A 52,725-nucleotide genomic window follows, 5' to 3' on the forward strand; every position below is an offset into this window, starting at 1 on the left:
AATTTAATAAAGCTCCATATGATTATATTATTACATTTATCGCTCACTCCTTTCAACAACGTCATACATCAAAAATCGACAATTTTCAGCTGTCCGTCTTTTCGGAATGCCTATAAAATGTACTATTTTATATCCCAGCAAAAGCTGCATATTTTTGACCTAATATTTTCCCACTTCAGGGCAGAAAGTGTTGTTTTTCCATTTTGAAGAAAAGGTATATTTTAATAATTTTTTTAAAATATTTTTAATATTTTTCAAATGGAGAAAAAACATCCAGGTTTTACCTGAAAAGATCTGTTGCCCAGTAAAAACTTCTTTTAATACATTTTACTTTATTTTTAAACATCAAAAACGATCTCCAGAAAAATCAAGTTTTTTTATATATGACGTTGTTGAAAGGAGTGAGCGATATGTTATTAAAGTTATCTCAATTCGACAACACATTGTGCACGTAAAACATTTTATTAAATTACGTCGTAGTAGAAAATTCTATAAAATTCTCTAAGAGGAAAAACATCGATATCTCTAATACGCAAAAAGTACAAATTACAGCCTGTTACGTAAATATTTTGGCTAACAGAAAAATACTATGTACGTTATATAACACCTCCAGTCGTCAATAACATTGTTATCATAATATTTTCCACCGTGCATAACAAAACGCGTCATCAATTTGTAGGAACAGTCCATATTATTTTATTACGCAACTGTTACTCATTGTGATTTTCGGAAACTCAAGTTCCATGATTCACGGAATTCATACATTGAAACATCGCCATCAGATCATTTCCGAGAAGAGCGCAGAGCCCCCCTCCCGCGTGCGTCCTACGCCGCGGCCGGCGCAGGAGTGATATTTTTCACGTTATGTTGCTATAGTTATGGGCAGATGTCGCAACACAAAACGGTGAACGAGCCAGTGCGCAGTGAATTGTGCGCACAGCAAACGACGAGAGTGTGGTCAGGTCTAGACGTTTAGCGTACTCCAGGGTGAGCAACACACAGTGAGGTCGGAAAGGCGATACGAAGTTAAGCGGTTCCAAGCCAAAAGTTGGGCTCCATATGCCGTAGTGTAATAACATAATTCATTTTTACATGTTGACATCTCAACATAGATGAAGAACTATATAGAAGTCCATATATTTACAAGACTTATGACCTGTGATAGCCTCATAGGCGGCTTATGTGGTCACTTTACACATGTGTACATCTACTTTTCTATCCATGATTGACAACCACTTCTTGAATTTTTGGAACATTTTATGTTTGAGTTCACGGGAGCTACCTATGGTTAGTTTGAGAAGGCTTTTATTTAGCAGAGATCATTTTATTTATTCCCCATAATGCCTTTTATTTCTTTTTATATCACTTATATTTTTAAAATTTCTACTCTTAATTTTATTATGAATAATTAATTTTTACACTTCAACTAATTTCTAAACCGTTTTCCTGTTGGAAAATAATAAAAATTCACATCTAAAATGTAAATTAACGCAAAAATTGGCGTATTACACAAATCAAAATTTTAAATAATTGGATGTTTAATTTGTAAAATAAACAACAACAAAAAATGCTTTGTTTGTAATTTTTTTATAAACTTTTAGAAATGCTGTGTTTTGAAATTTGGTTTGATTTCAGATTTCAACCTGTTTTACTGATATTTAATAAAAAAGAAATCCTTTTTTTCATATTATTTATCCTATATGTCAATGTCTTCAAATTTCATTGAATAAGATGACCCTATAGCAACGGGCGTGAAGATACCACCGGCTACCTCAGCCTCGCATAAACAACTCTCTGTGTGATATCCCCTTCGTGGAAAACATTTCCATGCACGTTTTCATTGCGGGCACGCCAGACCGTGCCGATTATCGCTCAGTCTCGTTTCGAAGTTCGTACTTGGCGGTCGTTTCACAGAAGACCGCTCCTGAAACCAAAACAGTAGTAAAACGGTTCGGTAGACCTCGAATCCGCTCCGCGCACTCAGTCTTTGCAAAGACGCTGTTCAGTGAGGACGTCTGTCTCAACAAACTCTGAATATTTCACCGTGTTTATAAAGGTTGCATAGCCAAAACTCCAATCGGAGGAACATACAATTTTGGAAAAAAGTGCATTAAAATAAAAATTTAAAAAAAACTTTTAGTGATTTCATCAGTGAAAAAAAATATTGAAAAAACAAACAATCGATTTGGATTATTGTGAAAATTTGTGACAGAATTTCAGAAAAATTTTCAGTGACTTACTTATACTTTATACGTTACGAAAGTGATTTTTTTAAAATAAATAAAATCAACATTTTTTACGCCTGAAAAAGTTTCGAGTGCTTTTGTTTCTGAATTTCGATAGAATCAACCTTTGTGAAGAAGAAAAATTGTGACAATTTTTTTCGGATTTAAAGTGGGCTGTGACAATACGAGTTCGTCATTTTGGACATTGAACTTTTGGATTCTGTCTCTTAGCGGTATGACCGCTAATACTGCGCACAGTTTGAATGTTGGAAAGTTTTGAAGACTTGGAATACAGGTGTCAAGGAGACGAGGTAAGAAAAAAATAATACTTAATAAAAAAATAATAAAAAAAATCATATATTTTTTTAATTTTTTTTTTGCAAATTTTTTAAGTATAAATGCGCCTAGTCAAATAATTGACTATCCTAAATTATTGACTGAATGTGATATCAGAGGTACATAATTTGAATATTAAAAATAAATAATATGAATCATTTTATTGATTTCTTTAAACTGTTTTGTTTGCTCATTTAGTTTATAAATCAATCAGTATTCATCTGTTTTAAAATTAAATATTTATTTAACTTTGTTAGTACAATGAATCAATGCGTTACAAATTAAAATATTAAAATAAAAAATAAAAACAGATGTTGATTAAATAATTAATAAATCGTTTCGTATGTTGTTGAATGTTACGAGAATTTTTTCAGCGATGACGTATTGTTGTCGAAAATAAATGGATATTAAAATTTATTTTTTAACAAAGCAATTTTTAATTTTAAAAGTTTATTTTTGTGTATCAAAAGATTTTTTAAAACATATTTTAAAAATCTATAACAATTTTTTTATACTTTTATATTTCTGAGAAATAATGTTCGTTCTGCCTACCTACAATGTATTACTTAAGTCAACAATTATAATTTTTATTATTCTAACTAGTAACAAATTTATCTATTAAAATCTATTATACCAGGAAAATTATCATTACTAAAGAAATTTTTCAAAAAATGATTAAAACTTATATATATGCGACTTTGATAAATTTTCTGTTAAAAATAACAGTTTAGCTTTTTAAAACGTCCGTAAGTTTTTTTTATAATCATTAAGATTTTTCGTGTAACGTTCCTTATATCATATTTTAAAATTTACACGAAAAATGTATATATATTTTTATTTTTATTGTTATGATTTAACGATACCTGAATTTAAAACATAACACTGATTAAAAATATTGTTCTTACCATCGGCCATAGATGTCACTTTTCACTTAGAGAAAAAATGCAAAATGCATTATGTCGATAGTCTATATTGTTTCGCGCACTTTACTTTCTGCATTTTAAGCTTTTTGTTTTCGTCTTAAAAATCCGTGACGCAAAAATAATATTAAATTTTTATTATATTATACAAACGTGATTTGAAAACTTCATGTTTTAATCATGTATGTTTCAATTACACGTTATTTAAAACTACCTACCATTTCTTCTCAGTAATTCACATAAAAATGTCTGTCGCTTTAAAATATCAATTATAAATATAAATTCTTTATCCCATGTCCCAAAATGAGTCATGGAAATTACTCATCGGGAATATTTTATATGTGACGTACCATATATCGCTCACTCCTTTCAAGAACGTCATAAATCAAAATACTTGGTTTTTCAGGAGAACGTTTTTAACGTTTAAAAATATAAAACAATGTATTAAAAATAAATATCAAGCCACTTACTGAACTTCTAACTGTGTAACAGATCTTTTTAGGTAAAACCTGAAGGTTTTTTCTCCATTTGAAAAATATTTAGTTTATTTAAAAAAATAATTAAACAATACCTTTTCTTCAAAATACAAAAACAACACTTTCTACCCTGAAGCGGGTAAATATTGACTTAAAAAATATGCCTCTTTTCCTGGGATATAGTATATTTTCTGGGCATTCTGAAAATATGCAAACCTGAAAATTGACGATTTTTTATTTATGACGTTCTTGAAAGGAGTGAGCGATATGTTACGTGTTAAAATAAACAAATAAATAAATGAAACAGCTCACAAAGGTTTTCATTAGCCTTCACTTGTTCAATTTTGTGGCAAATTGTCAAAATATTCTCACTCGAAATTCGTGACAATGGATAGGATAAATTCCTGGAAAATGTATTTGTTTTCGGGATTTACGTGCGATGATTTTCCGGTAACCATTCCCAAAGGACGCCCTCCACTCATTTCGGTGTAATGATGACAATTAATAATAAAATCGGTCCAATTCTGGGAATCAACGTGCGAGATTTGAATCTAAATTAATCGAGTTTGCGTATTTTTATCGTTTTTTTTCCTTGTAAAAATATTTGCATTTTTACTTTGAGTTTCATTTGGTAAATACCACTTTTTCTTCAAATCTATTGTCACACGTGTTTCGATGCATTCTACATCTTTAAATTTTCATTTGCATTCCGCAATTTTCAAAAACCGCATAGCTTTATTTTAAAGTTTTGGCGGAGTTTGAAAATCAAAATACTTTAAATGAATGAATATTGAAATTCACAACATTTTAAGTGTGTCCAAATATTTGTTCACAAATCTGGGTTTTCTCCACTTACAAAGTTCTTCTTTTATTATTATTTTTCTCTCTCTCTCTTCAATATTATTACATTTTTTTTACATCTCAAGGCAGATAAAGAAGAATTTAAAGTCTGGGTATTTGCAGGGCTTACGACAGTCATAGGCTAGTTTAAGTGATCTAAGTGGTCTAGTGTGAATATTACACGTGTGTAAAGTTATCGATTAAACCAGCCTATTATGGTCGTAAGCTCTGTAAATGCTCAGACTTACATATTCTTCTTCACCTATGTTGAGGTGTCAAAAAAAATATGTAAAAAATAACTCCTAATTGGAGATAATCCAGATTTGCGAACAAGCATTTTTGCACACACTCAAAATGTTGTAAAAAAATAGAAAACGGTCATATGTGTGCTTTTTATATCATCTCTCCAACTTTCATGTTTTTTTTTCATCTATATAATGATATCAAAAAAATAATCTAAAAAATATCTCCTAATTGGAGATAATCCAGATTTGTGAACAAGCATTTGGACTCACTAAAAATGCTGCAAAAAAGACATAACTGTCAAATAAAATATGTCTGTCTTTTTCTTATGAACGGTATTTTATATCTCCTCTCCTTTGTCCGCGAAAACCAGTGGCGGCCTCGTCGTTCCGACAAGGAGCAGTTATTTATAAAAAATATCTGATAAATAAATTATATTGTTTATTATAAACATCTTCCTTCTGTACGCGGAAGCGCGGTGCCAACTGACAGCATAGGAAGTGACATTGTGTTCAACCATTACGTGCAACCGTATTGCCAAGGTCCTGAAAATTAACATTATCTATAACTATTACAACTGTTTATTTAATTATTTTCTATAAGGGACTGTGAAGCAGGAAGTGTGAGTACAATAAGAAGGTAATAATACTCGTAACAAAAGGTGGTTGCAACGACTGCAATCGAACTAATCGAATCTATTTATAAAACGCATAAAGGGTTTAAGTTTTGCACTAACAATTCTTGGTGGAAATGTATTTTATATAATAAACTCCCTAAAGAAATTTTAAAAAATAGATGATAAAAAAAAAAAATATTAAAAGCTCATTACATTTAAATCTTGAAAAAATATACAAAAAAAAGACTATTATATAATATTAAACCACGAGTGTAAGTCCCTCTCCAAGCACAAGAGCACAGCAAATAGCACAGTATAGAGAGGCACAGCAAATCGAAATATAAAAGTTCTCCATATGTATAAATGATTCAAATATATTGTGCTATAAATAAAAATGTAAATAAGTATACTAAATAAAATAAAAATATAATTAAATAACAACCAAATTTTTTTGTTCCCATAAATATTTTATTTGACCAGTGGTTTTGTCGTAACCGACATCAACCCCAGTACAGCTGTCCAAACTTAAAACACAGTAAGGGAGATTTTTTTTTAAAACGTTTTTTTTGCATTTTTGGACTACTTAGTCCACCTACCGGAGCGGACTGCAGAATGACAGGACATAGTCCTAAATAAAGAAGAGGCATAAAAGAAGAAGTAAATATAAGTATATGCCCGCATTTTCTGGCATTTATAGATATTTCTTCTTTAGCTTTATACATCTGTATAAATCTGTATAATAACCATAGCATGGCTTTACCACGTTTATTGAAATATCATATGAATCACCTCCGAAACCTTCTACTGGGAATGGTTACCACGTTACGTAATATTTTCGGAGCCTTAATTATTACTAATTCAAGCAACGAGATCTATGTTTTTCAAGGCCGGTTTTTTTCTCACCCAATACCAATATACCTGAACTATTTCATCAGAACTGTATTACTTTGTTATGTAACATATTTTGACTGAAATTATAACATAAGACAAGAGTATGTGTGCCCATTGAAAATTGAATATATATATATATATATATATATATATATATATATATATATATATATATATATATATATATATATATATATATATATATATATATATATATATATATATATATATATATATATATATATATATATATATATATATATATATATATATATATATATATATATATATATATAAATATATATATTTATATAAATATATATATAATAATAATAATTATTATATATATATATATATATATATATATATATATATATATATATATATATATATATATATATATATATATCCCATGCACCATTGGGTGAGGATAAGAGCGGAGGAATGTGGTAGAATGGGTGCATAGAGTACTTCACTGATTCGATGCAACGTTATCTAAATAAACCCACATAAATTTTTTTAAATTCCTATATCGTATACCATATCATGTTGAATCTAGATATAATGTACACGTGTTTTTTTTTCGGTACGTTTTGTATCTTCATATTCTGTATGTAGATGGCGCCAGTGTATGACAAGTGATATTAGCACATACGTAAGAACTTGGCATACCTATTTGATTATGTAAAATAGGAAATAATTCATAACACATAATAAACATATAACATTTAATTATACGCTTTATTGAATAATCAAGGTTAGTTTAGGATATATATATATATATATATATATATATATATATATATATATATATATATATATATATATATATATATATATATATATATATATATATATATATATATATATATATATATATATATATATATATATATATATATATATATATATATATATATATATATATATATATATATATATATATATATATATATATATATATATATATATATATATATATATATATATATATATATATATATATATATATATATATATATATATATATATATATATATATATATATATATATATATATATACATATATATATCAGGGCTGAGAAAAAAACTACTTACTTTCTTCAGCCTTCTTCTTGTGGTCCAGTATTGAAGAAAGGCCTCCCTCTTGGACCTCCACAGTTGTCTGTTGGATGCAACTCTCTTCCAGTGCAGGACCCACCCACTTTCCTAATGTCATCGGACCATCTTGTCTGGGTCCATCCCACTGCAAAACACATTCCGTAAAACAATAAAGTCCATTTTTCGAAGTGACCCAAAAAGTCCACTTTATTTTTAAAGTGACCCTAAAAAGACACACTTATTTCTAGATTGAACCCGAAAAGGACCACTGATTTTAAAACATTTTTTTTAAATCATTGGATCTTTTTATCAAGTACTTGCCTCTTATATAATTAATATATATATTTTTATGTGATTTAAAAAAGTATTCCCACATCAGTGTTAGGTCGTCATTAGTTTTTCTCGACAACACATATAAAAATCACGAGACTCTGTTAACACTTGTTAAATTTCAAATGCGTAGTACTAGATTATACGACTTAACATAATGTCCTATTCCGAACGCGTCGTTAATTTTTAACGCCTATGTTTCAATTTTGTTTACTGTGCCACGAGCCATGTTCAAAGGGTTTAAACAGTCACGAACTAATAAACGCGCTTTCAAAATAGATTATTATGAAAAATCAATGGCCTATTTATTTGAGTCGCAATTTTCACAGTTAATATTTTTGTATTTGTTTTTTTTTAATATATGTATTGTATTATATCATAAAAATATAACGATTTATAATAAATACAATTCATCTTAGAAGCAGTTAAAGAATAATGTAAGGCTGAATTAGGGATAATTGAAAATATTTCATAAATCACTTTAAGGTGGTTTGGATACGTGGACCGAATGGATAACGATATAATGACTAAGAGAGTATATCTTAAATGGCAGAATATAACAAGGGCGTGCGAGAATACTTGACATGACCAAATAAGTCAGAATGGTCATGTCTAAATCAACGAAACCGGAGGGCATGTGTGGGTGTAGAGAAAGCTTAGAGTATGGGATAGATGAGTATGGCGTTTTATTATTTTTGTCTCCCGCATAAGTAATGAGAGCTATAGTTTACTCAAATCAAGTGGATTTACGACTTTTCAGTTCTTAACGCTTCTACTTTTAAAAAAAGATTTTATTTTAAATATTTAAATCATATCCATAGACAAAATACTTAATTGTTTATTGATAATTCTATATTTTTTGACAGATGTCAATTCTAATTTTAAAATTGCGAAAAAAATGGAGCTCGTTCCATTTACAAATTCGAGCGTGATCGTTATCCACAGGTCATTGGCGGGAAATTCGGAACGTCACAGAAAAATTTCGTTATTTCTCTTCCGCGTTCTATTTTTAAACGGACAACGTCTTTTGAAAACATCAGGTGAAATGCTCTATCGGTCGTTAGGAACACTAACGAATATGATGTAATACGTATTAAATTGACCGTACATAAAGTCATAGATAAATTTGGCTTGTGCAAATCATTAAATGAAAAAAATTGACCAATTTTTTTATTTTAATGATTTGCAGAAGATTAATAAACATTAAAACATTAAAACATTTTTTTAAATGTTTTAATGTTACTTTATTTTGATTTTTCGTGTTTAATGATATATATGTAGGGTAAAATATTTTAATATCATATTTAAGTTATATAGAGTTAACGAGTATTGCATAAATTTATCTACTTCTAACGCTTATCCGCCCCTCTATGGTGCATAGGGCACTGCGTCTTACATAATCAGATGTTATCTTAATCGTTTAATACATGAAGGAAAGGTGATCAGCCTTTTACTTCAGGTACCAGTCCAGGGTGATATTGAATAAAATATGAGAGTAAAAAATCACTTATATTTATTTGAACCCCCCTCCTGGGAATCGAACCCAGACATCCACACGGACGACGAGCGTGCTGACCATTACACTACGGAGCCGGACAGACAATTATATAATATGTAACAAGTTGTTTATAATTAATATTTTTCTCATAATATAAACTGCGTCATTTCCGTATATCTATTTAAAGAGTTGTATTTATAAATTGTTTCAAAGGCACTATTAGGTATATCGCAAGTATTTATTATATAACAATTTGCAAGGAAAATAAAATTGCGCACAATTCAAATACCGATTCTTAGAAAATTGCGCACCGTTCTTGCTGATTCCACGTCATTTATTAGTCGGAACTGCTCGGAAAAATATTTTCCCAAAATTGAAGTGCTTTGTTTTTTTAAATAGTTACTTGGAAAGAATTTTCGTAAACAGACTATTAATTATGATTTTAGGCATCGCGTTTTTATATGTATATAGTGATAAAGACAGGTGAATGATGCAATCGATTAAAACGTAGATTGTATTATTTATACTAGTGTATGTGGATATATTACAACTGCTGCAGTCGGTGTGTAGAAACACCTGAGCCAGCTAAAAATAACTATATTAATTTTTTATTTCAATTTATTTCAATTCAGTAATAACTTACTAGCTAACTATCCATCTCTCCGCTTTCTCCGGGGGTAGGCAGCGAGAATAGAACGCCAAACTGCTTACATTTACTCATTCCAAATTTACGCATCTCCTGACTCCTGACTCCTAACCTGACCACTTTGAAATATTTCACATTCTAGGTTTTACTTAGTTTTTAACCACCAAAAATATTTTTTTTTATAAATCTTAAAATAAAAATATTTTAAAGTCAAAATAGCTGTCACTTGATAATAAACTCCATTATTTTGCACACATGTTACATCCTAGAAGTGATTTTTTACGAAAATGACTTACAGTTGACCTGATGATGGAACGGTATTTCCGAAACTTTTAAGTGGTATTAAACAAAGTGAACGATGAATGAAAGGAAGACCAAAGAATTTATGGATGCTACAGAGAGATAACATGATTCGAAGGCATGTCCTAGGAGACGTTGTCCATTATAGACGGACCTACAACCTAAAGACGAAGAGAGCTGACCCCAACAGTCTACAAAGACGATAAGTTAGGATGGAGCCAGGAAGAAGAAGATGAACGATGAATGACAAGGAATATGCTGCATAAAATTTTAATTTTTAAAAGTATTTTATACACCTTGTCTTTAATACACGTCAGTACAATTTTTTAAATATTATTTCGAGAAATTTCGAGAGAAGAGGGCAACAGGTTGTTGCCGAAACTAGTTGGTTAAATAAAAATGTGAGTGGATCAGAACACAAAGTATTTTTATTTCTCGAAATAATATATCAATATGATCCACAAAGTTAATGCTTTCAATATTCAAAACACAATTTATTTTTATTTTTTTTTATTATTTTGTAATCAAGGCGCTCTATGTTTTATGGGACCGTGTCAATTTTTTACCGTGAAGTATTGCCTAACATATTTTTTTGTAATAATGAGTACATTTATGAAATCCGTTTGTTAAAAAAAATTAAATATTTTTCTAGATTTCTGTTAGAACAATAAGTGCATTGTTCGATCGGTTAACAAAATCGACCATCTTCTATTGTTTGAATCGAAAACGGAACAAGTTTTAATTTTTTTTGTTAATAAATGGAACAGTCCATTTTCAATAAAACATTTAAAATATTCGTATATTACAATGGCAGATATTTATCAATTTTTTATCGAAATTCTTCTTCTTCTAACTCTTATCCGCACCCAATGGTGCATAGGGCACTGCATCGCATATAATAAGTATTATCTTGATCGTTAAGTACACGAAGGAAAGGTGATCAGTCTTGCGCTTCAGGTCCAGTCCAGGGTTATATTAACTAAATGTTTTACTGAAAAATCACTAATGTTTAGTTTGACACTCTTGGGAATCGAACCCGGGAACTCCAGCTTAGCGAGCTAACTACTATACTATGGAGGCGGACAATACTGCTATTGTATCGATATTTTCAATATTACTATATTGAATAATTTATTTTATTTTTTGACATCTCAGCATAGATGAAGAAGAATACGGAAGTCTGGGCATGTACAGGGCTTACGACCTGTCATAGGGTGGTCAAATAATCACTTTACACGCGTGCAACATTCACCATTATACCCGTGATTGACAACCACACTTCCCAATTTCTAGAACTTCTAAATATATTGTTTATACTCGTGACATAGTACATTGGAGAACACAACAGCCACCTATGTTGGAATGGGGAAACCTTTTACTAAGCAAAGACTCAATGGGTATAAAGTGATCATTTGATCCAGCCTATGATAGATCATTTAACCTGTGAATGCCCAGACTTCCGTATCCTTCTTCATATATGTTGAGATGTCAAATATCAGAAAAATATTTATAGCAGATGATAAATATTGAATGTCTAGTCTTCCATATTCTTCTTCGTCTATGTTGAGATGACAAAAATATGCAAAAATACCCCACCCATTCAAAGATCACAGCTTCTTACTTGATTTTGCATAAACAATAAAAAACCCACGTATTCAACGAATGTGTTATTTTTACACGTGTCATTTTTTATCGTTTGACGCAGATCGTGATACATAAAAAAATTATATTACAGTCAAGTAGAAGATTTACAATAAAACAATGCTTATATAAGTGTTTTTTACACCAATCTAGCTAGGTTAGGTCGTCGACCTCTAGCGACATATTCTAGAATATCTGCACACACACACACATAAATCTAAATATATATATACACATATATATATATATATATATATATATATATATATATATATATATATATATATATATATGTATATATATATATATATATATATATATATATATATATATATATAATAAAATACCTAGGTACCTACCTATACATTTTATTGAGTACTTACAAATAGTACCTACATAAAACAGTTCTACCACCAGATGTCGCATGCGTCGCACAGAATAAAACAAAAGACTTCCGATAGGAAAATATATATTCTGAACTGTCAGAATCAGATAGATAGATAGAAAAAATATTATAAAGATAAATTAAGAATAAACTTTAATTATAAACTTTAATTACAAAGCAACACATTGTTTATTTTATTATTATACACCCACTTTACATATTATTTACACCCAATTTACAAAGAAAAATATTACCTCATATATATATATATATATATATATATATATATATATATATATATATATATATATATATATATATATATATATATATATATATATATATATATATATATATATATATAAATATATATATATATACATATATATATATATATATATATATATATATATATATATATATATATATATATATATATATATATATATATATATATATATATATATATATATATATATATATACATATATATACATATATATATACATATATTCTTCCCTTATCTTCACTCAATAGTGCATAGGCAACTGCATTGTATTGACGCGGTTTTATCTTGATCGTTAAATACACGAAGGCAAGGTGATCACGGTAAAAGGAAACATTGATAATAATATTGACGTATTTTGATAGAGTATATTATTAATGAACGTTTTATCTTAATTTTAATTTTTGTGTATTTCTAAATTTTCTAAATTATTCATTACTTGACCTTTATTTGTAACAGAGTGTAATAAGCTAATGCCGAATCAATCAATTATATGGAATATGATGTTTTATGTAATCAAATATTATTCTACCTTTAAATGTATGGCATGTTGACTTTGAATTGCAACCGCGACATGTTTATTGTTATTTCTTTAAACTTGTCTTCCCTTCAGATGCACAGCTGTACAGATATCGAACCAGTGACCTTCATAAGACCATGCAAGTACGCTAACGGTGATAAATAGCTCGAAGCATAACGGGAGGTCGATATATGAACATTGTATGTGTACTACATTCAACAAGTTTTTTACACTCGACGATTTTCCGGGTTGGCGTTGACAAAAACCTATGCTTATAATTTTTAAAATATTTCATCAATTGTTTTATGAACACTCATATTAAAAGATTAAATAAATTATTTATTAAAATACTTTTAAGTGCCTAAAGAACATTTTAATCACATATCTAAGTTATTTATTGATTTGACGTTTAATTTGTAGAGTTCCATTTTAATTTATGTTTTAATTGTTCAATCAAACACAAATTTTTGAGTCTACAAAGTTCTATTTTACTGTTAAATAAAACACATACAAATTAATATTGTGACAACTGTTTCGCCTAGTTATGGAATTTTCAAACAATTGTCACAATATTATTTTTTATGTTTTTTTAACAGTAAAATACAACTAAGTAGATTAAAAAAATCTGATTGATTTAACGATTAATACATATCTAAGCATTCGCATTTTAGCAGTTTCTAGTTGCCTAGAATGGTTTCATTAACTGATTCGGCAGTCATTCTGTGGTAAAATCTATCCATTATTCATTTTAGTTTAACTAAGTAAATACCACTTTTCCTTAAAATCTATTGTGACACGTGTTTCAATGCATTCCGCGTCATTTTGAAATACCGTATGTAACATCATTTTCAAACACATGCGGAATGCATCGAAACATGTGTCACCGTAGATTTTTAGAAAGTGGTATTTACTAAGTAAAACTTAAATTTTTAAAATGCCTAGAATAGGTGTTATACGGTGTTTTATATAGGCGCAGTGGCGTAGTTGGGTAGGCGCTCGACTGCGAAACTGGCGACGCGGGTTCGATTTCCGGCAATTGCAAAATGAATTCAAGAAAGATTTATTTTCAATTGGTCTGGGTGTTCTTACTATCCTACCTGCAGACAAGCATCTAAAAAAGACGCTTTGTTGGTTATTCCTTTTTTTTTAAATTTAAAAATTAAAAAAATCAATTACGTCAAACGTTACCTGGGCTTAGAGAAAATTAATTTGCTATGAATGTAAGGAGGGCTAAATTAACATTTACTCAACAATTTGTACAAAATGTGTATTTTAGCTGTAATAGGCTAAAACTATTTTTTCCAGCAATTTCTAAGAATGTGTTGTTATTTTGTCTAAAACAACGTATCTAATAAACAAGATCGAAAATAATAATGCATTTCCTAACATTGATTTTTCAATCGCGTCAGACTGTTCAAACCTATTATGTAATACTGTGTATTGTAAATATTATACCGTAGGCTATAATTCATCGTGAACAATGTTTGAACGTATGACGTCATCGCATAAAAACTGCATTACGCAATATGGTGTAGCGTATATTTTTTTTATTATTACTTGAAATGTCAGGGTTAAGCTGTGTGCACAAAATGTACAATGGATACTTTAAAATCTTCTAAATGTTTATTTATTGATATTTCATTAAATGCATAGGTGAAGGAGAATGTGGAAGTCTGGGCATTTACAGGACTAAGGTCCTATCATTGGCTGGTTCAAAACCATTTTTTTGCATTTCGCAATGTAATATAATTACAAGTACAAAATTTTTTATATTATATTAATATTTATACAACAAAAAGATCCCACAAGCGCATTACCTGTGTGTGGGTAAACATTTTAATTTTATGTTGTAATAAAGGTACTAGAAAGAATACAATGGAATTATACAGATACATTAATTTTGCTTTTTTTAATGTAAATACGTATATATATATATATATATATATATATATATATATATATATATATATATATATATATATATATATATATATATATATATATATATATATATATATATATATATATATATATATATATATATATATGTATGTATGTATATGGTAGGTATACATACTTATACACATACATACAACGTAAAAACATTATTAAAAAATCTTTAATCACTTTTTTTTTAATTTCTCAACATAGATGAAGTCTATTGATATGAAAATTAAGAATTTCATTAATTGATTCGGCAGTCACATTGTGGTCATATCTATATATTTTTTAGATAAGTTTTACTTGTGAAATACCACTATCTCTTAAAAACCTTATTTGATACGTATTTCGATGCATTCCTTATAATTTTCAAACACCGGTGGTTGGAAACATAAAATAATTCGGGATTTTTTTCCATACCAACTATTCATAAAGGTTCCAGAACACACTTAAAATGCCGTGACGTCTATCAAATGCAGTGCATCTTTTGCGAGAGTGTACGATATAACCGGGAAATGATTTTAGAATATTTTAAGCTTAAATACCTTTTTTTTCTTCATTTAAGCATGTTGATTAATACCTTTTTATAGCATTTTTTGTCGACTTGTTTTTCCTCGATTGAAGTCATTGGGTCAGTCTAAATAAAAACAAGTTTCGATCGGTTATTTACAGTTACGAGCAATTCACGGTTATATGTATAATGAGAGAAGCTCAACTATTTATCATATATATAATATGTACTTTTGTTTAAATTTATTTATTTAAGATTATAAATATCTGTTTAAATTTTATTCATAAATAATCCATAAAAATAATAGTAATATTTACCACAAATTTCTTAAGTACCATAAGCTGAACCTATAGTCATACATTTAGTAGAGTTGGATCACAGTGCACAGCGGAGTGCTGGTACCAACCCTAATTTTTTAAAATGGCGTATGAACCTGGCAAAGGAAGGTTGAAAGTAGACCGAATGCACTCAAAATACGATCCCTCAGAAGAATGTGTGGCAAAACGGTGTAAGATAGATGTTCGATTGGTGAAGCAAATAAAAGAAGGCAAGGCTGAGATGAACACTATCGATGAAATTAAGAAGCGTGGTTGGAGATGGTTTGGACATGTGGAACGAATTAGTGAGGAGAGAACGGTAAAACAAATGTATGGGGTGAATGTAGATGAAAATATGAGCGGAAGAAGACCGAGGAAAACTTGAAATGATCGAGAATTTTAAAAACTTAAAGATAGTCAGATCAAACATAGATAGGTATGTATAATATATTAACATTTATTTCTTTATTTCTTCATATTGCATAAAAATGTGCCCTTACCAAGTATTCCCGTGCCGAGGCACATTTTTCAATATTCATTTATAAAATTATAATGCAAGAAAATTGTTTATGCAATCAAATACAACATGGCCAAATTTTCATCTATTTCAGATCAACCTACTTCCATTTTCCATTTATGAATAGCTCTTTTGTATTTAATTTCTTTTAAACCATAGTTATTTATCATGTTTTATATATAAAACTATGGTATGTGAGATGATAACATATATGTTTATCTATATTTTTATATTTGTAATAAATACTCATAAAGAAAACTTGGAAAAAAGCCGAAAATTCTGCGTCCCGTTTACCGCCTTTTTTTGACGTTTGATTGCAACGGCCGTGCTCGGTGTTGCATGCAACGCAAAATAATAATCCCGATTATTCCGCAACAGCCCGGGTAGGTACCCGAGTACCTGGCTACGAATTTCTCAAACCGAGTTGTTTCACACGCGGCCTGTCTCTCGCTCTATGCAATATTGTGTTGCACAGCGCCCGGATGGCCTTCGGATTTCGATAGGAAAACTCACTATTGAATAACTGAAACCGGGGCTAGAAGAACGATTCGTATTTTAGTCTTATTTAAAAATAAAATAAAAATTCGTTGGATCATCCTCTGCTCTTATCCCAAGTATAAGTAGCAATTGAATAAGCCTTATTTTATATATATTGCTTAAAATTAATAAATTTACAGTTAAAATAAAAATTAAGTCTGTCCCGAAATATAAAAAAATAAATATTTTTTTAAAAATATTCTTTATTTTATTTTACATGAAAAGTATAAATACAAATTTGAAACATTAAAAATGTGCAGGTGGGTTAAATAGAAAAGAAAAAATAGAGCAAGAACACGTTTCTCATATATTTTATTTCACAATACTTGTGGGTGTACTAACATTGTATCAGCTGTCAAGAAGCATGCTGTTCATCATGAGCAATGCATTATTTGTATTACTTTGAATAGATGGCGCTGCCATTGCGGTAAAAATAAAATCATGTTTTACATGTGTCACAGGTAAAAACATACGTGTATTCGAATCCAACGTTGTTTTAAAATTTTAGATTTAAACAAATGAACCTTTTTATACATGTTAATAATTATATAAACATAACTCTAGGAATTATTTTTACGAAAAAAAATAATAATTTCCGTAAAATCTTCCTTTAAAAACAAAAAACAGAAAATTGCAAAAATCTTTTAAGATTCTTAATTTTCATCTCTGGTGGCAACTGATCGTTTTTCCACTGCGTTTCATTACAAGCTTAAATGTTGTCTTCGTGCGTAAGTGGGTTGGATACCCTAAGATTAGGTAATATAACGAATGAGAAGGGAAATATGTAGGTACTGATTTTAGTACCTGCATAAATAATAAAAAATATATATGTAACGAATCGCCAGATTGTATAATTTGTTATTTTATCTTCAAATATTCATATGGCAAATATTATCTGACAAAATCAATATATTTAAATGTATTTTTAACTCTTATGTCAATGAAAAATACATTTGAGAACATAATTGAGTGATTATGATTAATAACGCAATAATACATGCAATAATATATACATATTTTTTAATTAATGCAAAAAAAATAATTAAATGAATTATTTACATGTTAATCTAAGATTTAAAAAAATAAACACACAAAATAATTAAAATAAAAATAAATTATATTACCAACAAACATAAACATATAAATAATAAGTATAAGTCCCTCTCCAAGCACAAAAGCTTAGTCTCTTTATTGCAGAGAACTGCGTTATTAAATTTTAAGATTGTAAAATTAGAAATGTCTAGAATATTAATTTAAATTTATTAAAATAAACCTCCGTAGTGCAATGGTCAGCACGCTCAGCTACCGTTCTGGAGGGGTTCGATTCCCAGGGTGGTAATGAATATAAGTGATTTTTTCACTTTAATATTTATTCCTTATTACCCTGGACTGGTACCTGAAGAGGAGGCCTGATCACCTTTCCTTCGTGTGTTAACGATCAAGATAACACTGCGTTTGTTTGATGTCGTGCCCTATGCACCATCGGGGTGCGGATAAGGGTTTGAATTTTTTAAATAAGCTTTTGAAACCATATAAAATAATATAAAAATATAAAAAAATCTTCTTGTACTTATGAAGCGAATTGATAACAAGAGAATGACTAAGTAAATATATTTGGCGAATGTGAATGAGAGAACAGAACGAGGACGACCAAAAAAGACATCTGAAAAAAATCGTCATTAATTTTTCTTTTTAAAAAAATAATATATTTTTTGAGTACCTAACTGATGAGTCGATTAGATCACATTTGTGAGATTTGGGTTTGTAAACGATCTAGTAATCTAACAGTGTTGCAAACAGAGGCTAGATGACCGACGCCGGTACTAGGGAGTGACGCAAACGAGCGTTATTGCAAAATGGTACATAACCTACCTTCATCTAATGCTTTATTTAATACTTATCGCGTAATCTAACCCACAAACAGATACAGCTGTAAAACATTCAACTAATCAACCCTTGCACGCCCGCTTTGTATGATGTATTTATTTATTTATTTTTATTTCATGATACACCCAGGGGAGTGCATTTCATAGAGGCAGAAAAGCAGTGCCTATCCTAACTTGCCCGCATGACATATCGCCCACTTCTTTCAACAACGTCATAAATCAAAAATCGTCAATTTTCAGTTTTGCATATTTTTGGAATGCCCGGAAAATGTACTGTATCCCAGCAAAAGCGGCACATTTTTAACTTAATATTTACCCATTTTTTTAGCATTTTGAATAAAATGTGTTGCTTCATTATTTTTTTAAATGTACTAAATATTTATCAAATGGAGAAATGGAAAAACGTTCAGGTTCTACCTAAAACGATCTGTTGCACAGTAAAAAGTTCAATAAGTGCCTTGATATTTATTTTTAATGCATTTGATTATATTTTTAAACATTTGATTTCCTGAAAAATCAAGTTTTTTTTTTATATATGTCGTTGTTTGAAAAGAGTGAGCGTATAACAACGCAAATACAATGCTTCAAATAATATTTAAATCGACTAACAGCAACACCAAAATGATATTTAACAAAGAAATTCATCATTATAATACACGAGGACATAACAAAATATATGTGGAGCCGATAAACACATTCTTATTCTTGAATTTATTTTCCACTTGGCGGGGATCGAACCCGCGACGCCAGTTTCGCAGTCGAACGTCTACCCAACTACGCCATAACGCTATTGCATTATGAAGTGCGTGCTCAATTTGTATGTGCATTGAATTTAGTAAAATAAATACTAGACAAATAATTAACAATCGACGTAAAAATGCTTACAATGGCTATTTTTTAAAGGCATTAAAAATAGGTCTATTTCAACAATAATATGCAACCGGTACGGAGTGTGGCAACCCTTTTACCGAGCGCGTTTACATAATAATCCTGCCGAGCGATAATCGGCCTTACGGCGATGGGCGCAAGGGCCAGCCGAGCGAGCTGGTATTGCACCAAGCTAACCTCAAAAGTCTTACATTGCGGCCAATTTCGTCATCGATGTCGTTGACTCGACGATTGCGGCTGGAAAACTGAAACGCCGTATGCTGCATAATATTTTTGAGATCGGAAAAACTGGCGAAATGTTGCGTTAGTGCGATTTTGCAACGCTTTATATGTGGCGTTTGAAACGGATATTTCAAACGTGTTTGGGTAATAATGTATACCATGCACACCATTGTCATAGAGAAATACATACGTGGTTTTTTTGGGCCAAGGCAAAGAAAATGTTTTTCATATTCAATTGTAATTATTTCATATTTTAATTATGACCGAGTATCAAACCCGGGACTTTATACCCTGGACTCTTGCTAAACTGCGCTACGTAAGTTATAAACACACTTATCCATTGTCATAGAGAAATATGTAGTTTTTTTGGTCCAAGGTAGAGAAAATATTTTTCACATTCAATGGTAATTATGACTCCCCTTCTGGGAAGCGAACCCGGGACTTCAAACCCTGGACTCTTGCTCAACTGTGCTACGTACGTTATATACACACTTATCCATTGTCATAGAGAAATGCGTAGTTTTTCGGGCCAAGGCAAAAAAAATGTTTTTCATATTCAATTGTAATAATTTCATTTTTAGCAATTATAGAAATCGAACCCAGGACTCCAAATCAGAACTCTTTGAACTAAACTGCGCCACAAACACTAGGATATAAAATAGATTTTAATTGTTAATTTTTTTTTAGCATATATTTAATAGGTATTTGTTTATTTTAAAGGTGTGTCAACTTGATATAATTCTTCTCTTTTTTATGAAAGCAGATGAAAGTCTGAGCATCCAAGGGCTTATGACCTGGCATTAGAGTGTAAGTTACGAATATTTATTTTCATAAACATCCAGCATGGTAGCTAAAGACGGTAACCATTACACCACGGAGGGCGGGCGACAAAAATATTAATTTTATTTGTTTGATAAATTTTTGAAAAAAATGCACTTATCGCGTTTTGATTAGCAAGCCTTTCAAATAAAAACTATGGAAATACAAATTTAAACCTGAAGTTCGTATCAATTCTATTTTCCCCGTATAAATGCACAACAAGAGTCACATTCCGAGTGGCTCGCCGGAGGAAACAGAGTACCGGGCTGTCGATGCGAGTGTGACTGTTGTGGAATCGAACATGACACAGTTTCGTAACAAAGCTAGGTATTGTACCAGCGCGCTAATTTTTACAATTTTTCGAAACACATAATGTTGCCAGATTGATGTATTTATTGAGCCAATATTCCACGAGATTTTATTGATTAATATCACTTTAAAACGTATTGCGTGTTGTATGTTTACAACTGTGTTTCAAATATTCCTCATTACGTTAGACTAATTAATTAAAATTTTAACTTAAAAAACTTAAAATCTAAAGATTTTTTGACGATGTTTATCTTGCATTATCTATGGTGCTTATGGTACTGTATTATGGGAATAAAGCATTCACATATCTTTTTTTCTGACCCTTATCCGCACCCAATGGTGCAAAGGGCACTGCATAAAAGCTGTGTTATATATACATGCAGGAAAGGTGACCATTCATGCGCTTCAGGGACGAGTTCAGGGTAATACTGAATAAATATTAGAATGTAAAATAAATATTACTTATTTATTTTCAACCCCTTCTACCCTGGGAAGCGAATCTGGGACCTCCAGTACGGTAGCTAAACACGCTAACCATTACACGAAGGAGGCGGACAATTTATTTATATTTATATTTATAGATATATATATATATATATATACATATATATATATATATATATATATATATATATATATATATATATATATATATATATATATATATATATAAAGCAATGCAGTGTCATTCCTTTTCAAAGCCAGTTTAATTTTAATATGCAAAGAAACATCCCTGTAAATAAATATCCAGTCCCATTTGAATATGAAATCCAAGTCAACCTAATTTTTCACTGTAGTGGAACCTCTGAGCAAATATTGAAAATGGTAACAATAAGATCGGGTACATTTCCCCACCGCCCGCCGCAGCATGATCTTGCGGCAGCGAAACGCGGTCATCGCCTTTTGTTCCCCGTGAATCATAATACGTTATATATTCTGTTACGTTTTAATGGCGGCCGCCGATTACCGGCACTCTTACATAATTTGCCACACCGCGAACCGTGGCGCAGTATGCCGCGCCGACGGCAAACTGGGTTAAGAGCAAAATGTACCGTTGATTACAGCATTCTAGGTGTTTGCATTAGGGGAGATTGCCAACCGTCGTACTGCGGACGCAGGAAATCCACCACAGATATCGAGACTTCCTTGCCATACGAGATATCGAAATATAGCAGCAGAATCAGGCGAAGAGAGAACAGTTGATCAATAAGTTTGAATGGTGATATAAGGAATTAATGTAAGGCTGAGATAAGCATAATCGATAAAATTCGTCAAACCACGAATGGAAGAATACACCACCAACATCGATTATTACATAAGACGCAAAAAAACCTATTTTGAACCAGGCAATCGCTGTTAATCTTCCTCGAAAGACATCTAGAAGAAGACCAAACAATTTATGGAGTTACAGAAAGATAATATGATACGAAGGCCTAGGTGACGTTGTCCATGATAGAAGGACCTACAATCTGAGGACGAGGATAGCTGACCCCAACAGCCTACAAAGGCAATAAGTTGGAATGAAGTCAGGAAGAAAAATATCGATTATTCCCCGTCAAATGAGACATAAATATTTTGCATCAGAATGAAGTGAAGCCCAACAGCCCCTCATACTAGAAGTCCTGAAAAGGTGATGATGAACCAGGTTGGCACATGTCTTTGGAATACCACCTAGGAGCATTTACACCCCATGTCTCTTCTCCCAACCCTGAGGATTCCGGCGTCTCGGAAGACCGCTGACGCCCATTCACCGACTATACTGAGTGGAACTTCGGGATGCCAGACTTACCTGGGAGTAAGTCAAAAAAATGGGGCGTGACAGAATGACTTGGAGACGTCTCGTGTTGGCCATAAGCTGTACCTAAGGAGCGAACGTGGTAAAATAAAATGTATGAGGAGATGCATGAATGTGGAAGAACTGAATATCAACAAATGCTGAATAGGTCTAATTGGTTTATATTATTTTTGACATCAAATCAAAGATGAAGAAGAATATGGAAATCTGGGCATTTACGGGGCTGACGACCATCATAGGCTGGTTTACGTTTAACATTCACCAATTCTACCCATTATTGACAACCACACTACTCAAATTCTTGAATTTTCTATATATGAACAAATTTTAAAACATTGTTCTTGAATTACTAGAACTTCACTAGAGACATATATTGGTGTCTTATTGGTTTATACTACTCCTCGTGGTTCTGCGCCCCTGATGCGGTATCTTCTCTTGCAGAGATGTACTTCTACGTTTAGTATCTCTGTGACACCATTTTGCCACCCATTCATTTCAAAACTAGTTCTTTTGCAAGTGGCGTTGTTACTGTAATTCAGCTAATATACCGTAATCTCACCGAACAACTGCTTGATGATCAGGGCTTATCGAAATACCTCAATTAACAATACCAAACGGTATCACCAATTCTAAAACAAACCTGCTTTTGAAGAAAATCAAAACACCCTTTAAAAAACTTACTGATAACATTTTAACCGATTTAATGTGTTAAATATTTGAAATAATAAAAAAATATCACCTTAATACTTATGTCCTAAATGCAAACTGTAAAAAGAAAAGCGTTTCATAAACAATCACTTAAAGCGGGATAATCGATAGCCCGTAAATTAATTTTCTTTGAACCCGTGTAGCATTTAACGTAATTGAATTTTTTGCTTAAAACACCGTTTCATATTTAAAAATAAGTTTTTCTTCGAATTCAGTATACGATTTTTAAAAGAAGAGTTATTGGAAGTTAAGGAGTTTTAAATTTTTTAATTTTTTATTTTAAACCCTTATCCGCACCCCAATGGTGCATAGGGCACTGCGTCATATAAACGCAGTGTTATCTTGATCGTTTTACTGATGAAGGAAAGGTGATCAGCCTTCCGCTTCAGGTACCAGTCCAGGGTAATATTGAATAAATATTACAGAGAGAAAATCACTTATATTTATTTTACCCCCCTTGGGAATCGAACCCGGGACCTCCAGAACGGTAGCTGAGCGTGCTGACCATTACACTACGGAGGCGGACAAAAATTTATTAAAAATTAAAAATTTATATTAATATATAAATATGTTCTCACCATTGTAAAATTATTTTAAAAAATGTCGCGTACTGTATGCTTTTTTTAAAATATTGAATTCAAAATCTGATTTTAAGGGTCTACTAAATTGTACATTTTTTATTATTAAAAACACATAAAAATATACTTCGTGACAATTGTTTCTCATTGTTATGGCATTATCAAACTACTGTCATTATCAAACTACAGTAGTTTAATAATGCCATAACAAGACGAAACAATTGTCACGAATATTATTTTCATGTGTTTTCAATAATAAAAATACACAATTTAGTCGACCCAAAAATCAGTGATTGATTTTTATATTAAAAATGTAAATTATGGAGCCCTAAAAATTATAAGTCAAATAAATAAATATACCGAATTCTATTCACGGGTACCCTCTTGAAAAAAAAACTGGCGATCTCAAAGAAAATGCATAAAAATTTAACAAAATTTTAGCATATCATTGTCTGATACAGCATTAAACTTACCGCTATTAGCGTTCGTGTTAGACACCAAATAAATGTTAAGCTAGTTGAAGTATTTCAATTCTGTGCTATTTTCAACCATTGTTGTGGCAACAAGTTATCTTTGCACAACTCAGTGTGGCGCAAAAATTATGCAAAAATATTACGATTTGATTAATTTGTTGCAGAATGACTGTTTCTTAATAATTCGTATTTCCACTCAGTATCTATAATGCGATCTATCTGGGCTATAACTCCGTATCGCGTCGAGGGAGGGAGTAATACTTGTATTTAAAATTGTGTGTTTTAAGCATAAATACGTGGGTGATGTAATCAATGTTTTATTACAGCTATTTCCGTTGCAATTGTTAACGCAGCACCTTTTTTATGTCATGCAATAATGTAGGCTTTTCTGGGAATCATAAATTAAACGTGTCAACAAAATACATATTATTTATATCGTACATATCAAATTCTTCGAAATACTTAATTCAATAAAGGCAATTCTAATATTTGGAAGTTAATAATGGAATTGATCCGACCAGCCTGATGATGTCGGTAACGACAAAACCCAGTCACTTGTCAAATAAAACATAATCGGAAAATACGTAGAGTAAGGATAGAATGCAGGGCTGGAAGTATGATAAGTGTATTGATATGGTTTTGACATGTGGAGCAAATGAGTGAAAGAAGAACAACAAAACGAAAAAATGACGCGAATATGGTAACAGAGGAAGACCGAGTATTTCAAGTATTTTAAATACTTAAAAATGGTCAAGTCAGGAGCCGGATAATCGGCATGTATGAGGAGATCCATGAATGTAGAAAATGCGAAGATCGTTTGCAAAGACAGATTGGTGTGGTGTTCTATTCTCTCTGCCTACCCTCTGCGGGAAAGCTTCTCGATAGTTAGTTAGTAAGTTAGTTTAATTGTGAACGAGTATTGATTCTTAACTAATTTTTGATGACCTTTGAGAGAAACCCAAATTACTCACAATTATTCTGGACATAAGTATATGTATATCATAAATCTCAAGTCCCTTCATATTTTTCATAACTCCTAAGTGGATAAACCCAGATTTGTTAACAAAATACAATGATTCCTCACTACTGAGTCATGTTCTCTTTATTGTTTGTTGTTTTGCGTTTAAAACCTAATATAGGGAACGGGTACAAGATCCGATCCTTGCGGAACTCCGCTTGTTCTTACCTCTCAAATTGCCTTATCGCACGGTGCGCGCTCCACTAGCAACACGTGCTCCGGTTGTCAGTGGGCCAGCCAGCCAATGAGCGGGCTCCCTGGCCACCTACTCACCTACCGACACACTAACGCCAACACGCTAACGGAACCGCTCGGCTGCCGGTCCACAAACCGGATCGCTGGCTGCGGAACGAGGAATCCATCTCTGGGTTAACTTTAACTGTGGAGGTCCTCACCAAAACGTTACATTTCCAGTAAAAATGATTTTAATTAATTAGGAATTCTAGCTTGTGAAATTTTCACGTTATGGTGCGATTTAATTACACTGCATTCAGTCTATTTCCATCTTTATTTTTACAAATTAATGCTTCACTTATCGCTCACTCCTTTCAAGAACGTCATAAATCATAAATCGTCAATTTTCAGTTGTGCATGTTTTCGGAATGCCCAGAAAATGTCCTATAACCCAGCAAAAGACGCCTATTTTTAACTTAATATTTACCCGCTACAGGGTAGAAAGTGCTGTTTTTTGCATTTTGAAGAAAAGATATTGATTAATTTTTTTTTAATACACTAAATATTTTTCAAATGGAGAAAAAACCTCCAGGTTTTACCTAAAGAGATCTGTTGCACAGTAAAAAGTTCAATAAGTGGCTTGATATTTATATTTAATACATTGTAGTATATTTTTAAACTTTAAAAACGTTCTCCTGAAAAATCTTTTTTTTATGACGTTCTTGAAAGGAGTGAGCGTTATGTGCGTTAAACGCATGCTTATATGCGTTAAACGCATGTTATTTACTACTACGGATAGTCGTAGAGGTATTCTCATTATTTGTCTCACATTACTGGAACAGGATATATTCAATAGCGGTGTTTTTTTTATGAGATCACACAAGTACCGCGAGAATGATATTCGTGTCGATCGAAGAACTCTCTCAGCGCTAACGGGACCCATCTGTGGTGACTTACTTTGGACAGATATGAGCTCTCGAAGAGCTACACCCAACACTGGTCCACTTTAACAAAGTCGAGTTCTTTTATGCGATATCTTTCCACGTTTTTTTTTGTATTTGTCACTTGTTGAATGTCAACTTATCAACGATTCCTCAATGCTTTGAAATTTAACAGGATTCGAGCGATAAATTGTAAAAAAATGGGCTTATATTTGAATAATTGTAATACTTTTAATTATTATTTTTAAAAGTGGTATTTACTTAGTAAAACTTAAATTAAAACTGGATAGATTTAACCACTATGTGACTGCCGAATCAATTAGTAAAATTATTATTTTTAAGGCTGAGTACAAATTTATCTCAACAGTACAAATTCAATACACAACTTGCCTCGTGAGAAGCCAGACGTCTTGTAGGTATGCCACATTTTTTCAGTAAAAATAAAATTTATTAGAAATTGTTTTTTTTTTAAACATAAGTATATTGAAAACATATTTTCATCGTTTTTTTAACTCCTTCAATAACAGTTTTCTTTTGAAAACTGTATGTTTATTTCAAAGAAAAACTTATTTTTTCAATTCGAAGGTGTTTTAACAAAAAAAAATATAAAAACGTTAAATGTTACCGGGGTTTAAAGAAATTTATGTTACGATTCATCAAATATTGGGCCTTAAAACATTTTTACAAATCTGTAAGGCAGTTTTATGTTTTGTGTGTGTGTGTATATACCATCTCATCATACATTTTTTAACCCTTGTACATAGTACAATTTTACGATATTTTTTAATGGCAGTCTTATTCTATCCGTATTTTTAGTTACATGTTCATGTTTTTTTTTAATTACCTCATTTAAAAAAACAGTGGGTTTTTTTAACAAATATTAATTTTCAATTTTGTATAAAAAATTCTGATTCATTCACTGTATATTACAGCGAGTTACGTGTTATGTTTCCAAGATGATATTATAATTTAGCGTTATCTCCTAATTACGAATCTTTTGTTTAATTTTTGAGATCACTTGGAATTTTCTATTCAAACAAAATGAAACAACATTTCTGGAATGCGTTGTTCAAATAAAGCTGCTGATTTTTTCGCAGATGTGTCGTATTTATCTGAGGAATGTGTTGGCAATCTCAAAATACGTATCTTAATAAGATTTATCTCGTTGTTACATCATTCTGCAAACAGAGTCGCATAATTGTTTTATAGAAGTTCACCTGAAATTTTGATCGAAACAAATACGGAAAACGGGAAAACACACGCAGTGTGTATTTTTTTCTGAAATCTAAGTGTCTCTGAAATCGAACTACGGCTTATGCAATACCGTTTATCAAACCCCTACTAATGCTTCAACTTTATATGTTTATATCCTACTCTTGTGTGGATTTACTCTTTTTGTCTAAAGTTACTATAATTTCATGTAATTCATGAGTGAAATTATTAAGGAAAAACACTCGCCTCACATCATACAGATCTTTTTTTACTTTATTTTATTTATATACTAGCTGTACCGGCCTCGCGTTACTGTGGCTCAGTTTTGTTAAATGCAAAAGAAAATATTTGTTTCATTTTACAATATTTGTGAACCGCTGAAATAATTCGAAAAATTTATGAAACAATACTGCTATCGAAAACATTGAAATCGCTAAGTGACTTACATAGCTGAATGCCGGCTTTAGAAATGTTTACTGTTGCGTATGCTGCTATAAAGTTCAACAGATAACACTGCCATTTCTTTAGTTAATTTGTTTCAACCAGTTAACTTTAAAGTTAGGTTGAATAAAAAATTCATTGAGAAAATGTGTTTAATTTTATATCATGTGTATATTCTTCTTCATCTATGTTGAGATGCCAAAAACACTACAATCTCAGTGAGTGTTTGCATACTAACATTCTGTATATTTTCTCTTCATCTTCCGAGACACAGATGTGTTTTATACCACATATTACTTTATTAGCTGTCAATACATATCGAGTATTGTTTATAACCCGATATCATAATGGTCCAACGCATTACAATATTGATTCATTACACCGAATGGTATACGTGTGTGATAAGGGAAATTACAACACTATTTGATTGGAGTTACGAAAATAATTATCAATTAGCGTTATGTCATTATGGTTCGGGGTAACCTTTGGATGCAAGGAACCAAGAATACAAAAATATTATATTATACAATGTACTAGCTGTTCATTAATGATACACGAATACTTTAGATATGTTTATTTATAGATTTGGCGTTTCTCGTGTGTGTGATTATAATCCAGGATTCAGACCCTACATACTAATATAAGAGTTTCTGCTTAGTAAAAAGCTTCTTTACATCTCACCAATAGATGTCTCTAGTGAAGTTCTAGTGATTCCAGAACAAGGTTTCTAAATTGGTTCATATATATAGAACTTCCAAGAAGTTGAGTAGTGTGGTTGTCAATAATGGGTAGAATTGGTGAATGCTACACACTTTATTGTCGTCAGTCCCGTAAATGCCCAGACTTCCATATTCTTCTTCATCTTTGATGAGATGTCAAAAAATACTGGATTATTTAATTTTATTTAGACTTCATGTACGGAAAATAAATAAGTACATTGGCGGGCTCATTGCTAAAAAGCAATATCGCCCAACCAATTAAAAACAGACTAGTGATATTGATCAAAACGTTACACTTGTGTAAAGTGATCACTTAAACCAGCCTATGACGGTCGTCAGCCCCGTAAATGCCCAGACTTCCATATTATTCTTCATCTTTGATGAGATGTTAAAAATATTATAGATTTGGCGTTTAATTTGTAGAACTCCGTTTTAATTTATGTATTAAATGTTAAATCAAACACTGATATTTTAAGTACTAAGTTGTATTTTATTGTTTAAAAAAATAAAATAAAATAAGAAATTGTGGCGTTCGTTTGAAAATGCCAAAACTAGGGGAAACAATTGTCACAAAATTTGGAAACAATTGTCACAAAATTTATTTTTTTATGTCTTTTTAACAATAAACTACAACATAGTATATTAAAAAAATCAGTGTTTGATTAACATTTAAACATACATTATAATGTTTATTATCCGCCTCCGTAGTGTAATGATCAGCACGCTCAGCTACAGTTCTGGAGGTCCTGAGTTCGATTCCCAGGGGGGATAAAATAAAAAGTGATTTTTTCAATCTAATATTTATTCAATATTACCCTGGACTCGTGCCTGAAGCGGAGGGCTGAATAGCTTTCCATCATGTGTTGACGATCCACATAACACCGTGTTTATATGATGCAGTGCCCTATGCACCGTTGGGGTGCGGACAAGGGTTGAAGGAAAATAATTAGAGACTAATTATCTGTTTATTAAATTGTCTTATTAAACTGTCATATTATTTATTAATTTGCTATTATATAAGTTAATTGACTTGTCTCGAATTATATAAATTACTCTTGGCTGGTTATGCGATGGGTCGCATGACGAGCTCACGTGACCCTTACGCAAGAGGGCATTAAGGTCACATTTGCGTAACATACAATTGATTACGACTGCTGGATCGCTACTTTACAAAGTGCAGTCATTTGTGCAACGTTTTCAAGATTACACTAAAACTCAGTTTCAAAACGACGTGTTTAAAAAAACTGATTGGTGTAAATTTCAGGAATAGATTTTTGTCACGATGTTGGTTTATTGGCTAATAAATTAATGTGAAAAATCACAGGCTTTCGAAAATATTATTATTGAAATCTGTAGAGAACTAAGGAATAAAATATTAAGTTTTAATTTTTAGATATTTGAATAAAACGAAAAACGTTTTCTCTTCCCTTTACTGATATATTCATTATCCAAATTTGATACATGTTTTGGCAATAAGCATCATTTTATGTTAACTTGTCCGCCTCTGTAGTGTAATGGTCAGCACGCTCGGCTATCGTTCTGGAGGTCCCGGGTTCGATTCCCAGGGGGGTCAAATAAATATAAGTCATTTTTCACTGTAATATTTATTCAATATTACCCTGGACTGGTACCTGAAGCGGAGGGCTGATCACTTTTCCTTCATGTGTAAACGATCAAGATAACACTGCGTTTATGTGAAGCAGTGCCCTATGCACCATTGGGGTGCGGATAAGGGTTTTATTATTATTATTATTATTATTATAAACTCGTTTATCTCAAAACTTCTGTTTTTAACTTACGGCTATTTGCCTTTGCACATTAGTTTATCCACAATTTCTTCGATAACCAAGTAATTAATTATTTCACAAAGTCATTCGATTAAATCTATTCAATTATGTTTCATAATATTTCCTATCTGATATAAAATTTCGCAGATAAGATAAATTAAAGTCGCATTGGGCAATACACAAATTTTGATTATTATTGAAAACAATTCTAAGAAGTGACTTGTTCGTACAAATATGTAAAAATATTTTTATCGATACAGGATATTTCGCGACGATTGCGATTATCAAACAAAGAGATAATGCAACATATTTGTGTTATTTCTAATTCGTATTTCATTCATCAATAATTATTTTATCTACCAGACGATAAATTGTAATAAAATAATTGCTAAAGGTATACAAAGCTATAGTTGAATTATCAGACTCTTGGACTGGTTTTTGACTATATTTAAAAGATGTTATATATATATATATATATATATATATATATATATATATATATATATATATATATATATATATATATATATATATATATATATATATATATATATATATATATATATATATATATATATATATATATATATATATATATATATATATATATATATATATATATATATATATATATATATATATATATATATATATATATATATATATATATATATATATATATATATATATATATATATATATATATATATATATATATATATATATATATATATATATATATATATATATATATATATATATATATATATATATATATATATATATATATATATATATATATATATATATATATATATATATATATATATATATATATATATATATATATATATATATATATATATATATATATATATATATATATATATATATATATATATATATATATATATATATATATATATATATATATATATATATATATATATATATATATATATATATATATATATATATATATATATATATATATATATATATATATATATATATATATATATATATATATATATATATATATATATATATATATATATATATATATATATATATATATATATATATATATATATATATATATATATATATATATATATATATATATATATATATATATATATATATATATATATATATATATATATATATATATATATATATATATATATATATATATATATATATATATATATATATATATATATATATATATATATATATATATATATATATATATATATATATATATATATATATATATATATATATATATATATATATATATATATATATATATATATATATATATATATATTCATATTTTGTTTTGCATCGCATTAAATTTCCGTAAAAATGTAATTTCATTAATCGATTGGGCGTTTGCTTTGTGGTAAAATCTATCCATTTTTATACTATTTTTTGACATCTCATCAAAGATGAAGAAGAATATGAAAGTCTGGGCATTTACGGGGCTGACGACCGTCATTGGCTGGTTTAAGTAATCACTTTACACACGTGTAACATTCACCAATTCTACCCATTATTGACAACCACACTACTCAAATTCAAATTCGGTCGTCAGCCCCGTAAATGCCCAGACTTCCATATTCTTCTTCATCTTTGATGAGATGTCAAAAAATAATATGAAAATAACTCCTGTAATTGAAGATAATCCAGATTTTGTGAACAAGTATTTGGACACACTCATAATGTTGTATTTGTCCATTTTTGATTTAAGTTTACGGTGTTTGAAAATGATGCGGAATGCATCGAAACACGCGTCACAATAGATTTTAAGAAATAGTGATGTTTACTAAGTAAAATTTTAATTTAAAAAATGTAAATAGATTCTCAATATGTTAACAATGCTTAACTTAGCCTAGCTTAGATATGCGTATTGTACTATCCATATGAATATTATGATCTATCAAACATGTTTATTTCGTTTTTTCATGACTCCAAATATAGAATTCATTTCCTCTTGCGTTTTGTCAGGGGGTTGGCTACAGGAAGTTTGAATTGTATTGTAAGGGGTGACTATTTTTAGAGTTGTTTACGTATACGCATAATGTTAAAAACACAGCATGTAATCTTTTAATGTGAAGTCCGTTGGGAAAGGGAGACTTCGTTGTTAATGAATGATTCATCTCTACACGTGCTTTTTTGTTCATCGATTGACGCAATTTGTGGTGGCCCAAAATACTAAATTCGCGACTTACCCAGGTAATATTAAACGTCATTGAATTTTTGCTTAAAATACCGTTTTTGTATTGAAAAAATAAGTTTTTATTCAAAGTACAGGTATATTTTGATAAGAAATGAATTATTAAAAGATAGGGAGTTTAAAAAATAATTTTAAAAAATTGATATTCTCCGTTTAGACTTTGCAATTTTGGAACTGTAATTCTGTACTTCCAAAATGTTTTTGAAAAATTATGAATTTTTTTGTTTTACCGATAAGATGCAAAGTTTAAATTTGCCAAAAAAAATTTTTTTTTAAGCTCATGTCTACATCACGACTTCAATTTCCGTACAGAATCGTAGCCCTGGATAAAGCCCAACGTTACAAGACCATTGAAAAAATAATTTTTATGTTTTAACTGAAAAGAAGCAAAGTATAGTTACCGAAAAAAGTGTTTTTTTTTTTAATTTCTGATTAGAAACAAAGTTTATTTTACCTTTTTTATAAATAGAGAAATATTTGTATTTGTATTATTTACAAAAATACTTGGCTCATTATTAAAAATAGGTATCAAAATGTCTCCGCGACACTAACCACGGGACCACAACCCGACACACGTTGGCTACACCACGACTACAACTTCCTTCCGGAATCGCAGCCCTGGAAAAAACCCACGTTACAAGACCCTGCTCTTGGCTCTAGAGACTTACGTAACTGTTGGATTCTAGGTAGCTAGCTACAAACGATACGTTTGTCATTATGTATGTATGTATACCGTTGCGCAACCTGTTGTCATACATTATATGTAGCGGCGGTATTCTTAGTCGAGCAAAGGTCAGGTCAAGGCACATGAACGTGAAACGTGAACGTGAATAGTACCTACCCTCACCGGGAAAAATAACGTAAAAGCCAACCACGTACAAACCTTGTTCAAATCAGCCGAGTAGTCCACTTGCAAACCACGTTATATATATAAAAAAAATATCCAATGGCTCCAATTGGTAGAAAATTAAAAATATTGACACTCGTATTTAAAATAATCTGACAAAATAATCAAAGTTAGGAATAAAACGGGATAGAAAATACTCATGCCTCTAGCGAGATAGCGAGTGTTTTTGCCTAGAATTTTCACTCATGAATTACATGAAATTATAGGAACTTTAAACATAAAGAGTAAATCCACTCACGAGTAGGCATAGGCTATGAAACTTATAAAGTTGAGGCCTAAGTAGGGACATGATAAACAGTGTTACATAAGCCGTAGCTAGATTTCAGAGTCACTTAAACGTTAGGTAATTAAAAAAAAATTAAGCGATAGAAAATAAATACTTTTGCAAAACTCGCTATGCCGATCGACAGTTTATTTTATAAAATCTCTTAAAAAAGCTCAAATCAGTAGAAGATTTAGTATTCCACCGGTTGCCGCTATTGGCTAAAAAACTTATTTTTTTAACATAACGTGGTTTGTCAGTGGACCATTCAATTCGTTCGAGTTACATAAATGTACCGTCCGGAACACAATGATCCGAGGACACTCAACCTGAGATAAACAGTGTATTCATTACTTAAATGCGATCCCTCAGACAAATAGGCAGCAAGGCGATGTATCAGATTTTTGTGTATATTAGGCTAAAATAGATAAAAACAGCAAAAAAACGTACGTAAAAAGAACTCCACAAGACACACAAGGTGGCTTGGTGAGTCTCCGTAACAAAATATGTTTATTTTGTTAAAAAAAATAATAATGAATGTATACAGTACTTATATGTATTTATATGTAAGTATATAGTTAAAAAATAATAAAATATACAATCCGGAACAAATTCAAAATAACATAAAAATATAACGAAACGGGTTGCGTCATATCCATTTTGAACACATGGGGTTCAAAGCGACGATAATTTACTTGGTCAAAATACAAATCAATTAGCCGAGATCTAATAGATGTTTGATTAAAGCATATATAATATATATACAACTTTCCGAAATTAATCGACCATGAGTACAATGGTGAATGTTACACAGTGCGTAGTGTGGTCACTTAAATCAGCCTTTTACAACCCCCCTTAATGCACAGACTTCTATATTTCCATTTCAATCGACTTCTTAACCTACATATATTTATTTATCAGTAATTTTTTGACGAAAACAAAATTTTAATTGAATTTTTTTTTCTTCTTAATTTTTATGAATGTATGATCATTTATGAATCGTTCATTACTCATACTTAAGAATTTTGTGCGTAATGATTTCGTATTAAAAAATAATCATTGTTTTTTTTTTCATAATTACTACAAACATTTTTTTAAAAAAGAATACCCACTAACCTCGTAAACTTTGCTCTTTTAGTAAAATTATCGTCATAAATTAACATTTATGTACATGATAAAAAAATTATACGTATTTTCAGCGATCCATTTCATTAGATATAATTCTACGTAATTCTTATGTAATATGTAATTATTTAAATAATATATTTATAAGCTACATGTATGTTTTCAAGGGATGGAAAGATTGACAAAGTGAAAAAATAACAGTTACATAAATTTATGAAGCGAATGTTGTTGGTAATAGGAGCAAAAGAAGACGGAGGAAACCTTGGTATAAAACATACTACTAGCTACTGAAAAAATAATATAAGTAGGTACACAACAGGCAGTAACGTGCACATAATTAATTAAACAGCCGAGGTAGGTAGTAAGGTAAGCTAGGTACTATGTACTAGGCTAGGCAGTAGAGTTAGGTATTACGGTAAGCTGGTAGTACTTAGTAAAGTTGGGTAGGTACTGCTTTTCTGCTCCTGACGCCAGGATAATACAATATTATTTAAAAAATTAAAACAGATTTTTTTTAAATCTCAACCTAGATAAAGTAGAATATGAAAGTCTGGGCATTCATGGGGCTTACGACCGTCTTAGGCTGGTTTAAAGTGACCACATTACACACGTGTAAAATTCACCATTTGTACCCATGATTGACAACCACACTGCTCAAATTCTCGGTTCTACATCTGTGTTGAGATGTTAAAAAAATAAAATGAAAAATAACTCCTATAATTGAAAATAATCCAGATTTGTGTTTCAAAGTATTTGGACTCACTTAAAATTTTGAATTTTTTTATATTATTTTTTTATTCCTCTTTAGTTTGTTGACGTCACATCTGAGCGCATGATGTAATTGTCTCGGGTCTGACAACGTGACCGTTCCTGTTATAGTGTGGTAAAGCAATAGTTTCGCCCGTAAAGTACCTACTCAGCCGGGCCTTACATAACGCTCTTCGTTCATACTTTGTACTTTCATTCAAATACACGTGACATCTACTTACGTAAAACATGTACCCTCACCGCCCTTGGGTCATTTGTGTATTACATATTAAAAGCGGTTTCATTCAAAGTATAATTCGTAAATTTGACATTTTTTTCAGTCACTATTATTCACCCTACGGATTATTAACTGGTTTTTTTTTACTTCAAATTGGATGTTTGAATTTTTGTAATATTTAAAAGAGAAATATTTGTGTTCTAATAATGAGCCGCTTAGGCTCACAGAAATGGTATGAAATACACGTATTTTTTTTAAAAAATCATAAAAACACTTTTTTTAAATACCAGAGTCGATATATCTATTAGAGTGAAATTTCATTTATCATGATTAAAGAAAACACTTCGTTTTTTACCACTTGAGTTTTATTATAGACTACATGTTTCAAAAGTTAAACTTCCATCATTCAGGTCTGTATAATAATATGAATGATGGAAGTTTAACTTCTGAAACATCTAGTCTATAATAAAACTCAAGTGGTAAAAAACGAAGTGTTTTCTTTAATCATTGTAACATGTCTTACCACAAAGTTAATGCCGAAACAATTAATAAAATATCATTTATCATATTTCACTCTAATAGTCACATATATTCATTTTTGGCATTTAATCTGGGACCATTAAGATGATCATTAAACACACAAACTTATTAATTTTTTTTAAAGGTAAATTGTTGAAAGTAACTCAATTTTTAATATTAAATTGTGCCTCCATGCATCACATCTCATCATATTATTTGGTATAGACAGAATGACGCACGCAAAATCGGTAAAATAATTTGTTATTATTTTTGGGGTAAAATCTCTCCCCTTCACATCCAATTAAATCCAATAAAAATACATTTGCCTATGACGCAAATTAGATTTATTATTTTTGGAGTTTTTCTTGATTCTTTTAGTCCTTGTAATATTTTGTTACAATCAATTATTGAAAACAAAGAAACATATCTTTAATTCATTGAAAATTGATCCATAACATTTTTCATTTTCACATCGGTGACGCCTCTAAGAGGAAAATATTACTTCTGGTGCAATTCTCGGTTATATCCACTTTATATCACAATATATCATTATTTTATTATTTTATCTACCTGTCCATATATATGCATGTATGAATGTATACATATCGCTCACTCCTTTCAAGAAAGTCATAAATCAAAAATCGTCAATTTTCAGTTGAGCATATTTTCGGAATGCCCAAAAAATGTACTATATCCCAGAAAAAGAGGCATATTTTTAACTTAATATTTACCCGCTACATGGCAGAAAGTGTTGTTTTTGCATTTTGAAGAAAATGTATTGTTTAATTATTTTTTTAAATAAACTAAATATTTTTCAAATGGAGAAAAAGTCTTCAGGTTTTACCTTAAAAGATCTGTTGCGTAGTAAAAAGTTAAATAAGTGGCTAGATATTTATTTTTAAAACATTGTATTATATTTTTAAACTTTAAAAACGGTCTCCTGAAAAATCAAGTTTTTTGATTTATGACGTTCTTGAAAGGAGTAGGCGATATGTGTGTATGTTTATATATTTTTATGTAATATATGATGTAAATTGTTATGTACATAAAATAAAAAATAAATAAACAAATGAGTAATTACATGCGATAAAATTTGAATAATATTGTTAGTTTGTACAACATGTAAACAATTTTATTATCATGTCAAAGTTCTGGGTAATGTCATAGGTGTGCCATGAAAATCGGCACGTAATTTAATTTCAACGTCACAGTGACGTTTATTTTGTCGCCGACTATTAAATATTGAATCTGATTCATGTCCACACAAGGAAAACACATGTCGGTACGATGTACTTTGTTTAGCTGGAATACAGTCGAAATATCTGATATATGTGTACATTAGGAAATCGTCGACGAAATTAACACGTTAATAAAGCCATTTCAATAATAAAATAATAATGATAATAATAAAACCCTTATCCGCACCCCAATGGTGCATAGGGCACTGCTTCATATGAACGCAGTGTTATCTTGATCGTTTACACATGAAGGAAAGGTGATCAGCCCTCCGCTTCAGGTCCAGGGAAATATTGAATAAAGATTACAGTGAAAAAATCACTTATATTTATTTGACCCCCCCTGGGAATCGAACCCGGGACCTCCAGAATGGTAGCCGACCGTGCTGACCATTACACTACGGAGGCGGACAAAAAGGAAGTAGGTCTACATGATTAAATTAACTGAGCAATAAAATTTGGAGAGCACTGCCCTAAAAATAAAAATAAATAAAATAAACTCGGTAATAAAACACAAATGTAATGATGTCATTTCATTCTTTAAGTATGGCTACAATATTTATTTTAATAACCTGTCAAATACTGTTCTCACTGTAATGATATACACGACGAATGAGATTATAAAATTAAACCGTCTTTATAAATTACCATTGCATCACAGCTAACTGTTACCATCCTACGTTAGCTGTTACTCGCTGCTTCACAGTTATCCGCTGTTAGCCCACTTCTCATCTCTCGTTCAACGGATCTGTTAAATTTAACCCAGTTTTAACCGGGCCTTCGGAATAGAATAGATTAGTTTACATACTAGTCATTTGGAACTGTTATCATCGGATCAAATACTTGTTATTAGACTATTAAATAAAACTAAAACTTTGATATTATTTTTTGACATCTCATCAAAGATGAAGAAGAATATGTAAGTCTGGGCATTTACGACCGTCATAGGCTGGTCACTTTACACACGTGTAACATTCACCAATTCTACCTATTTTTGACAACCACACCACTCAAATTCTTGGAAAATCTATATATATATATATATGAACCAATTTTGAAACATTATTTTTGAATCACTAGAACTTCACTAGAGACATCTTTTGGTGAGATGAAAATGACTCCTGTAATTGGAGATAATCCAGATTTTGTGAACAAGTATTTGAACATACTCAAAATGTTGTAGACTTTATTAAATAAAACTAAAACGATGATTTTAACCACTTTGTTTAAATATAAAAATTGGTACTTTTCTTCAACCGTTTTCTACAAAAACTTTCTCATCTTCAGGAATAGACATGTATTTTTTTTTAAATAAAACTATAAATCTTTTCTTTCAACCTTAACTTTGTTTAAAAAAAAAAACAGTACGAGTATATGGTACTTTTCTCCAACCAGTTTCTACAAGAGCGTCGTCATCTTCAGGGATAGATATCTACATATCTATCTCTGGAGATGACAAGGCTCATGTTGACATCGGTTGGAGAAAATTTGCAGAAATAAAAGTGGTTAAAAATAAAGTTCTTTTTTTATTTTATACAATTTCCATTACTCATTTTGGGACATGTATTAAGGGCTAAAAATACTGAATAACAGATAAGAAAATGACAATTGAAAAACAGGGTAAAATGTAGAATATAAAACAAAAAAAACGTAACAAATAGGCATATAAAAAAAATAAAACCTTAAGAAAAAAAACATGTTATATAGAAAAAAAAATTAAAAACATAACTAAAACAAACACAAATATTTTTCTTTGCAGTATTTTTTCAGTTCATTCATTTTGGATCCCTGACTGGCTTCTATTTTATATATATCGATTTGCGGTTCTTAAGTAAAAATAATTCTTAAGTAAAAATATCAATGCGTTTCATCTGCAAATATTAATGCAGATGAGACGCATTGAATAATCTCGTAAATGGGTTTCTTTAATTGCTGATTAAATACATAAGTATTGGCGCTATTAAATGCGCTCGCTGAAAAATGAGACACGTTCTACGGACACGTGAATAGAGCCATTATGAGCACACGAGTGTAAGTACAATTTAATTATGAAACACGTCTGACGTAATCGTGGCTACATATATGTCGGAAAATCCTCTGAGGGGGCTGTGAGTTAGTTCTTCAATCGGCCGCCAGGCGTCGCCGTGCGCGCAGCTTTTCGCTTCAAAAGTTTTTCTTGACAGTTTCCGAGTTTTCGTCGTAGTGGAACGACGCGTCGTACCAAACAGTCTCTATTATCAGACAATATCTGATAATAAAGTCGTCACACATTAAGCAAAGTGAATAAAGTGTATTTTTTAATTCAAATTATACTGTGATTTGTAATAGTTTGGTGATTTATCTAGAAACTTCCGGAATAAAATTGGATCACTTTTACGTTTGAGAAATTTTCAAGGTACTTTTTTTACATATTTATTTGACAGAGTAATTTAAAAATGCCATTATAAGGCGAAACAATTGTCACAAATTTTATTTTATATGTTTTTCATTAACAAAATATATTTAGTAGACTCAAAATTCAGTTTTTGATTTTAATATTTAATTTACTCGTATAAATACTTTTTTTTACATTTTTATTATCTTTAGCAAAATAATCATATCTCAGTAAAATAGCTCCAAATCAATCATTGTTTTTTTATAAATTTTGCAAATTAAAATGCCTTTTTTATTTCACATAAATTGAGAAGAATAATATGACGAATAGAATATAAAAAATAAAACACCTAAGTATATGATACGACTTTTTTGAGTTTATCAATGTAAACACGACCAGTTTCGAGAACTACAGATATTTTCATCAACAGGTGAAGACGCAATATAAAGTTTATTAATAAACTCAACAAATGCAGTTTCAAAAAATGTTTTATTTTAAAACTAAATTCAATTTTCGTTTAAATCAATTCAGAACAAAAATCCGTCTCAAAAGGTTTTACAATAAAATTAAAAATGCTCGATTTTTCTTACAATAAAAAAACAGAATAGTTTTTAATACTATAATTAAAATATAACTTTGTTTTAAATTCACTATAAATATTTTATTATAATATCTACCGGTTTCGAAGCTAACCGCTTCTTTATCATGTATTTATTAGTCTTCATAAAGAAGCGGTTAGCTTCGAAACATTTTAATTATAAAATGGATAGTCAAAAAGTTAGTGCTACAAATATAAATTAAATTTTCAATTATGCTCAAAATATTATTATTTCTAATGCTAGCTAGTTTCTGATTATATAATTATTACACAAATCCTCATTAAATTATATTTAATGTTTTATTTTCCAACAAAAACATATTATGCAGTTTATTGCATTCATTATGAATTGATAAAATTAAGTTCAATGTATTTTCTATTTCTAATTAATTATTATTTCATAAGTTATTTATTATCTAACTTCTTATCAAGTTTAAACTAGTTTTAAACAAACAACTAAATTTATAAAATGAAATTAAATTAATATTAATATTTTTTGTACTATCACATATTTATTATGCATTGTTTGTGATCGTTAAGTTATGTAATGTTCTATTTTGAGTACCTCTATCCTTATCGAAACCTAATAACTTGTACTCTGTTTATTTTATATATATCGTGTATGTATGTTTAGTCATAAAACAAACCCTGAAGACAACAGGTTGTTGCCGAAACTAGTTGTTTGTTAATAAAAATGTGAAAAAAGTCTTTTTATTTCTCAAAATAATATATGTAATGTTAGATTACAACGTTTCGAGTGTATCCAAACACTAGTTCACAAATCTGGATTATATCCAATTATGGAAGTTATTTTTTTATATGAGTTTCTGCTCAATAAAAAGCTTCTTTCATTTCTCCAATAGATGTCTCTAGTGAAATTCTAGAGATTCAAACACAATGTTTCGAAATTGGATCAAACATATATTTATATATGTAGAACTTCCAAGAGTTTGAGTAGTGTGGTTGTCAATCATGGGTAGAATTGGTGAATGTAACACGTGTGTAAAGTGATCACTAAAACCAGCCTATGACGGTCGTAACCCCCGTAAATGTCCAGACTTTCATAATCTTTTTCATCTATTATATTTTGAGTAATTTTATATGACATTGCTGATTTTTTTAAGAAAAAATATTTCGCTCACTCCTTTCAAGAAAGTCATAAATCGAAAAACTTAATTTTTCAGGAGATCGTTTTTAAAGTTTAAAAATATAATGCAATGTATGAAAAATAAATATCAAGCCATTTTTGAACTTTTTACTGTGCAACAGATCTTTTTAGGTAAAACCTGAAGGTTTTTTCTCCATTTGAAAAATATTTTGTATATTTAAAAAAAATAATAAAACAATACCTTTTCTTCAAGATGCAAAAACAACACTTTCTGCCCTGTAGCGGGTAAATATTAAGTTAAAAATATGCCGCTTTTGCTGGGATTTAGTACATTTTCTGGGCATTCCGAAAACATGCACAACTGAAAATTGTCGATTTTTGATTTATGACGTTCTTGAAAGGAGTGAGCGATATGTGTTCATTATTTTTTTTAAGTGCTTCGTTTTTATCTATTAATTTATATCGTAGTTATGATATTAATAGTAATTGCAAATTATATTTGCGCGCAGTTTTCATTCACACGTGTGTAACACGTACACACATAGAATATAATATTACTATAAGTTTGTATTGGTGTCATTGCCAAGGTTGTTTATGCAAGGTACTAACAACAATTGTTACATAAATACTCGATACAATATTTTTCCATACATTTGCACTTCCATACATGCATTTAATTATTTATATTACATACTTTTACCGACTGTATATTTATTTATTTAAAAAACATATAACTTACAAAAGTCGCATATATAATATTCCCGATGAGTAATTTCCGTTTCTCATTTTGGGATTAAGGTTAAGAAGACTGTAACACAAATAAGAAAGTAAAAAAAAACTATACATATTTAAATTTCACCTAAAAAAAAATGCCGGTAAATTGCAATAATTATGGTTAAAAATAAACAACTGATAGTCCAATATAACGTCAGCTTTTTTAAAACGTATTTTTACAGTACATTTAAAACCTAACCCAAGCATTATCTAATTTTTTAGATGTCTCGATGTATTTTTTTTAATGTGAAAATTTCATACACTTTAATATATTGTACATAAAATATTGAATAATTGTTTTATTTTTTCGACAAAATAATTCAACATGTAGACCTTCCTATATAGGTACTCGTCTATTTGCTAGTCACCTACTTTCGTTTCAATGATTCGTTGAAAAAAAAATCGAATTAAAAAATATATCTCTTTGCATATCGATTATCCTAGGTTAGGTACCTTAAACACATAAGTACTCGGCTATTTGCTAGTCACCTACTTTCGTTTCAAAGTCAACAGCTATAAATAGGTAAAGCGAGCGCAGCGAACGCCGCCCGCGACACGTGCTAACACCGCACACATGTGCTTCGGCTATTGTGTTGGGTATTAATTTCAGGTTATGTAAAGCCGTCGGGCACGTTTTCCCTCCAATGCGCTGCAGTTTGCCGCTAATGCGACTTCAGGGTTGCCAGTCGGAGGAAACTTGGGTACTTATTCAATTGTCCTTCCTCCGAAAGCTTCACACTTTTAGCTACCAGAATAAATTATACTGAATCAATAATCTCATTGCTTCGGCATTAAAAAAAATTAATATTAATTTGACGTCTTAAAACTAAAATGAATATCATATTTTTTATTGATTTATTTTTAAGGAATAGCTAGCAAAGCCTCATCTACTTTTAGAGGCTTGTCCGCAGGTAGGATAGTAAGGACAGGGAAGGTAAATATTAAAAATGCATCAAATGGTGAAAAAGAACATGGAAGATTGGGCATTTACAAGGCTTACGATCTGTCAATAGCTTGTTTAAGTTTTAAATTGATATACTTTGTATGGTTGAAATTAGTAAGCTTTTATTAGCAGAAACCTTCATGGACTCATGAATTAATTGGAGCAAATTCAGAATTTGTGTACGTATAAAAATTTGGATACACCAGAACATTGTGAGATTTTTTCTACCGAATTACGATTACTATTATTCCGAATGATTTTTCCGGTTATTTTTACCAAATTACTATATTTCTTTGACTTTACTCGTGTATGGGTTTCACCCAATTATATAACGATAAAAGTGAAAAATACATTAAACATGTTAATCAAAAAAATAAGTGGATAAACACATTTTAATGTATTTTTTACTTGTATTTGCGTCATAAGGAAAATTTACCTAAGTACCTGAATATGATTTATATTATAAATGGTTGACAGTACAAATATAATCAGTTCAAAACACACAGTTCATTTTTAATAATAATAAATATATTTTAACTTAAAGGAAGACAAATAAATTCATGTTTTCTGACGCTTACCTTTGATTTTTTCAAAATTGCCTGCAAATATAATATTAACACTATAAAAATAACAGACTTTACAATATAAAACTAAACAAGGAAAGTCCCTCGCGCCGTGTAAAATATATATTCCCCAGTAATATTTTTTTGAAATGCATAACATGATACTATCAACAATAAAAAAAGAAGAAAAAAGCCCCTCTACAAGCACAAGAGCTCAGTCTTTTTTTGGAGAGGCTCAGCGCAACAAAAATGATAAGACTGTATTGAGTAGAAATATACGGAAATTGAATAAAATTGTATGAATAATTTAACTATATATTTTTTTTAAAATACATACATTTATGATATTACAAATAACAATTCTTGATACTTCGTATTTTCTAATAATAAAATAAATAAATAAAACCCTTACCGCACCCCAATGGTGCATAGGGCACTGCTTCATATAAACGCAGTGTTATCTCGATCGATTACACATGAAGGAAAGGTGATCAGCCCTCCACTTCAGGTACCAGTCCAGTGTAATATTGAATAAATATTAGAGTGAAAAAATCACTTATATTTTTTAAACCCCCCTGGGAATCGAACCCGGGACCTCCAGTACGGTGGCCGAGCATGTTGACCATTACACTACGGAGGCTGACACATTTTCTAAATATACTAAAATATTTAAATCGGTAAACTAACGCATTAAATTAATTTAATGTAATATTCTAATGTATTTGTATTATCCAATGCACTTTACTGATAAGCGCAATCGAAAAAATAATAAAAACAACGCAACCCGTCTAGGCGAATTGACAATGAGCGTGTTTACGACTCTCCCAGCAAAACATCGTACGAACCTTATAAAAATATTATGTTATTATTATTCCATGCCAAATCGGTATTACGCGGTTTTTCAATTTGCGCCTGAATTTATTTCTGAATTATGGCGTTACAAATTTTCACACGACTTGAACAATTTGTGGAAATATTTCACTCTTAGATGTTTTTTCACTTCAAGACTGTAATGTCGTTAGCGACTAGTACGTCACAATGAAGCAAATTGCATCATAGCCGCTGGATTGAGTCGATGTTCAATTATGTTTTATTACCTATTCAAATAATATTATCATATGTGTAACCATTCATATTCATGAGTAATTGAATTAAAAATAGAAAATCATATCCTTCAATATAGAAATAAGGTAATTATGACTTTGCCGATAACAAACTTTACATAAATGGTAAATTGTGCAATGTTTGTGATTAAAATTGTCCTATTTGATGTATATAATAATAAAATAACACACACACACATACATACATACACACACACATATATATATATATATATATATATATATATATATATATATATATATATATATATATATATATATATATATATATATATATATATATATATATATATATATATATATATGCCGCTTTTTTATACAATTTGCATACATTTCTACTTAGTACAATCTCATAATTTTAGTTGCGCAGAGCTTCTACAAAAAGAGACTGAGATTTTGTGCTTGGAGAGGGACTTTTTATTGTCGTTGATAGTATCAAATAAATATATTAAATCTTAGTTTACCAGACTTTTTAATAATTGGATGACAGAGGTGGACTGATATGACGACAGTAACACCTTGGTGACAACAATATAAAAGCAATCGGGAATAGCCTTAAATTCTGGCAAGGGCATTCTAGGCTTGCCTCTCTTAGAAAATCAGCCACTCACTTAGAGCTGCAACCTTACTTAAAATAAACCGAAATAAAAGTACTAGCGAGTACTATAACTGATCACATTCCACTACTTTCATTCAGCAATTGCCATATTTTCTCTGGTTTTAATCTTTCGTGCAATGTGGTATATCCACAAATTCGCGGAAAGGCGATAAAGTATATCTATCGTTCATCGATAATTACTCACACGTGTTTCTTGCTCCGCAACAATCTGATAATATCGAACGTCTTCGCTAAATGGTTACCTAATAATTGTATTGCTATGTTTTAAATCGTAAGTAACAAAGACGTCATCGCCGATATTCTACGGATTTTATTTAAATATTACTATTGACGTTACGTAAATGTTATACAAGAATAATAAATTAATAAAAAAAAACGCTGGCCTCTTATTATAATATCTACTTTTCACCTTCCTTAATTTTTTTCCTATAAGGAAACATATGTTAATGTAATGTACTTAAATATTCACATACAAACACATTACTATTACTCAAACACACGCATACATATGTACATATATTTATATTTTTCTTACTCTCATCCACACACCCAATGGTGCATAGGGCACTTCATCAAGTTGATAATTAATTATAGGGAAAGGATGTAAGGGTTCAAACCGGTTTAATATCTTATTTGTTATTATTATTTTAATACAATGCATAAATTCATTTATTTGAAATTTATTTTGTCAGAAAAATTATATGAAATCGTGGTTTCCAACCCTTGTCTTGTTGTGTCGGATGATATCAGTAAAGACGAAACTAGATCACTGATAAATAAATTTAACATGGAAAAAATAAAAACTGGAGTTCCACCAAATATCAGTACAAATAATTAATAAATAACCAACAAATGTTATCGGTTCAATGTTATAAAAAAAAAAAAAAAAACAAGAAAAAATATTAAATATATTCTGGGAAATTCTAAAAGGATGATGTGAGAAGATATAACACTTGATCAATGCGATGCAGTGCTCTATGCACCATTTGGAGAGTAAAAAGGTCAGAAGAAGAATAAAATATATTGAACACGTACATATCTATACTTTCGTGATTTTTTTATAATCGTGTGAGATAATCACACTTATGATCTATATAACATTGGATCGATGTGATGCAGTGCCCTATACACCATTGGGTGTGGATAGTAGTTAGAAGAAGAGGAAAATAGATTGAACACATATTTTTCTATGCTTCTGTGACAGCGATTTTTTATAATCATTAATTTAACGTCAAATCCGCCATTTTAAATACAGGTATAACAGAATCGAATAGCTGCGATGTGGTCATTTTGTTTTATAATTCCCGTTACAGTTATCCGGTGATCTAGTTCACCATTCCATTCCTGAGTAATTGTTCAGCTGATTCATGATACTCGCATTGTGATATTATAATAAATAACACCTTGTGCGCAGTACCTAATGCGCATAATATGAAATCACCGCGCATATTAGTTAAGGTAACAGTTATTTCGTTTTTGGCGCCGAAATAATAGGTTATTTAACGAGGTGATATCAAAATAAACTGAACTCCGTTTTGACACATTTTTTCAATCACTTTTTGATGTGACGCAGCGCTAAAAATCGTTTTAATTTTTAAATATATTAATAACTAAGTGGGGAACTCGCAAACTGAATTATTCTAAAGCGATTTTTTTCTGTACAAATTTTAAATAATATATATAAATTGAAAAGTGTTTTTTTACACCATGTATTTCAAGAATTTTTTTATTTTTTATTTTCTATCCCCTTACTTTTCAATAATTCTTTTCTTTTTCAAGAAAAACTTTTATTCAATACGAAACGGTGTTTTCAGAAAAAAATTGTTAGATTAGATTACTGGGTCTAAACAAGGAATAAAAGTTTAGTTTAATATAAAATCAATCCCAATGTTATCCATAGTATTTCTTTTGTTGTCTGTCAACCAAAAGCTAACGTTGTTTTCAATTTTTGTTCCAGACTAAGTCGTCTCTGCGCTTCGCGCGGCCGCGCCGCAACATGGTCGCCGAGTTCATGATCCACCAGCAGCAGCAGCAGCAACAGCAGCAGCCCCCGCTGCACGCGCCGCCCCTTCAGCCGCCCGCGCAGCCGCCGCAGCACTACGCGAGCGCCTACTCGCCGCCGCCCTCCAGCCCGCGCGGCCCGCCCTACGCGCACGAGGGCGCGCTCGTCAGCATGGGCCCACTGAGCACCGACTCCCACAACTCCGACAACTACCCACCCGGCTTCGACTACAAGCGCAAGGACTTCTTCTCACAGCGGAAGCAGCGCGAGTTCATCCCGGACAACAAGAAGGACGACGGCTACTGGGACAGGAGGCGCAGGAACAACGAGGCCGCCAAGAGGTCCCGAGAAAAGAGGAGGTTCAATGATATGGTGTTAGAGCAAAGGGTCGTGGAGTTATCTAAAGAAAACCACGTCTTGAAAGCGCAGCTGGACGCTATCAAAGAAAAGTACGGCATCTGCGGAGAAGCTCTTGTAAGCATAGAGCAAGTCATGGCAACTCTACCAACGTGCGACCAGGTACTCTGCGTTACCAAAAGATCCAAGCTGTCTGGGAATTCTACTCCGACAGCTTTGTTTCCTCCTACTCCGCCTTCTACCTCTGTTCCCCAAGCTGCTGTTCACCTAGCTCCTCCGCCGCTGTCTCCGCCACCCCAACAGCTCCGAAGCCCGATGCAGACACCTTACCCAGAACCTTGCGAGTACCCGCCCTACCGCGGCCACTTCGAACCCAGCGCCGGGAGCGTCCTGAACCTGTCACGCTCCAGACGAGCCCCCAGTCCTTACGAAGTATCCAGCCTCTCCGGATCAGGAGACGAGCACTGCGAGTCCTACGGCCAAGCCGATGCCAACAACAGTCTGCCGCTGAAACTCAGACACAAGTCCCATCTTGGCGACAGGGATGTAGCCGGGGCCCTACTCTCGCTTCAACACATCAAACAAGAGCCCGGTCTGAGGGCTTCACCCCCCTGGGACGGCGAAGGCTCCAGCGACGAGAGAGACTCCGGTATCTCCATGTCCCACGACTACCAAGGCAGACCACAGATGTCGCAGCCTTCTCTCGCCATCCAAGAACCTGAAGACGACGCCCACCTCAAGGCTGAGCTGGCCCGTCTCGCCACGGAAGTGGCCACCCTCAAAAATCTCATGAGCCAAAACAAGGCCAGGACGATGGCTTCCATGCACCAAGATTAGGCTGCCACTGGAAAAAAAACTGAACTGTGATTTATACCCGTTAAATGTTATGTTAAATATTTATTTAAAAATTTTATACCATAATTCTTTAAACTTAAAGTAGGTAGTAGTATCCCAAATGGACGATTGAATAATGTTTATTTAAAGTGTCTATAAAAACCCCAAATAAAAAATTAAAAAAAAAAACAAGTGTCGGAAGGATAAAGGACAATTATTATGGAAACGTATTTCGTTGAAAACGGTAGGAAATGCTCGAAATGTTCCTAGAAATGGTAGAATATAGTTTTAAAAATAGGATGAATATTTTTAAATATTTTTATATCACATCGATGTCGTAAATATGTTGTCTCGTATAGATGATAAATGATTGTCTTTCAAAAACGTAAGCTTAAATTTTTCTAAACCCCTATATGATGAATGTACATTTTGTAAATATTTTACATGTAATATCTTCTATCTACTAGTTATTTTTCACAAAGCTGTTTTTTTATTCATTAAATGCTGAATGTAAAACCACTGTAAATAGCATTTTCGTATTACATTCGGTTTATTAATACTTTTAAAGTATCGTAAAATGTTTTTGTTATTCTATGAGCTTTCAATAGTTACATAAAGTGTTATTTTTTGGTTTGTAATGTATTATCCAAGATATGAAATTACATTGTGGAATTTTTTTAAACTGCTTCAAAAGCCGATACATTTTTATCATTTTTTTTACTGTTAAGAAATGTGGGACCACATTTTTTTAATGGAAGATTTTTTACTTTTTAACTACCATCGAAAAATTGAGGAATAACGTTGCTTTTATACTTTTTTTATATCTTACTTTTAAATGATTTTCTGTTTTATTTTAAGTTTTTTTTTAAACCAGTTTCTGTTTAGTATTTTCTTATTATTTATTGAAATTATTTTAATAAAGAAGTACATCAAATGTTTTCTTAAAATCATCACGTTTATGGAAAACAGAAAAAAATTATGGGAAGTGTTTTAGAGATCTAACATTTTTAACAGCAGGGCATTTTTTAAAGACTGATAACCCTTTAGATCTTGTTACTAAATGTTTTTATTAAATAAACTTACATTTATGTATTTCTTTTCCACAAACAAGATGACACATCACTCATTGGTTTCAAACTATGTATGTAAAAAACGCCTTTCTGATCGCCAAGTGATAGTAACATTCAATATTGAAAAAAATATATATCGATATTTAAATTTGGTGATTAATTAAAATACGAGAAAACCATCTATTAACTATTTATCCAGTAATTTAAGGAAATAATGTAAAATATTTATTTATTTTGTAAAACTTTTTGTTAATAAAGTATGTGTACATGAATGTATACTTATATATAAGGAACAATAAATTTTTCAAGTTGAAATATAAAATGATATTTTTTTATTTAAAAAAAATCCTTTTATGAATTTTTGAAAAGAAAACTCACTGATAAGTATGGGTTTTCCTAAATATTTTTAATTTCAAATTTACTTGGTAAATACTACTACTTGTTCATTCTCTAATACCGTATGGTGTTTAAAATGATGCGGAATGCATCGAAACACGTGTCACAATGAATTGTAAGAAAAAGTGGTATTTATCAAATAAACTTAAATTAAAAATGGATGCATATTACCACAATGTGACTGCCGAATCAATTCATGAGATTTCCAAAATATATCTCGAATAACAGTGTTATTTATTGATTTGGCATTGACTTTGTGGATAGTATGATGATTTAATTATGTACACAGATAAAACACAGGTGTAAAACTACTTTTTGGGTTTATTAATGTTAACACGATTAATTTCGAGAACTACAGATCGGCTGTCCAAATTTAAAACACAGTAAGGGTCATTTTTTTGTAGTACGTTTTTTTTGCATTTATGGACTAAGTAGACTCTACTTAGTCCAAAAATGCAAAAAAAACGTACTACAAAAAAAATGTCCCTTACTGTGTTTTAAATTTGGACAGCCGAGATGTTCCCATCGACTGGTGAAAATGCAAATAGTTTGCATTTTGCAGTTCATCGTCTGTAGTTTGTAAAACTTATCATGTTTACACTTCATTAATAAATTAAAAAAATAGTCTTATACAAAGTGTTTTATTTTTATAAATAAAGTCAAACAGTGGTTTTGGAATACAGACATATTTTTATACACAAACCATGTTATATTTCTTGATGGGATTAATAGAATGATTAATAATAGAGAGAATGACCGAATAAATTAAAAATATCGAATATGAGCTGAAATCGGAGAATAAGAAAAACATGATAAAATTACCACAACATCAAAGAAAATGGAAGTATCAGGCGGTTCAAAAGGTTTCTGCCAAGAGAATATATTTTTTTTTACTAATTTTTGCCTCAGACGAAGTTTTACTCTTAAATGTGGTTGATCTTTTCAATTTAAGCATATATGTACATAAACAACTTCGCGAAATTTGAGTTATGTGGTTGTCAATCATGGATAGAATGGTGAATATTACAGTTTTTGATTTGATTGCGTAAAGCAGCCAATGTCAAGTCGTAAGCCCTGTAAATACCCAGACTTCCATATTCTTCATCATCTTTGTTGAGATGTCAAAAATGTAAGTGGAGAAATTAAGATTGGTAAACAAGCGTCCGCCTCCGTAGTGTAATAGTCAGCACGCTCGGCTACCGTTCTGGGGGTCCCGAGTTTGATTCCCAGGGGGGGGGAGTCAAATAAATATAAGTGATTTTTTACTCTTACATTTATTCAATAATAACCTGGACTGGAACCTGAAGCGAGGGGCTGATCACCTTTTTTCATGTGTTAAAGATCAAGATAATACTGCGTTTATATGACGCAGTGCCCTATGCACCATTGGGGTGTGGAAAAGGGTTTGATGTTTGATGAAACAAGCGCCCTTGAGGTATTTTTTTACGAAAATGGCGCTATATAAGTTATCCAATTTTATTATTATTATTATTTGGACACACTTCAAATGTAGTTTAAAAAAAAAAAAATATATATATATATATATATATATATATATATATATATATATATATATATATATATATATATATATATATATATATATATATATATATATATATATATATATATATATA

General features: G+C 30.7%; 1 protein-coding gene across 1 annotated transcript; it reads left to right on the top strand.

Moving 5' to 3' along the window:
- Positions 1-1,874: 1,874 nt before the first annotated feature.
- On the top strand, positions 1,875-51,014 carry vri (nuclear factor interleukin-3-regulated vrille). The gene is made up of 2 exons (XM_088264095.1): positions 1,875-2,536; positions 48,387-51,014. The coding sequence occupies exons 1-2, from the start codon at positions 2,489-2,491 to the stop codon at positions 49,623-49,625; spliced, it is 1,287 nt and encodes a 428-aa protein (XP_088120221.1). The 5' UTR covers positions 1,875-2,488; the 3' UTR covers positions 49,626-51,014.
- Positions 51,015-52,725: the final 1,711 nt, after the last annotated feature.

The sequence above is a fragment of the Brachycentrus maculatus genome, unplaced genomic scaffold (assembly GCF_059751285.1).
Source record: "Brachycentrus maculatus isolate JH-2025_06_01 unplaced genomic scaffold, ASM5975128v1 h1tg000216l, whole genome shotgun sequence".
NCBI lineage: Eukaryota > Metazoa > Arthropoda > Insecta > Trichoptera > Brachycentridae > Brachycentrus > Brachycentrus maculatus.

Excerpts from the sequence above, each read along its gene's own strand:
- vri (XM_088264095.1), top strand. The coding sequence starts at position 2,489 with ATGTTGGAAAGTTTTGAAGACTTGGAATACAGGTGTCAAGGAGACGAG. Across the intron at positions 2,537-48,386 it reads ACAGGTGTCAAGGAGACGAG|ACTAAGTCGTCTCTGCGCTT; the intron begins GTAAGAAAAAAA and ends TTTTTGTTCCAG.